The sequence below is a fragment of the Alnus glutinosa genome, chromosome 3, assembly GCF_958979055.1.
Source record: "Alnus glutinosa chromosome 3, dhAlnGlut1.1, whole genome shotgun sequence".
In the NCBI taxonomy this organism is placed as follows: domain Eukaryota; kingdom Viridiplantae; phylum Streptophyta; class Magnoliopsida; order Fagales; family Betulaceae; genus Alnus; species Alnus glutinosa.
Genome location: NC_084888.1, coordinates 26,682,422 through 26,754,510, shown reverse-complemented (window position 1 = coordinate 26,754,510; position 72,089 = coordinate 26,682,422). Strand labels below are relative to the sequence as shown.

Sequence of the window (72,089 nt, the reverse complement as noted above, 5' to 3'; positions counted from 1 at the left end):
GAATCCCGCTGGTCCCATAACACATTCCTCACTCATTTTTTCTTTTTCAGTTGAAAAAGGTAGACCATCTGTGATACCCACCTCTTGGAAACTCTCTGTTTCCATGCTGCTACCATCAAAAATTTCACAAAACCCTCTGCCTTCAACAATACAATCAGAAATCATCTTATTTTCCTCCCTTCCACCATCAATATGTTCATAAATCACTCTACCCTCATCAAGACTCTTGGGAATCATCAGATCTTCCTTCCTTCCAACTGTGACCATTTCAGATCTTGATGTTATGCCAAGATCTTGATTTGGTGCTTTCACATGTCAGAAATAATTTTTGCCTGTCCCACGAATCAAGCCATGATTGCCGTTCTCGAAATGGTTCCCAAAATTGTAACGGTTGTTGGCTCCCAGTTGACTAGAAACCTCCTCGCGTGGTTTCTCATGTTGCTTGTGCCCCCGTGACTTCATCCCTCCGTCCTTGGTCACTTCCTTGCCGCTGACTGGGAGAGACAGCTCTCAGCCCCGGGCCAAATTGGTTCTTAGCACTTGCATCATGTCTTAGTCTTCCTCCACTTTGTGAACAGCTTGCTCCACCATGGCAAATGATACTACAACTGAAGCAAAATTTCAGTATCTTCTTATATTGAAAAGCAATCCATATCGATTTGTGCTTGATTTTAAACATTCTTCCTCTACCCAAAGTTTGGACAGATTCAGTTTGATTCTAACCCTCAAATATTCCCCCAACCTACTTCACCGTCCAAGACATCTACATCTTCCACTTTTCCCACTAACGCTCCTATTTTGAGCCCTGTTTCAGTACCCATACAAGCCAGAGGGAGATTGAACATTCTAACCCAGAAGGCAGCCTTCTCAAACTCCATCAGGGTTGGCTGTATAAGCCCATCAAATTCTTCAACCGAAAACAAATGCCTTTCAAATATCCATGGCCTTCCTTCCAATACCCGAGCTTTATACCACTCATATTCAAATTCTATAACAAAAAGGTTTTCACCCAAAACCCTAAAATTCAAAGGACCTATGAGTTTCCAGCCCCATCTCAGAGTGGATTTGATGACATCTTTACCCACTACCCGATCAATGAGTAATTTCCCCACCAAACACAATTTCCTTTTATTCATGATCTCTGTTTCTGCTCCTTTGTCAACCTCCACCCCTAGGCATTCTTTTGCTGAGAGGGAAAAGTTCTCCCAAAGTTTTTTTAGATCCGCTGCTGTACTCCCCATGCTTTTGTTCATTCAAAGAAACACCCGAGTTTGTTCAATAAATCTTGAGTGTAAGAAATCCTTACACAAGAACCTTCACAGCCTTTTGCAAAGCTAGAAAATACTCATTCTCCTCGCAGTTGTAGCCACCAACCCTAGAGAGAAAAAAATCATTTGTAATTTTCATAAAGAGTGATTTGTAATGGAATATAATACGAAAAAAATATTGGACGTTGAAGACTCTTTGATGGTGTAATTCTATCAATTATGCACAACGCAAACAAAAAAAATTTAAGCACTTTTAAGACTTTTTATATTCTTTTAAGCATTCAACTCAAATAAACGTTGGAGAAAAAATTATGCTCTTTAGATTTTCATGAATATAAAAATAAGGTTTTTAAAAAAAGTATATAAGTGGGACTTTCCAAGAATTTATGGACATTGAGATAATCACGTGTGAATAATGAGACTTTTAATTTGTAATTACTTTTATCATAATTGAGGGATTTAGTTAGAAACTATTTGTTGTGAGTTTTAAAAGTATTCGCAAGCGCACGAATCATTTGCAATAAATGGTTTTACAAGTATAAGGTCGATCCCATAGAGAAATGGTCAAAAACCAAGGTTTTGTTTAACTAATCTCATTTTAACCTAGTTCTGAATGTTGAGGCTCAAACATGTAAAATAACAACTAAGTTAACAATGATGATAAACTAAATAAATAAATAAAAGAACTAAGGCTCAAGAATCCACCAAACCAAATCCAACAACACACACACTCATGTTTTCTATTTAAAACACCCAAAGAACACTTAAGCTTTGTATTGTCATTTAAGTACTTAAGCACATGTGTTAGAACCATTTAATGAGTCTAACTTAAATCACAAAGAGTACCCATTTGAAATCAAATCATCCATTGTACCCATTCAAGGAACAAATCACAATGGAAACCCTCTTTCAAACCGACAACTCGATGTACCCATTGGTTGAAACTCATCGAATGCCCTATAACTTCAATAAATTCACATTCACTCTAAGGCATAAGCAATAAAGAGAATGAAACTCGAATAACATTTCACTAAAAATTGGAATGTTCAAATAGTATAACAAGAGTATGAGTATTATCAATGGTGAGGCTTCATCCTCAACCTTAGTTGAGGGTTCTAGCTTACCATGACTAAAAATACCAGAAAAGCTTGAAGAAACAACATAAAATTAAATGAAACTTAAAAGTAAAGAGTTACAAAATAGAAAGAGCTTTTGAAACTAAGCTAAATTTGAAGGGAAAATGGCCTAAACTACTGCCCAACTCGTTGGTTTTCAAAGGAGAGAATACTATGACTTTATAGAGGAACATTAGGGTTTGAAGGCCATGTATAAAGACTCTTGTACCCCTCTTTAGGATTCCTCTCTTGCAAGAGACAACCAGAATCACAAAACCAGCGTGCTCTGCTGCATAAATCAGAGGAAGAAGTGCTTTTGTCATAACAAATGGTCTTATTGGAGTTCTGGTACAAGTCTGTGCTTTTGCCAGTTTTGCAGACTATGCTCGATCCCACATGGGCTTGAATGACTTCCCTGCGCGCATTGTGGTGCACTGATGGCTGCTGGTGGTGAGTGCGCTCGAGCACATCAGGGGTGGGTTCGAGCTCACTCGGCTTGAGGAAAATGCTGGTTGCTGTGAGCTCAATGTGCTCGAGCCCATTTGCATGAAAGGCTCCTTTGCGGCACATCGATGCGGGCCGAGGGCTATTGTAAGCACGTGCACTCGAGCTCAACAGGGCTGTGCTCAAGCCCATTGCCTTAAAATTCGAATTTTGACATTTTTTCCTCAAAACCTCCATTTTTCATTTAATGACCTGCAAAATGCTAAAACAATAAAACTAGCAAAATACATCAGAAAATAACAAAGTTAAATGCCTAACTCTTGCAAATTAAGGGGTCCAAATATACAATTTTTGGCATTCATCACTATTTATTAAATTTTTACCATATTAGAGTCTTAATTTTTTTTTTTTTTTGAAAATAATCTTTATTGTAGAATTATTAATTAGGGGCCTTAATTATAGAGTATTTATTAACTTTTTACCATATTAGAGCCTTACAATGTTTTTTTGGAGAGAACATTTATTTTACAATTATTAATTAGGGGCCCTAATTAGAGAGTATTTATTAAATTTTTACCATATCAGAGCCTTAATTTTTTATTATTTTTTTAAATATTTATTGTATAATTATTAGTCAAAGCCTTATTTAATTGGGAGCCTTAGGCAATCGCCTAAATTGCGTAAGACTTAAACCGTCCATGTGTGACAATATATACATTATTACATCCGTAAAATCCAATCTAGATCATAAAATAGACCATATCCATTTTACTTGAAATTGAGAGAATTTTGATCCGTAAAAATAACCTTACCTAATGCTAACATCATGCTGTCATTGAACAATTTAAGGCTCATTAATTTCGAGCAGAACACGTACATGGTAATGATCAAATCAATTTAATTGGTTATGGTACTAGAGTTTCAATCAGTTTTGGGTTGGTAAATAACTCATACAGATCAACTCAGTCCCTATGAAGATTTATTCTAAGGCTCTAATTAAGTCAAGTCAAGCGGAATATTAAATATTCGATCTTAGATTATTTAATTTTGTTTTGAATACGAGTCAAACTTAAACTCACCACGAAGCTAAATAATATGTTCAAATTTGATATATTTATTTTTCAGATAAACTCGAACTTGTTCACAACCTACTTAATTAACTTATTAATTCATTATATAAAGTAAAGAAAGTTGTTACACATCTATCTTTTGTCCATATCTTTTGCAAATTCACAATCGAATTGAATTTGTGGGACACATATATTGTGGATCCCATAGATTCAATGGTGGATTTGCCAATCTCTTGTACGAAGATGGACAAGAGATGAGCAAAATAAGAAACCCAAACATTTCTCTAAAGTAAATATTGTCATCGTCTATGTTTCTTCGTAAATACATGCTAATCATTAATTATTTAATTATTGTTTAGATTTTATAATTCAAGTTAATTAAGAAAATTAGTTTTTATTTATAAACTTAGAAAATTACTTCACCAACCTTGTATTTATAATAATTATATCATCAAATGGGTAATTTCTTATAACTTTATCTAGAATCTTAAACAATCCAATCTCAGGTCCATAAATAATGTTTTATAGTATATGTATACATTCACTATACACACACATCTATATTAAGACTTACAATCATGGTGACACAAATCAAACATTAAGAAGATAATTCTCTTTTATCTTTGTTAAGGGTTGATTTTTTCTTTCAATCCACATGGCACAGTTTTAGAAATTAGCCATATGTGGTGATCAAAACTTGGGTTGTAAAACTTTCCAACACCTAAGTCTTTTGATGTATAAAAGTAAAGTCTTTTTGCTTAAATTGTAAAATCGTCACCTAGACTGTTACCAATCGTGCTAACGGAATTCGTGGATATATAGTTCAAGGATCAACCCAAGAGTATCGTCACCAAGGCTGATAAGTGCTAAATGTTACACATTTAAGGCCCTCAATTCATATATGTTAATCTCTTAGTTTTGTTATAGTTTGATATTTTGTGTTGTTTTGAGTTTTCTTGCATTTTGCAAGTTTTATAAGAAAAACACTCAAAATATATCAAGTTCCAAGCTTAGAACAAAGATTGTAGAAGCTAAAGTCGGTAGACTCATTCTTGGAAAGATGCGAATCCAATTCAATTTTGAATTTGTTTGCTGCAGAAAAGAGAAGTCGACAAAATTTGTTGTTTTTATAAAGACTCCTAAATGAGCACGTCTCCGTATTTTAACCATAACTTTCAGTTCAAGTATCGAATTGTGATGAAATTAGCGGTGTTAGACAGATAATACAAAATGCAACAAATATGTCTACAATAGGTTTTCCTTAATTTTGATGTTTACTATGCCAAAATCGCCCGAAATATAGGATCGAGAATTTGGACAAATTTGGAAAGATTCTAATCATTTTCCTTATTGGATTGGGTTTTCAATCTCCTACTTGGACTAAGAGACTGATTTTTGAATTTCATAGGATTTATAAGGCTTCTAGAGCTCTCCTAATCCCTATAAATAGATTTCCAATTCATCCTTTAAGGGTATGCCACATCAGATAATAGAAATCAATAGGATTAGTGGCTAGTTTTAGGGAAAAAAGTGCTTTAAAGTTTCAGAAGCTTCTTGGGATGGAATTCTCTTCAACAAAGGTGATTTCCATCAATTCCATGAGCCGCTAATTCATCCGTAGGGTATTGATGTAGCCCTTTCCAAGTAATTATGGAGTAATTGTGTTTTTCTTTGAGAATTCTATGAACATGAATGATGGTTGTTTAATCTTCAGATTATACTTTAATATTTATATTCAATTTTGATAAACATTTTATCTTGTCTTAGAAAATTGTTTATCTCGATTGAACGCAACATTCATATTTCCTGTGATTATGTGAATGATGGTTTTACAATGGTATTAATGGACACAAAATTAAGAGTGTTTGATAGGCCATATCTAGGAAGGATGATTTGCTATAAACCCCAATCAGTTTAATTTAGGTAGAACAATTCATGCCTTGCCAAAAAATGAGTTAAGCTTATTCTTTGATTACGTGTATGCTAATTAAGAAATTTAATAGTTCATGCCTAAGGAAGACAGATCGTACCACATCTCCTTGGTTAGGTGGACGATCCGTGCCAAACGAAGATGAGCTATTCTTATTTTTTAATAAAAGAAATTTCTTGGCGACATCGTTGGATGCTTGACAAACACACACGAGTCATATCATTCATGTAAGTGAAATTCTCAAGTTAAATACAATTTACCATTATTATGATGTTAGTGGTGAAATCAATTCTCTATATCTTCTCCATACTATCTTATCTTTACTTTTATGTTTTTATTTAATTTCAATTATAAAATAAAAAATCAAATATTTTTTCTAAATTATATTAGAGTTAATTTCAATAACTTAACAACAACCCACAGTCCTTGAGGTTTGATATCCTCACGTAGACTCTATCCTAGAAGGATTTGTACTATTACGAATAGTAATTTATTATTGATATATTTTTGCTTTAAAAAGACTACATCAAAGGCTGTCATCCTGACACTGGCTGCTCTAGTGGACTCTTGAGAGCACTGTCACCTGGATTGTCACCATGATGTGCTAACGCTGAATGTTCCAAGGACTTCTAGAGAGCTCTATCAACTGGACCGTCATCTGGCCCATACAAACGTTACTTGCTCCAGGCACTTCCACAGAGCTTTGTCGCCTGGTCCGTGCTTACGCTACCTCCTCCAAAGGACTTTCTAGATAGCCGTATCACCTAGTCCGTGCTGATGCTCTTAGTTATCACTAAAAGTTAGCAATGAAACCCTAGTGACCGTGTTGACTAAAATTGGGCCATCTTTACATCGCAAGAATATATGCATTGTGCTAAAGCTAATTTTATGTGTTTTCTCTTAACTATATAAATAGTTAAGGATGCCCATTTTGTAATACCCCAAAAATTCTAATTTTTAAGTAGCTAAAATTCTGAATTTTCGTAGTGATGTTAACTCCGTAATCTTTTAAGGAAAACATACATCTCTATTGAATTACAAATAATAATATTTTTTCTTTCCTCTAAAATAATTCTTGATCTAACGTTCGATAAGCCCTTAGAAAGTTTGACATGGAGCCCCCCTCGAAAGATCGAAGCATCTTCAAAACGTTCAATGCGAACGACTTTTGAGCATGTTTAGAATAGTATATCAAAAGTTCGAAGCATATTTGGAAAGTTAGATGTGAACCCCTTATTCTTTTTCAGAATAGTTCACCGAACGTTCAAGATCGTACACTGAGCATTCGATGATACCTAATTAACCTACTATATATCCACCTCATTCAGCCTGTTCTCCTCTAAACTCGTCTATATAAACTACCACCACGACCCTTGGATGTCTTCACACTTCCATGCATCCTTGCTATCTGCTGAGCATCAAGGAGGATTACGCAACAATGATCAAAGAGGAGGAAGATCCATTCGAGGATACAACTAAGGACAGTACTAGCTGTGACGAGAAATATTAGGATCCGACGTTAGTAGTTAGATTGACTAGGTCACACACGTGCACCAAATAGATGGGTTGGGTTGCACTTTTTGGTAACGTCACTCTTTTGTTTTGAAGGAATTTCCAAAGTAAGAAACAGAACATAAATGCTTTTAATCTCAATTTCAAAAGTTGTTTCCAATATATATATATTGGAAACAACTTTTGAAATTGGTCGAACGTTTGATGTAACCCAAAATGTGTTAAGTTCAAATTTTAAATGCCCAAAATCATTTCAAACCCTAGTTTCTTCCAAGTTTTCGTACCCCAAACTTACCTGAAGTTATTTTTGGCAAGGTCTCTCCACCATCCTTCAAGTTTTCAAGAATTTAGGCTTATATATTAAAGGCATGAGATTTTCACCCATTAAAACTACTTTCTAAAATTACTTTTTACACATTTGTGTTAAATAAAAACAAAAAATACCCCCTTAATATACATTAACATAGAGAGCTATATCACTCTTTAGACTATTCTTTAACAGATAAGTATGGTTAAGCACTCGATTAAGTCAATAATTAAGGAAAAGCACTTGATACACTCACTTAACTTGACCCGAGAAGGCGGGTTAGAAGAAACCATGATGCCACCTTGTTTGAAGCCCCCATTAAGGTGGCACATCTGGTGACATGGGAGAGCATCTTCTTAGAGAGAGTTGAGTTAATAGCCCCGAGGATCAGTTGATCTTGCATGGTCCAGTGAAGGTAAGTTGGGTTAGGAGTGACGATCTCAATCCCATCTTTGGTTGAGACAAGAGTTGGAGGTGGGCAACGATGAGACCCATCAACATACTAGAACAAGTTCCCACCTTTAAGGTAAGGAATGATTTGAGGTAGCCATAGAATGTAATTATCCCAAGTGAGCTTGATGGGATTGAAATTAGTGAATTTAACAATTGGTGGAGGTTTGGTGATGGGTGTAGAGGCGGCTGGTGTTGGAGGGGATTGACTTGATAGGAGAGGGTGGAAAAAAAATGACGTAAGCCACTGAGGCTCTGATACCGTGTAGAAGTTCTGAATATGTGTTGTTGGTACCGTGCTTAATTGAGCAGAGGCTGTTTGTATTAATAGGAAAATTAATTACACTTTGAATGAAATACAATTCTTCTAATGGTAACAGAATCTACTACGATAATTTTATCTACAACTATTTACTAGGCAGATGTGAGCTATATCTCAAGTGTTTGAATTCAAACTACTGCTTATCACTTTAATCCTGTTGATAAGTCTTGATTTGAATTATCCTTTACAGAAATTATTAAAAAACCAGAACTTTTTGCTACATTAGTTGCCCAAAAATAGACAATCATTGTAGCAAATTGTGTGTTTTAAATAGGACATGTAACATGTACATTTCTTGTACATCTTTTGTACATCACTTTTATAAATCAACTATTGGATCTGCAAAACTTACATGTGAATCGTTTTAGGTCCTATAAATCTAATGGTTGATTTAAAAAGTGATGTACAAAAGATGTACAAAAAATGTGCAAAAATCATTTCTCGTTTTAGATAACCCAAACATAAGCGGTGCAAGTGGAATTTAGTTCATATTAGCTAAATTTAGACAATCGACCAAAGGGTTTTAGCTAAGACTATATTTTTTTTCCTTGATTGCCAAACGATGAATATTAGGTTGTTAATTACCACACAAGTTAATCCTAAGCAACAATGAATTGAACTTGAAGCAAAGGCCATTTTCTTGGCTTGGTATATTTTCATTACCTTATTGATAAATCGTATAGAAGGTAGCTATCAACAATATTATTGTTGCTTTTTAGATGGGGCTATATATATATATATTGATATTCTGTGAATTCATTCAAAGCTTTGTTCAATACGAAACTCTGCATGAGAAAAGTGCATGGGCACAACTTTTAGGTTGGGTGTGGTTAGGTAATTGTCTCCCAAATGGAAAGACAATTGAGCAAGTTACAACTAGTATATCATAGATTAAATCAACGCCATATGGTATATTAAACACTGAGAATAAATCAATAGCAAATGATATTTCAAACACAAAACATTTTAAATTATTTTTATTTGTATATCACATCAAAATATTTTTTCATAGCATAAAAAAACAAAAAATTTGTCAAACAAACGCACAGTGAATCTTAATTTGTGTGCTTGATTAGGGCTATCAAACACATACCTGTCGGTTTGTTTGATAACGTTCTTTGGATTTGCATTTTATCTTTTAGCAAAAAAAAAAAATAAAAGTATTAACAAATAACTTCAAACATAAAATATTCACGAAACACTAAAAAACTACTTTCATCTTTATATCACATTAAAATGCTTTTTAATCCAAAAATACTATTAAAAAGTTTTATCAAACAAACTCATTATGGTTTTTTTTGCAAATTTCTGAGATTTCGGGAACAGTCTTATATATATAATGCATGCACTTGATTAGGGCTCTTCACCTAATACTTTGAGTGCCGATCACTTTCAGTTCCCAACATCCTCCACTACCTGCAAATACTAGCTACCTTTGGGGAATAATCAAACATCTTTTTTGAGGGGCTACTCATATTCATGAATCTGATTAATGCTACTACTGCATGCTCTCTAGATCTCCACTTTATCAATTCAAATTGCCATAGAATTTGGAAACGAATCAATAAAAAAAGAAATCTGTAGACTTTTTCCCTGCGCGTGTTCATCTTTTCCCGATTCAAGGTGCAATGGAAGCAGTTGGGAAAGTTTAGGAGGGAAGACTTTGGTCAACAAAAATGGACAAAAACCAGCAGATACGCCTTCTTAGATATGGGTATGACTAGATATAGGGAAATAAAAAGTTTGTTATTGATTTTTGAAAATTGGTTTCTAGTTTCTAAAAAAAAAAAAAAAATCATTCCTTAAGTTTTCATTACTTTAAAAATCACTCTATTTCTTTAACTTTTTCCTTCAAATTATTTCGTTGATGGAGTTTTTCTCAAGTCGGTCACTCGTATGACTTCATAGTTGTAATGGTGGTTTTCACGGGTGGAAAAACGGAAGAAAGACATGAGGAGAATGTATAGCCTCCCACTTTTGAAAATAACCATTAGATTTGTGGAGTCCATGTGCATTCATTATATGGGCATCAGATCTAATGGTAATTTTTAAAAGTGGAAGGATAAGAGAAAGACAAGAAGAAGATGTTATAGCACATCTCTAAAGTGAATACATCATACCATCATTTTTCAAGAAATTACAATTATGTCTTCAAAATTAATGACGGAAATCTTTAGAATATGAAATAGAACATAAATTTCTACGAAATTGGGTTGGAAGAAAATTCATATAATTTCGTCTATAAATAAAACTGTCATGTATCTCTTGAGCATGTGAGAAACGTATTTTTTTTTTATAAAAAAAAAAAAAAAAAAAAAAAAAAAAAAAGATAAAAGAAAAAAAGAAGAAGTTATATTCAAAAACCAATGTTATTCTCTCAAGCAAATTAAAAAATCATTTTTTTTTCACATACTAAGGAACACATGACAGTTTTATAAACTGGATTTAAAGAAATTCGTCTTGCTCAATTTAGAAGAAGAGCCTCCTCACACAAGAATGTCCCAATTTTTTTTTTTCCCTTAGATATGTCCTAATAGAAAATTAATAAGCCTTATTAACTTAAATGAAAAGATTTTAGTGGAATCACTTTATGTGTGTTTCGTTTGATAAAGATACATAGGTCAAGGTGGTCCAACCATACTCCCACCTAATCCTCATTTAATAACTTGGAACTTTCCTTGAGAACGACATGTCGGTTCAACCTTCTATCCCTAAATACAAGTTTGAAACTTTAGAGCGTTTGCATTCCAATTGCATGCTTGTAATTTTACTTTTGTTTTTACGTACATAAGTTTTTTTCTTTTTTTTTTTTTTCTTTTTAACAAAAACAAATAGATCGAGTAATATTGTATACTACACCTTTATTTCACTAGACTAATGTGATAGTGTCTATCAGTCATTAATTTTTAATTTTTAATTTTTTTAATAATGATTGATTTAATAATTTATGGGTATTGTTACATCAAATTAGTGGGATGTAGGTGTAATATATAGCATCTTTCAGTCCCACATCTCACTCGGTTGATATGACAATACCTATTAGTCTTTGGATTCAAAAGCTAATGGACACCTCCAGATCAGACTAATGACATAGGGGTGCGATCAGACTAATGACATAGGGGTGCGATGGGGATGTAGTATATAACTTTCCTCAAATAATTTTTTTCAAAGAAAGTTTCAAATCATGAAAACCTCATTTGCTTTACCCCCACGAATATGATAATCAAATATGTGTCAATTTCACAATTGGCAAAAGAACCTAACCCACATAATCCAACAACAAAATATAACCTCCATTTCAAATAATTAATATCTCTCAGTATTAGCCCAAACCCCCAGATCAAATACAGATGATAATCAAGAAATTGAATTATGAAGACACATCAGACAAAAAAAAAAAAAAAAAAAAAAAAGAAAGGAAAGGAAAGGAGTATTTTTTTTCTTGCTTAGCTTAGACTATTGATGGCATTTGCAACCATTTTCTTCTACTAATTCAGTTTGTGGCCATACATTCAACGGAAAAGAATATTTTAAATTTCATTTAAAATGGAAAGGAGCCGTTCCTTATATAACAACATCGCCATCAATGTTAATTAGTTTTTTATTCTGAATTTCTGAGCATTAATTAAATTAATAACATCAACAAGAGTGGCATGCAGATGCCACTCCAAGAGTACCCGCCAAATGCAAAAAGTATCACATTTTGTCATTTTTATTAATTTTATTAACTAAATAAAATGGGTTATTTTGCCAAATTACTAACATATCCACCAAATCCACTTACAACCCAAGGTCAAAATGGGAAATTAACCCGCATGGAGGAGGAAAATTAGTATCTAATTAGAGTATAATTTGAAAGATTATAGTCAAAATGGGAAAATTATACTAATTGAAACTACAACAATTTGTCTTTGATTAGTTATACGAATTTGACTCTTAAAAAATAAAAATAAAAAAGTTCTACGAATTTGGATCCTTGACAACACGTGTTTTGAACAAAAAATGTATCCTCACCAAACAATCAAACATTATTCCATAAATCCAGGTACAAAGAGACAAAGATGTTGTTGTTGAGGTTTCAATTTCTACACCTATAAATAAACAGGTTTGGCATAGCTGTTTATGTATGTACATAATTACACTCCAACCCTAACATTGGGCAAACCAATTCTAGATTCTCGTACACCATTATTTGTCTTATGCTGACAATTTTTTGACACGACCAGCGAATCTAATACGAACTCAACACGAAATTAAAAAGGTTAGGGTCGAGAAGTCTGACCCGCTTAATTAAAAAGGCCGGATTATGATTAACCTATATAGTCTTATACTGATACTTCTCGACACAACCTGAACTCGACACATGACATAATGACAGACAATTTTTTACATAATCCGTGAACCCAACACAAACCTAATATAAAATTAGAGGGTTAAGGTTGAGGGGTTTCACCCATGTTATGATTGACCTATATAGTTTTATACCCATATCTCGACATGACCCGAACCAGACATAGAAACACTAATTGTCACCTCTAATATTTGACGACCGTTTAGATCAACTTATAATATTAGAACTCCAAGGAATTAGAGTTTATGAAAATGAACAATTCTATATTGGTTATAAACTGATATAAGTTGTTAAAATCTCATATTTCTTGAATTATATGTCCTCATGTTGATGCATTTAGATCGAGTAATTTTACATATTATATAAATGTCTATCAAGTGTCCATTAAATAATGAGGTGACTTTTAAAATCACCATTTGATCAATTACACGCCCAATGGTGATTTTAAAAGCCACATAATTATTTGATGGACACTTGATGAACATTTCTATAACATGTAGAATTACTCATTTAGATCACACCCAAACCTCATACCAAAATGCCTACAAGAGGAATTCATGAGAATAAGTTTGAAGACTTGCTGAAATGTAGTGAGAAATAGTTTTGACGCTTAAATTAGAAAGAATTTCATGAGAAAAAATTAATATAATTAGTAGCAGGTTATATTGAAAGTGAACTTAAAATGATTATCTTCATTTTTTTCTTTTTTTATTACAGAGAATTGCCACTTTTTTATCATTTGTATTTTCTTGTATAAGTCGATTTAGGTTTACTTGTATCGATCGACTTATTCAATTATAAATATGGACCTATATATTGTAACAAATTAAAAACACACTCTTTTCTTGAAAATTAGTTTCAACTGAATTATAATATTCTTGTGGAAAGTTATTTTTTTTGTTAATTAAGTTGATGACTTAGAACTTGGTAGAGCATATATAAACTAGACATTCAACTTAAAGAGCTCATAAAAATGAATTGCCCTTTAGGTTATGCACGAGGAAGAAATACTAGTAATTAGGGATAAATTATTGTAGAAATGCACTCTATCAAGATTGATCAGCACCTATTTTCACATACAACAAGCACAAAGTTTATAATAAATTAAGCTAATAAAAAATTCGTGTGTACGGTGCTATGTAAAAAATAATAATGCTAATAATCGTTTCAAATTTTAATTTTTTTCACAATATATATCTGTGTGTAGATATATACAACCATCCAAGTAAATCTATAAACAATATAGGTAGACATCTTCTAAATTTTAATTGCAATTAGTTGAGATTAATGACCTATTTTTTCACTTAATTTTAATGATCCATAGCAGTGCATTATGGACAAAAGTAGAACACTTATTTTTTTTATACTCATAAAACATATAAATAATTGATTTTCACTTTGCTATCACTTATATAAAAACACTTAACCTATTTAACCTCAAACATTATTATAAAATTTTACCAGATAAATAAACATATATGAGGCCCTGTTAAGGTTGATAGATGCTGCCCTATCATAGTTTCACCCTTTGTATGTAATGCACGAGATTCTTAGGTTTATTAGTATCTTTTAGATGTTGCTGTGAACGTTGGATTCGAATGCGTAGTGATATGTTACGATCTTGGCGTAATTACAATCTTAACCATGTATATAAGTCTTTGGATACTTCATTTTGAAATTGATTTTCAATAGTGAATTTTACTTCAAATTTATATCATTTCATGTCAGCGTTGTAAATTAATTATGGCATAAAAATGTAATAAAAAGCATTATTCATGAAAAAATAAAAATAAATAAATAACATGCATGGGCCATGGCAGTGATGTTACATGGGATTTGGGACAAGGATGCCAACGTGTGAACCCCATAAAAAATCGAAAAGGACAGCTGAAAAGCATTAAGCAATTTTAGAGTGAATAAAGAGCGATTTCTTTACCTGCCAAGGCTGCTAACTCCTCTCTCTCTCTCTCTCTCTCTCTGTCTCAAGCTTGCAGGTTGAAAGAAACAGTGAAGATTCATCTTATACATCTACAGTCAAAAACCAAGAAAATGGCAAGGAACCAATCTCCTTGAATCCATTCTTTTCTGTAACAACATCAAGGAATGAGGTTAGTGGTGTCTCTATACTTCTTCTCCAAGTCATCTTCTTTTTCTTTTCTTTGATAGCTATGCAAGACTTATGTGTTTAACCTGGTTATAATTTTTCTAGTGTTAAGCAAACAAACCCACCAATAATCAGTTCTCCATGGATTTACTTGATTTCTACTTTATATATTGCTCAGTTTGCTTCGCTTAACTGACATATGACAGAGGTGCTCTGGTCGTAATATCTCAATTTTCATTTTTAACTGCTGCCTCGCTTTAAATAAAGCACAAAGAACTTGTGATTGGACTATCTTTTTATGTATAACATTAAATATCACCAAGTATTATTTTCATTTCTAGCTTTTCTTGTGTTCTTCCTTCTTATTTCAGTGGTTTTCCTTTCTTTTTGCCATGTTTCTTTTGCTTCACGTACATAACATAGATTTTGCAATATCTACATCTTTCTTATTTGTTAACCCACCTCGAATACCATAAATTAAACTTGTAATTGGACCATTTTTGTTTATATAATTTGTAAACATTTTTTTCCTGAAGTTTATCCTTATCTTTTAGTTCTCTTGAATGTGTAATTCTATTCCTGTAACGGGTTATAAATCATTCTCCTTTTGCAATCGAATTTGATACATATAGGCAAGCTGGAAGAGATATCTTGTGTATATCAATTTATTTTTCTTTTTCCTTGTTTCCAAACCCCACTTTTTTGACACTAATTTTCCCAAAGCCCTGAAGTTTCTGATGGGTATCAAATTTTTGACAGACATTTGGGGCTTATTTAGCGAAACTCAGGGGATTGTTGCAGTTTCAGAGATTTATGGGTTTGTTCCAATTCACAACTTTGTGTCTCTGTCTCCTCCTTGTGTTTGGGAGCTGCTTTGCCAGCGATCAACGTGTTGGTCAGATAGATCCGGGATTCGAAGCGTCTCACAGTGAATGGGCGGATAATCAAGGGCTATTCCTGTTATCCAAAAACTCGGCATTTGCTTTCGGCTTTTACACTGCCGTGGATGTCAAGCTGTTTGTGCTTGTAGTCATTCATCTGGACAGTTCCATCGTGGTTTGGACTGCCAATAGAGGCTTACTGGTAAACAATTCTGATAAGTTTGTGTTTGACAAAAATGGGAACGTATTTTTGGAAAATGGGAACCGTCCAGTTTGGTCTACAAACACAGCAGGGCAAAAGGTTTCAGCCATGGAACTGCAGGACTCAGGAAACTTGGTATTGCTCTCTGAGAATAGAAGTGTTCTTTGGCAGAGTTTTAGTCATCCCACCGACACCCTTTTACCTGGCCAAGTGTTCCAGGAAGGAATGAGTCTCAAGAGCTTTCGAAACAGCAATAAAGTGTCTCTTTATCTTGAATTCAGGGCAGGTGACCTGGTCTTGTATGCTGGTTATCAAACTCCACAGCTCTATTGGTCTATAACAAATGATAGCCGGAAAAGCAATAAGAGCGTCACCGGTAGCGTTCATTCTGTCTCTCTGGTGTCCAATTCATGGAATTTCTATGATAAAAATGGACTTTTACTCTGGCAATTTGTCTTCTCTGACAATACTGGCAACAATACCTTGTGGGCTGCTATTTTAGGCCCTGATGGATCAATATCGTTTAATAATCTCCAAAAGGGAAATGCTTCCACTCCTGAGGCTACTAAGATACCACAAGATTCCTGCAGTGTTCCTGAGCCTTGTGATCCCTACGAAGTGTGTTATTTTGGGAACTGGTGCCAATGCCCTTCGCCTCTCAGCTCTGAATTTGCTGATTGCAAGCCTCAGACTGTCTCAACCTGTAATAGCTCCCAAAGGTCAGCAAAGCTTTTATTTGTTGGTGAGAAGCTTAATTATTTTGCACTTGGATTTGTTCAACCTCTTTTGAAATCTAATCTAAATGCATGCCAAGAAGCCTGCCTTACAAGCTGCTCTTGCCTTGTGCTGTTCTTCCAAAGTACTTCTGGGAGATGCTTTCTATTTGACCAGATTGGGAGTCTGCAACGCTCTGGTGAGAGTTCTCCTGGTTATATTTCATACATGAAGGTCCCTGTTGGTGGAGGTGTTGGGGAAAATAAGACCATAACAATCGTAATCATTGTTATTTCAACCATACTGGTTATTCTTGGTCTACTTTATGTGGGATTCTGGTACTACCGCAGAAAGAAGAGATTGCTGGCATATTCTCAAGAAAACCTTGAAGAAGATAATTTCTTGAGTAGTCTTTCTGGGACACCTGCTCGTTTCAGTTATAGTGATCTTAGTCAAGCAACCAAAAACTTCACTACAAAGATAGGCGCAGGCGGGTTCGGCTCAGTCTACCTTGGTGTGCTCCCAGATGGTAACCGCTTGGCTGTGAAAAAATTGGAGGGAATTGGGCAAGGGAAGAACGAGTTTAGAGCTGAAGTTACAATTATTGGGAGTATCCATCATGTCCATCTGGTCAAGCTCAAAGGATTCTGCGCAGAAGGGTCTCACCGGCTTCTTGTCTATGAGTACATGGCTAAAGGTTCTCTGGATAAATGGATCTTTAAGAACAATGAAGGGAGTCACCTGTTGGATTGGGATACAAGATTCAATATTGCATTGGGTACTGCAAAGGGATTAGCTTATCTCCATGAAGAGTGCGAAGTGAAGATTGTTCACTGTGACATAAAACCTGAAAATGTTCTTCTTGATGATAACTACGTCGCCAAAGTATCCGATTTTGGTTTGGCTAAGCTAATGAACCGGGAGCAGAGCCTTGTCTACACAACACTAAGGGGTACAAGGGGGTACCTTGCACCTGAATGGATAACCAACTATGCCATATCTGAGAAGAGTGATGTATACAGCTATGGCATGGTGTTGCTTGAGATTATTGGAGGAAGGAAGAATTATGATCCAGAAAATCATTCAGAAAAAGCCTATTTTCCCGCTTATGCCTCCAAGATGTTAGAAGAAGGGAAAGTGAAAGAAGTGTTTGATTCTCAGCTAGAGATTGATGAGACGGATGAGAGGGTTTCCACTACAATCAAAGTAGCATTGTGGTGTATACAGGAAGAAATGCATTTAAGGCCAACGATGACAAAAGTAGTCCAAATGCTTGAAGGCATTTGTGCTGTACCTTCGCCACCAAACTTCTCTCAGATCAGTTCTCACTCAAGCTTCTTCAAATGGAGCAGTACTGAAGAGGGTACTTCAACAGGAACAGGACCGATTGATTACTCTAGTGGGGGAACCGTATCAGATGTACGGCTATCTGGCCCAAGATGATTAAAGCAATTTTTACATATAGAGATGTATATATTCAGTTGTTTCGATTATATGCTACTAAGTTCTCTGCTGATTTGATACCAAAATGAAAGGAATGGTCAATGCCATTGGTAGCATTTGTTGCCTTATCACTTATGAAGTGGGTATCCACTCACACCAGTGAACATGCATTCCCATTCCTAAACAAGTGATTGATGTATTTAGAAACAACTGTCTTTTGTTGCATATGTTTATCAGTTCTCACATATTCAATATTATGTTTATCAGTTCTCACATATGTAATATGAATAAATAAATTTATTTTTCTTTGGGTCTCTTTACGAATATTAGAGTCTTTTCTTAAGAGTTAAGAGAAAGCAAGTACTCTTGTCTCTATTTCAAAGATCAAAACATAAAGTGGGCAAACATGATATGGGGGTTTCGAATTAAAACGTCCGACGATACCCATTTGAGGTCAAAATCAGTTTCATTCTCCGACACTTGAGATGTTTTCCTTTGTCCTTGTGTTGTACGGAAAGTTGTAGACAATTCTTTCATCTTTTATAGACACGTTGAATGGTTGCAAAAGAAGGTACAAGAATCAATGGCTGCAGCCTCAGGAATTTCACTACAAGGGCTCATAATATAATATGGGAAAAAGGGAGTTACTTCTTTTGAGCTTTGAGCACTTGAAAAGATGTGGGAGTTTGCATTTGAGGCCCTAGTATTCTCTAAATATTGCTTTTAGTCCTCGTCTTTCTCTCTCTCTCTCTCTCTCTCTCTCTCTTGGTGGCCCAACTTTACACTAAACAAATTTTAAAAGTTGTCTCTAACATGGTTCCGACTTAAATTTAGGAATACACAAATTACAACTAACCTCTTCACAATGATGAGTGTCGTGCAACTTAGTTGGAGAAAGTTCGAATACGGCAGTACCTTGAATAGTATAAGAGCACTATCAACGGAATCTTTAATTTTATTTTATTTTATTTTTTTATTTTTTTTTTTTTGAGTTCCCCCTCCCCTCCCCCTTTTTTATTTTTTATTTTTTTTTATTTTATAAATGAATGGGTGACAATTCATGTTCGGATGTCGGATTGAGATCGTGTCGAGGCATAAATATAAGATTATATAGGTCAACTCTAATCCGACCCATTTAATTAAACGGATCAAACCCGTCAATCCCTAACCTTCTAATTTTGTATTGGGTTCGTAGGCCATGTCAAAAATTACCTGCTATAAGGTCACATGTCGGGTTTGGGTCGTATCAAAGCATGAATATAAGATTATATAGGTCAATTCCAATCCAACCCATTTAATTAAATTAGTTAGATTTCTCAACCATAACCCTTTAATTTGGTGTTAGGTTTGTGTCACGTTTGCAGGTCATGTCAAAAATTGTTAACCTTACTTAGATGTAGGAAAAATCTCCAAATACCTATCTGCAATAAATTTCTCTTTCCTTCCCAAAACCAAAGGAAAGATACAGTGCTACTCAAGATTTAGGAAAGTACTTTAGCTTCCCTTTAAAGTACTAGCAGCAGCTTCCATTGAATTTTCTTTAAATTTAAGAAATCAAATTAGTTTTTACTTCTCTATTCAAATAAACTTCAAAATAGTTTCTCTTATTATTTTTCTATATCATTTAAATATTATTTCAAATAAATGCTAGATAAAAGATAGAGGAAAGAAAACACCTTTTTTTATTAAAAAAATGTTGAGGGAAGTACAAGTGTACCCTAAATTTATGGTAGCACTTTTGGTTTCCTCGATTTAGGGAACACTTCTGAGCAGCTTCCCTTTGATTTTCTATAAATTTAGGAAAGTTAACTATTTTTCTTTTCTTATCAAAATAAACTTTACAATAGCATCCCTACAAACCCTCACATTTTTAAAAAATTCCAACATGGTCCCCAATGAAATGCATAGAGAGGAGAGAGGAAAGAGAAAATTTTTTAATTAAAATAATAGATAGAAAAGCTAAAGTACTACCCAATACATTAAATAACACATGTAGCATACACAAATTTTGGCGAAGGTATAGTGACGTAGCGCAGGCGGATAAAAGTGAAGAGAAGCTGTGTTCTCAAGCACAAAGTTCAACTCGTAAGTTGAAGAGGAAAAACAAACTTTCATTCAATGATAATCAATAATAATCCCAGTTCCTACATTGTCTCCTCCTTTTATAGCAAACCCTAAAAGCTTATAAAAGAATTAAATAATATGAAAATATATCTTCAAATCTTTCTTAATGAAGGAGATTTGATGGACAAGGTAATCCCTCGATTTAAGGAAAAGAAAGACGTGGCCATTAATAACCAAGAGACGGAAAGTCAACAAAATCTCCATGAAGTCAGCAATGGAATCTTCCAGGAAATCCCAGGAAATCCGTATGGTTGTTTCTCTCTAGAAATCCCGGTCTTCTACTGATTTGCCAGCAAAAAGCATTTAGTTGGGATTCACCGAGCTGGGTCTCGGCTCTTTACCGAGTCGACATTATCGATCTACCGAGGCGCTCCAGAATCCCTATCTCGAACATTGTTCGAGATGATACAATGAATGCTCCGAAGTGCTCCAGAATCTCCATCTCGGACAATGTCCGAGATGATACAAGGAATGCTCCAAGGCGACTCCTCGGGTTGTTCTACATCATATAGGGTATATGTTACATGTGGCTTTTTGTTACTTCTATGAAATTTTTTCTATATTTAAGAAAGGAAATATGCTTTATGAAAGCTGCTGAGAATGCTATGTTGCAAAAGTTTTTATGAATTTTTCTTACAATTAGGAAAGTGAATGAGATTTAAGAAATCTACTGCTAGTGTTTTTTATCTTTATTTTATTCAAAATAAATGCTTTCTTGTTCTTCTCTTTCTTCTTTTTTTTTTTTTTAGCATTGATTTCAAGAATATTTAAATGATATAAAAAAATAATAAAAGAAGCTATTGTATAATGTATTTGAATAAGAAAACAAAAAATAACTTTAATTCTTTAAAAAAAAAAATTTTTAAAAAAAAGTCTATAAAAACTGCTATGTATGCTAGACAAACATTGGATGGCACAGTTTTCTATGTTTGGGTCAAATTTGGATGGCACATTATTAGTGCCTCACATCTCGAGCTACCCTGTTACACAAGGTGCATTGGTCCTTAGATCATACCTCAAAGTCTTCAAAAGGGTATGCATACATGATTATTTTGAAAATGGTGTATAATTTGTTAATCTCAAAAAGTTAGGTATGCTTTCACCATCACATATGTGAGTATCACCAGATCTGGATCTAAACTTTCACCCAAAATAATTGATGATTTACTGTTTACCCACCTACCAATTCATTGTTTGGCCGACAAAAAAAAAAAATTGATGATCAAACACCATAAAAACTTTATTAAATTCAGAGATTTTACCCATTAGTGTTAAATCAATAGAGGCAAAGTCATATGTATTTGGAGTACGTAGGAAGAAAGAAAAGTTTTCTTTTCTTTTAAAATAAAATTGAGCAAACAATAAATAAGGGGAACTTTATGTATAACTCTTGAATTTTCACCCATTTTAAAAGAAGGTACTTAAATTTTAAAACGTCTCAATTTTGGGTATTCATTTTTCAGAAAGTTTCAATTTCAGTTCTCCGTTAAAATTTTTTGTTAAATCTTGTCAAAATTCTCAAAATACCCATATTTTTTTAAGAAAAAAATTGATATGATTCAGGTATTGGTTAAAATTTAACGAAATTTGCAAAAATATCCATGCATGAATTTTTGAAAATTTTGGTAATTTTTTTTTAAAAAAAATAAACACATGGGTATTTTGAAAATTTTAACTAGATTTAACGGAAAATTCTAACGGATGACTGAAATTGAAACTTTACTGAAAAATTGATAGCTTAAATTGAAACATTTTAGAGTTTAAATACATTTTTTTTTTTAAAAAAAAAAAAAAAAAAAAAAAAAAAAAAAAAGGTAAAAATGAGACCATTAAAAAAGTGGGGAAAACTACTTGAGTTTGGTGACACTTTTGTGAGTCCTAAAAAGACACAAAAATACCAACCTAGTCTAGTCAAACCAAAAATCAAAAATGGAAAGGAGATGGTTATGAGAAATAACACAAACACTGGGGACCCGTATGCAAATTCATTCCCTACAAAGGCTGCCGTACAAGCTGAGCCAGAGAGCATCTTCATTTGTTTTTCTTTTCTTTTTTATGTTTAAAGAATGGCTCAAAGAATGTTCGGCTTTAATACAGAAATACTTGCTTGGAATTGGATCAATAATTTTCATTACGTGTGGATCTGTGTGTCACTGTCCCTACCTAGGATATAAATATAGGGAAACAGAGAGGTACTGATGATTCACTTAATTCCATTTACATCCCAAAAGATGAATCCAAGAGCCCATCTTTGTAAATCCATTTGCTTCTGTAACTGAATCAAGGAATGAGGTTTGTCATGTCTCTTTACTCTCTTTTTTCTGGGTCATTTAAAATTTTCTTTTTCTTTTCATTGATGGCAATATGAAGCTATTTTTGTTCCTTTACGTCAGATTCTAATTTTTGATACTTTGAAGCAAATACCCATCAACAATCGCCGAGGAATATTTTCATTTCCTGTGTTTTTTTTTTTTTTTTTTTTTTTTTTTTTTGTTTTTTTTTTTTTTTTGTTTTTTTTTTTTTATGGCTCTGTTTTGGTTTGCTTCAAGCAAATAAGTTAGAGTTGGTAGTATCTGAATTTTCTTTCTTAAACTGCTCCCTCGCTTTGAATACCACACTTAGAACTTGTAACAGAACTGTTTCTGCATACATACAATTTACAGGCAATTCTGTCTGTGAATTCCTCATTACATTTGAGCTTTTTGAATATATAAAAAATTCATCTTGTGGCTGGCTATCAATCTCTTTTACCATTTACATATTTTGAATTTTGTAGACTATACAACCAAATTCGAATTCTTTTCATATTGGGCTTGTCAGGCTAAATTTGCCCAAGCCCCTGAAAGTTTTAGATTTTGTTCACTTATTTAGCCAAGCTCAATCAATTGGTTCAGTTACAGAGAATTATGGGTTTGTTCCAATTTAGAACCTTTTTTGTTTGTTTCCTCTTGTTTGAGACCTGCGTTGCTAGTACTCAACGTTTTGGCCGCATATATCCTGGTTTCCAAGCGTCTCAGATGGTATATATTGACAACAAAGGCATATTTCTGCTGTCCGACAACTCGAATTTCGCTTTCGGCTTCTATACTAGCGTGGATGTCACATTGTTTCTGCTACTTATCATTCACATGCCTAGTTCCAAAGTTGTTTGGACTGCTAATAGAGGCTTTTTGATTCAAAGTAGTGATAATTTTGTGTTTGGAGAAAATGGGAACGTTTACTTGGAACGTGGGAATAGTGTGGTTTGGTCTACAAACACTGCGGGAGAAACAGCTACAGCCATGGAGTTGCGCAATACAGGAAACTTGGTGTTGCTTGGGGATGGTGGAAGAATTCTATGGCAGAGTTTTAGCCATCCTACAGATACCCTTTTGCCTGGTCAGAAATTATTGGAAGGAATGCAGCTCAGAAGTTTTCCCAACCACAATAACTTGTCTCACTCTCTTCAATTCAGCTCAGGTGATTTAGTCCTGTCAGCAGGTTTTGAAATCCCACAATTTTATTGGTCCATAACAAATGACATCCGAAAAACCAACAACAAAGTCAGCGGGAAGGTTCATTCTGTGAGTCTGGTGTCGAATTCCTTGAATTTCTATGATCAAAATCAAACCTTACGTTGGCAGTTTGTCTTCTCTGACAATCCTGGAAGGAATGCCTTCTTTGCTGCTGTTTTAGGCTCTGATGGGTCTCTCTCATTCTATAATCTTCAAAAGGGGAAGTCAGTCTTTCCTGAGGCAATTAGAATACCACAAAGTTCCTGCAGCACTCCTGAGCCTTGTGATCCATATTACGTTTGCTATTTTGAAAACAGATGCCAATGCCCTTCACTTCTCAGATCTCAGTCTAATTGCAAGCCTCACGTTCGTTCAACCTGTAACAGCTCCATGAATTCTGTAGAGCTTCTATACATTGGCGAAGCGCTTAACTATTTTGCACTTGGCTTTGTTTCACCCTCGTTGAAATCCTCCAATCTAGTTGCTTGCAAAGAAGCATGCCTTGGAAATTGCTCTTGCCTTGTGCTGTTTTTTGAAAGAAGTTCTGGGAGTTGCTTTCTATTTGATCAGATAGGAAGTCTGCAAAGGTCTGAAATGGGCTCTACTGGTTATATTTCATATATGAAAGTTTCAGGTGATGGATACCATGGGCAAAGTCCTGCAAGCAAAGAAAGAAAGCACATTCTTTTAACCATGCTCATTGTTTTTGCAGCTGTGATGGTTATCTTTACTCTGCTTTATGCAGGATACTGGTACCATAAAAAGAAGAAGATATTACTACAATATACTGTAGACGATTCGGAACAGGATAATTTCTTGCACAATCTTCCTGGGATGCCTCTCCGTTTCAGTTATGGTGATCTTTGCAGGGCAACCAAGAACTTCTCTACAAAGGTTGGTGGAGGAGGATTTGGCTCAGTCTACACTGGTGTGCTCCCAGATGGTACACAAGTTGCTGTAAAAAAGTTGGAGAGCTTGGGGCAGGGAACCAAAGAATTTAAAGCTGAAGTTACTACCATTGGAAGTATTCATCATGTGCATCTGGTGAAGCTCAAAGGCTTCTGTGCTGAAGGGCCACACTGGCTTCTTGTGTATGAGTACATGGGCAAAGGGTCATTAGATAAGTGGATCTTCAACAAGAATGAAGAGGGTCACTTGTTGGATTGGGATAGAAGATTTAATATTGCTTTGGGTACAGCAAAGGCGTTGGCTTATCTCCATGAGGAGTGTGAAGTGAAGATTGTCCACTGTGATATAAAACCAGAAAATGTTCTTCTTGATGATAATTTTGTTGCAAAAGTTTCAGACTTTGGTTTGGCAAAGCTAATGAACCGGGAGCAGAGCATTGTATATACAACGCTGAGGGGTACAAGAGGGTACCTTGCACCCGAATGGATTACCAACTTTGCCATATCAGAGAAAAGTGATGTATACAGCTATGGCATGGTGTTGCTTGAGATTATAGGAGGAAGGAAGAACTACGATTCAAAAGATAGTTCCGAGAAAGCCCATTTTCCTTCTTACGCCTCCAAGATGTTGGAAGAAGGAAAACTGGAAGAAATTCTTGATACAGAGCTAGAGATGGATGAAAAAGATGAAAGGGTAGCCACTGCGATCAAAGTTGCATTGTGGTGTATACAAGAAAACATGCATTTGAGGCCTGCAATGACTAAAGTTGTCCAAATGCTTGAAGGTTCTTGTGCGGTGCCGCCGCCTCCAACGTCATCTCAGTCGGGTTCTCCGACAAGTTTCTTTAAATGGGGCAGTCAAGGGGCTACTTCATCAACACTTAATGATTACATCAGTGATGTAGCCATGTCAGATGTTCGTTTATCGGGGCCAAGATGATAGAAGCAAATGTTGCAATAGAAGATTTTCATTTTCATCCTCTGTATCTACTGGCAGAGTCATGATACTTCAAAGTTTTGTAATGATTCATTTGTATCAGATCTCAAGATTTGCTTATCTTGGTTTTCTGACCACTTGTTGAGCTTTTTTTTTTGGTTTTAAGAAGAGAATGACAGCTATCTATTTGCTCAAAAATGTTTGGTTTTGATTCCTGGAAGCTTCTCTACTGATATTAAAGATGTTTCTGCTCAGTAATATCATTTAAATAAAAGGAAGCCAAGAGAAGAAGAAAATTGGTTGCAATCAATTACAAAAATAAAAATAGGGTCAAGAGTCAACTGGGGACGTAAAACTCGGCACGATCAGAGCACTAACGTTTCTGAACTAATTAAACTTATTAGCAAGAAATAAAGTTAAATTCTTAATTAAATATATATTATGAAGTCGTAAAATTTGCTTTTAGTATCCGTGATTATCCCTAGTATCATGTCCTACTTCAGCAAACCATTAAAATGTTAAAATATTATTCATTCTTATAAGCTTAACTCAGCTTTTATGACAAGCGATAATTTAACATGATATCAAGTCTCAACTCCACATTCTGCATTACCCACTTTGTAGAGAGAGAGAGAGAGAGAGGTGTTGGGGTAGCATAATCAGAGATGATTCACACGTTATCGAAAATAAAAATTAATGTAAACTATACTAAAGAACATTATTGTCAGAAAAGAAAATTTCCTCTCATCTGCATGGAACAAACAATATCTTTTCTAGTGGGGAACCACGCCGGCCTGAGAGTTGTAATATGATATAGATACACTTCCGCATGTCATGTCAGAAACAAATAATTAATCCAATAATATAAGACAGTGAAGTGCTCTCAGAAACAAAGGTTTTAGCTTCCTAACGTTTTGACCACCATTACAGGAATCAGCGCAGCTGAAAGCATTAGCAAAGTCAATTAAGAAGTATTTGGATTCATCCAATCTCGTCCCTTCTCGGAAATCAAGGGAAAGGCCAAGATCCACCCATCTGCTTTTCTGGTTAACAAAGAAAGAGGTCACTCCTATCATCTTCTGCTCCCCATTAATGGCCATGCAATATGCCAATATGCTTTTATTCTACTTGTATTTTGTGGTACTTCTAAGCCAAGAAAAACCTATCAACTGTCACCAAGGATTCTCTTCATTTCTAGTTTATCTCTAGTTCTTTTATATATATACATTTGTTTTCCTTCACATACACGCATCGATATTCGTCTTTTTTCTTTTAGCTGTCCACTGCAATTCCAGACAAGATTTATGGACTTGTTCCAATTTAGAACCCTGTGTTTCTGTCTCATTCTTTTGTTACAAACCTGTTTTGCTATCACTCAAAACATCCGCCAGATATATCCAGGATTCCAAACATCTCAGATGGTTTGGGTTGAGGTCAACGGGCTGTTCCTCTTATCCAACAACTCAGTATTCGGTTTTGGCTTTCACACTGACCTGGATGACGATGTCACCATGTTTGCACTAGTTGTCATTCACATAAACAGTTCCATAGTGGTTTGGACTGCTAACATAGGCTCATTGGTTACCGGTTCTGATGCATTTGTGTTTGACGAAAATGGGAATGTTTACTTGGAAAGCTACAATGGTGTGGTTTGGTCTACAAACACAGCCGGAGAAACAGCTACAGCAATTGTATTGCAGGATTCCGGAAACTTGGTTTTGCTTGGTGTCAATGGAAAAATTCTGTGGCAGAGCTTTAGCCATCCTACAGATACCCTTTTACTCGGCCAGCAATTCTTGGAAGGAATGCAACTAAAAAGTGCCCCCAACCGCAATAACTTGTTACAGTATCTTGAAATCATGTCAGGCAATTTGGTCTTGTATGCCAGATATGGGAGTACTCCACAAATCTATTGGTCTATAACAGATGATAGCCGGAAAACCAAAACCAATGTAAGTGGCAAGGTTCACTCTGCCTCTTTGATGTCCAATTCATGGGATTTCTATGATCAATGGGGGGGCTTGCTGTGGCAGTTCATCTTCACCAACCTTTCTGATAAATTGAATGCCACGTGGGCTGCTGTTTTAGGCTCCGATGGCTCAATCTCATTCTATAATCTTCAACTGGGGAAATCTGTTACTCCTGAGGCCATTAGAATACCACAAAGTTCTTGCAGCATTCCTGAGCCTTGTGATCCATATTATTTGTGCTACGTGGACAGCAAAAACCAAAGCCAATGCCAATGCCCTTCTTTTCTCAACTCTCAATTTAATTGCAAGCCTCAGATTATCTCAACCTGTAATGGCTCCAAAAGCTCAGTAGAGCTTTTATATGTTGGTGAGAAGCTTGATTATTTTGCACTTGGGTTTTTTAAACCCTTTTTGATATCTGATGTATATGCTTGCAAACAAGCTTGCCTTGCAAACTGCTCCTGCCTTGCTCTGTTCTTTGAAAGCAGTTCTGGAAGTTGCTTTCTGTTTGACCAGATAGGAAGTTTGCAGCAGGCCGAAGCAGGTTCTGCTGGTTATATTTCTTATCTCAAGGTCTTAAGTAATGATGATGGAGGGCAAAGTCCTGCAATAGGAAAAAGCAGAAATCGAGGGCACATCGACATTCTGGTCATTGTGATCATTGTCATTGCAACAGTCCTGGTTATTGTTGGTCTTATTTTTGTTGCATTCTGGTGCCACCGCAAAAGCAAGATAATACTGGAAACTTCCCAAGACACTTTAGAAGACAATAATCTTTTGGACAGTCTTCATGCAACGCCTGTAATTCGTTTCAGCTATAGTGATCTTCACAGAGCGACGAATAACTTCTCTATCAAGCTTGGCGAAGGAGGGTTTGGTTCAGTCTACCTTGGTGTGCTCTCTGATGGTACTGTTAAACCACAACTTATCTCAAAAATTTAAGTTTATAGGAAATGACTAATTTAGTTATTTAATTTTTATTCTAACACTCCTCCTCACATGTGGGTTCAAACTCCCGATTAATTAGTGAAGTCCACACTTAGAATATTTAATTGAAATGGGAATTGAATGACAGAGATATGGTTTGAATTCAGGACATTTGCTCTAATATCATGTTAAACCCACCACTTGTTCCAAAAGCTTAAACTTATATGAAAGGGTTAATTTAATTGTTTAATTTATATTCTACCAGGTACCTTATCCGCTGTGAAACAATTGGAGCGCATTGGGCAGGGAATGAAAGAGTTCAGAGCTGAAGTTAGTCTTATTGGGAGTATCCACCATGTTCATCTGGTGCAGCTCAAAGGCTTCTGTGCTGAGGGAACTCATCAGCTTCTTGTCTATGAGTACATGGGCAAAGGATCTTTAGATAGTTGGATTTTCAATAATAATGAAGGGAAAATGTTGGATTGGGATACAAGATTCAACATTGCAGTAGGAACAGCAAAGGGATTGGCTTATCTCCATGAGGATTGTGAAGTGAAGATTGTTCACTGTGATATTAAACCTGAAAATGTTCTCCTCGATGATAATTATGTTCCAAAAATTTCAGATTTTGGTCTGGCTAAGCTTATGGACCGGGAGCAAAGCCTTGTATTTACACAGCTAAGGGGTACAAGAGGGTACCTTGCACCAGAATGGATCTTTAACTATGCTATATCAGAGAAGAGTGATGTATATAGCTATGGAATGCTCTTGCTTGAGATCATTGGAGGAAGGAAGAATTCTGATCCAAAGCAAAGCTCTGAGAGAGCCTATCTTCCTTCTTATGCCTTCAAGATGATGGAAGAAGAAAAAATCAAAGAAATTCTCGATTCAAAACTAGAAACTTATGAGAGCGATCAAAGGGTTGCCACTGCTGTCAAAGTTGCACTGTGGTGCATACAAGAAGACATTCAGTTGAGGCCGTCAATGACTAAGGTTGTTCAAATGCTTGAAGGTCGTTGTGTAGTTCCTCAGCCTCCAACCTCCTCTATGTTGGGTTCTCATTCAAGTTCCGGCAAATGGGGCAGTGAATTGACTGCTTCCACATCAAGAATGATTGATTACAATAGTGATGCGCACTTGTCAGCTGTTCGGCTATCAGGACCGAGATGAGATTGTAATAGACTTATGAGTAATGCTATTTAGTAGATTGTTATACGACTGTCATACAACTGGAATGATGTGACAGTGAAAATCAGCATTTGCTAGACTCATTGTTGAAATAAACCAAAGGCATACGAATATCAAAGTTTTGCAGCCTTTGCTTCTATTCTCTGATCCTTAGTGCTTTAGATCTTCATGGTGTCTTCATTACAAGCTTCCCTAGTTAGTTGTTAAGGTTTCATATTCAAATATCATAACCATTTGTTCTTGTTTGTGTTTTAAGAGACTAATTGCTCTCTAATTTTAACATGAAAGATGAGAGTCAAGAACAATGAGGTTTGAGTACTTTATTCCTTGAATGCTGGAAGTAATGAACCAGTAACTCAATCAACGGTAAATCACGAAGAATCAGCAACTCAATCTGCAGCGGAAAATTACAAAGAATCGACGGCAAATGTCACCAAACCTTTCCCACAAAGGTTTGCAATACCTCTTCCGAATTAAATATTGTATCAATGTCCCTCCAAACTACTAAAAATTTGCAATGTACCTATTTGGTCTAGCAAAAATATTACACAAATGCCCTTAATTGTTTTTCAAAAAGACAAAAATACTCCTAAAATTCAAGGAAAAAAAAAAGTGGGACGAATGACCAATGGTGATTGCGGACTATTGACCTACAACAGCTGTCGTGACTATAGTGACCCATGATAGGTGTCGAGAGTCTGCCACCACTTTCTCTTTATTTATTTTTTTCTAGAATAAATCTCTCAATCGAAACGTCTTTTTAAATACTATCGAAAGGTTTTTTTTTTTTTTTTTCTAATTTTAATTGCATAAATTTATCGCAAATTTGAAATGGTCCTTCTCTTGGTCTTTCAGCCAAATTTCTGCCATTCGTTTTAGTGGTAACCTGAAGCCAGGCCTTCCTTTCACATGTGCAAGTGCAAGGCCTTCCAAGACTCCCTCTCCCCCTCCTCCCTTTCACAATTAATGGGCCGTCCCCTGAACTTAACCTCTCTCCCCTAGCTAGGGAAGCCTAAAGCCCTCACCGAGTCACCATTTCTTACTCAGCCAAAATCGACACCCCTCCAGAAAAATATCCCAACCTCTCCCCCAACTTAACACGATTCCACCCCTATCATCCAAAAAACATTCGGCCTACTTCCCCACCTCTCCCCACTGTTTCATCCCCTCTCCCACTAATATCCCAAAAGTCATAATTTTTAATTAGTTAAAATTTTGAATTTTTATAGTGATGTTAACTCCGTAATCTTTTAGGGACAACTTTATCAAATTACAAATAATAATAATAATTCTTTTTTTCTTTAAAAATAAAATAAATCGTGATCGATTGTTCGATGAGCCCTTAGAAAGTTCGACATGGACCCCATCGAGAGTTCAAAACATCTTCGGAACGTTCGATGTGGGCCACTTTTGTGCGTGTTCAGAACAGTACATTGAAAGTTCAAAACATCTTTGGAACTTTCAATGTGGACCACTTATGCACGTTCGATTATACCTGAAAAGCAATTTTAATATATTATTCACCCCATTCAGCCTTGTCTTCTCTAAATTGGTTTATATAAATCACCGCCGCGACCCTCGGATGCCTCCACACCTCCACACCTCCATACATCATTGCTATCTTATTTCTTGAGTGAGAGAGAGATTTAGAAAGAGAATAGGTGATTTTGGTATTGCTCAGCTTCATTTAAGGTAAACCCAGAACTCTAAACTCTTTTTCATGATGCTAGCATCCTAACTATATGTTGTAATGAGTCTTAAGCGTATCATGGTATGAGTCTTAAACGTTTCACGATAGGAGTTTACACTTATTTTTCATAAATATTTACGATAACATGATTTAACATGATGTATTAAAACTATTTTAAGTCTTGGTTCTACAAGAAAATGGATTGGATTTGAGTTTAGAGTTTTACATGCATTCTGGTACTTCTCGAACGTTCTCTGCAGAGGACTGAATGTTCGATCTTTGTGATGATCGAATGATCGACCCGATTCAGAATGTTCAATAGTTGCCAAAAAAGGGTAAGTAGGGTTTTAATGATAGGTTAGAATGCTTAATTAAGTCATATTTAGGGTTTTCTGTGCATGGATTAAAACTATCGTAGTGTTTTGTTTAATATTAGGTCGTGATTTCACAGTAATGGGAGTTCGAGGTGTCTGAGCCTTTGGATGAACATTTAAAGTAAGAAAATACTTACAAAACTGATATCATTTTGACGTTCAATAGGTCAACTGACTGAGCATTTTTTTGTTCTTCATAAAATATGCCGAGAGCCTACTGTTTTTATATTGCTTCGTGATAAATAATACTTATTATATAGTATTAACAAATGAACAATATTTGCATCATATGACATGGTACATAGGTACGTGCGGTAGAACGACTATGAGCTTACTATATGGGTTTGACCCTATAGTCACAAAAGTTACTTGGAATAATGTTCGGCCTTGGATCCCATGTTTCTTGTGACTAGCGCAACCATGCTTGAATGGTGGTCACTATAAACGGACGTCTTTAGCAGCGTGGGCCACCCGATGTTAGACTTGGTTAGGCCGCTAGTGATGGACAGTAACGTACAATATCCGAGGTGTCGATGTTGTATTACAGGTCCCTCAGGACAACTACAACCCTATCGAGAAGGAGTAATATTCTGGATAGACTATATGAAAATTGGTTATGACTTATATAATATGTAGCATGTTTTCTCTACATTAAAATATTAGTATTGTTACCAGAATTACGCTCATCTGTTCTTCAAAATAAATTACTTTTCTACCTTGGCGTAACAACGAATTGCAATACGCATTATTTTTGTTCTAAGATTTCAAAGGCATAAGATTGTTACCCAAGGCTCATTGAATAGTCGTTTTGTAGTTATTTATTTACCGAGTAATGGATTAATTTACGGAGTTATTTTTCTTTCACTGTGAAACACCCAAGTGTTCTATATATTAGTGGGTCTTTTGAAGATAGGAATTCGCTGAATAAAGATGTCAAGCAGATGATTCATATTGTCTCGACTCGGTAATAGAATTTAATTAAAGTATTATCTGTTTGGAAGCTCTAAGTTCAAGTTGATAATACATGATGTTATAATGATAAATGTAGAAATAAACCTCAAATCATGATTTTAATTTATTTATGTAAAGTTTAGCTGATCATATCGTGAGTCAGGTCCAGACACAAGAGGCTACTGTCCGCACATCGGCATCAATCACGTGGAGAGGGTTGTGTCGTGTGGGTTCAGGTGGAAGAATGAATTATTGTGCGCGTGCTGATTAGATATTCTTTCAGACGGGGAGATTAACATCGTTCAGAAGGATACTTGTAAGAAATTTACAGGACTAACGTGTTAAGTCACATCCAGACGATCGGGCTGGTATTTCCGTCCGGGCGGGGTTGAACGTGCATTAGCCAACCCAATTAACAAGCTATAAATAGGACCGAACTTGAGTGTTGTTTTTACTCAAAACTCATGTTTCTCTCTTGGGAATTTCTAAGAATGAGTGTTGGAATGTGTTAGGGATCGGAGAATTTTGGTTTAGTGAAGCCTTGCGAAATGGAAATCTTGGTCTAGAAAAACAGAACTGCTGGGTATAATTAATGTCTAAACTCTAGCTACCTTTGAGTATTTAGTAGTTTAGACTATTAATACATTGTTATAATGCCTGCATAGATTATAGAAAGTGTGCTACCCCAAAATGGCCAGGGGTGGTTCCGCCACCCCCTTGGGCCATATTTGGGGGTGGCCAAACCGCCCCCATTGCCATTGGAGGTGGTTCGGCCACCACTTTCGACCATATCTTGAGGGGGATATAAATTAGTTACTACAAACTAGTCTAATAAAGTTACATGTGGTCCAAGCATTTGAAAAGCATATGCTTTCTAATTATTGCTATTAAAAAAGTATGAAAAATACATGCTATTAAAAAAACATGTTCTTCGCACATGTTAAAGAACATTTGGCAATTTATTAGACTGTTTTGTAGGAATGAAATACAAACCATTTTGTAACTAATTTATGTCTTGTATGTGTGTGTGTGTGTGTGGGAGAGAGAGAGAGAGAGAGAGATTGCCCCAATTGAAAGTTTTGGGAAGACATTGTCAATTGATTGGTAGTTTGGCGGGGGTATGCAGACTTTTAAAGGTGTTTAGTAGCACTGACGTGGACTACTGTTAATTTTTGCACAGAAATATAGACCGAAATACCATCTCCGTCTTTCGCAAGAACCGAGATACCATCTGCGATATATAATGAATCACAAATGGGCAAAAAATAAAAGAGTTAAACCACTTAGGACAAAAACGTATTTAATCCTATTTTAAAAATTAAAGTCAACCTAAAAGAGACCCAAAACAGCCTAAAAGAGGCACAAAGAATGCCTAAAAAGTTAATATATGCCCTTTTGAGCCTTATTACTTGACAAGCAGTTAGCGGTTATTGATTAAATTTCAATAACCGCATAATCGCCGGTTTACGGTTACTTAAAAAAAAAAATAACCACATAAAGTGATTACAATTACGATTAAGAGAGAATAACATCAACAGCCTGAAAACCCTAGTTTCTAGGTGAAAAGCAAATATCATAATTGAAAAATGCAAGATAACATAAAATAAGTTTCAAAGATTTGAGTCTCGAATAAAAAAGAAAAAAAAAAAATCATATTAATTTATGGGTGCAAACATAGGAACCATTCCAACCATGCAAGAACCACTCTTAAAGTAATTGATGGAAGGGCAGAACAATGACATTATGTCTCAGCAGCTCCACACCTTATCATCACTACAGACAACACAAAAAGATTAAACAAAATGAATAGTGATTTCAGCTTATCGGTGGCAGGAGAAAGAAAATACATTGATTGGGCAATGGGATTAATTGAGGCCACAAACAAACGAATATCTACTGCGTGTAGGCCTGCTGAGAGAGAAACAAGAGTTGTTTACAGATTCAACTGTACGCCCACTTGCACCGCCGCCGGCTCCTATTCTTCCCACTGGATATTTTTGTGTTGAAGTTGATCGGATAATGACTCATCGATTTTTTTTTTTTTCTTTTTTTGGAAGTTTGCCATTCATGAAAGTTTTGGCTGCCATTTTATTACACCATTTTTTTTCTTCTTCTTCTTTCTTTAGAGAGAATGTGAACGAAAAAAAAAATCTCTAGGACCACTCTTAGAATGATCTGAACCCAATTGGAAATCTCATGCAATGAACGGGAACAAATTCTGAAAAGAGAACAAAAACGTTGAAAATCAGTCATAGTTTGATTAAACTGGTTTTGGTTTTGGAGCTTATAGCTTTCGACTTATCATCTTTACCCAGTCTCTTATAATTATAATTACAGGTGATAATTCGTGTTCGTTTGTACGATTTTGGTTGTGTTGAGGCGCAAATGTATATAAAACTATATATGTCAATTCTAATTTGATCTATTTAATTAAACGAGCAAGTCCTTTTAAGTCTAACCTATAAATTTCGTTTAGGATTTGTGGTTTGCGAGTCGTGTCAACAATCATCCGATCTAATTACAACATAGAGAGCTTACTCACAAATATGAAAAAACCTAAAGATCTTTATTTGGAGCAGCCTAAGTAATGGGTTTGCTAGTAAAAGCATTATCAAACTGATCGATGTCTCTTTATGAAGTTTGAGGTTGGGTTATTCATTGGCTAGCTAGATATATGTATGGGGTATCTTTGTTAATATGTTTTAAGGGTTATTATTATTATTATTATTATTATTATTATTATTATTATTATTATTATTATTATTATTATTTATTTTAAAAATATATATATTTCGATGTAACGTAAATGTGAAAACAACTTTAAATGTTTTGACGTGATGACAAACCGAGAATTTGAGTCTATGTAAAGCAACACCTTTCGCAATCCGATGCCTCCAATAAGATGCCCATGCCATGGATGAAGGGCCCCCTTCTTCTCCAATCTCATGAAGTCATTGACCTTTCCAAACCCAACAACAAGAACAAGAGCTTATAGTCTTATACAGTGCCAAGGTAGGCGTGAGAAGGACGAGCAAAAAACAATAAACAAGATCATTAGAAACATTGAAAAGCTCCCAAAGAGTGAGAACTCAGATATAAACCAGAAGGACTCGTGGGGAATTCGGATTTGAGGACTGTTTGGAGATCGATAAGGGTTCGAGAAATAGCCGAAAAATGCAGTGGAAAAGGGACGAGGGGTTCATTTTTTCAGAAGAATAACGCTCGATCGTAGGGCAAAACAAGATCAGGCCGTCAAAGCTAAAACAAAAGACAACAACACACCTAAAGAATTCAACAAGAATAGTACAACCGGAAAATATGCAACAAAATCAAACTTTAAAATCCCCATTTAAACCCTTTAGAGAGAATCATAGTCCTAACCTCTCATATAATCTGTTGGAGCAATTGTTTTCTTCCATTTTGAGATATTAACATAACGGATAGCATTATGATTTCTCCAGGCAAGGGTGGATTTAAGTCCAATCAACCGGCCTAACCCTTTAAAAAATTAAGTTACCTTCAAATTTGAGCTGACCTCTCACAAAAATTTATATCTATTTAAAGTTCATGGCCACTCTCGCTCCAACAAATTTAAGCCCAATCAACCAGCCTAGCCTTACAAATGTATAAATTCTAATCTCTTTAGTTTTTATGCGGCGGTAACACAATCTGATTCATCTGAAGCTACGAAGCAAACAATGAAAGTTATGATTTTTATGAAACAAACATTTTCATAATCTTCTTTTTGTAAGCCTTTGCTGCTACCGTTGGGCTGAAAGTTGAAGAAAATCAATCAAGAAGTAATGGAGATGAGTAAAAAGTGAGCCTTTTGTTCTATAGTTATGTAAGTCTTTTGCAAATAGAGCCTTGGTTTATGGAGAAGGAGATGGAGATTGAGTAAAAGAGAGTTCAGAGCTGTGCTTGTGTCAGTGTCGACTTTCATGCGGTGTGAAACGACATGTATTGCAGCTCTAATCCTACGGTTCTTTCTTTTTTTTCTTTTTTTTTGGAAGAAACTAATCCTACGATTTCTGATCTGCCCGAAAGCTCAAATTTTCAGTCGCTATACAACATTAGTATTCAAAAATCAGAACTTCAGCTTTTGATATCTGTTGTGTCAATAACTGAGCCCAACTCCCTTATTAAAAAAAAAAAAAAAAAATAGCTCATAACCCGCGCAATGCGCGTGATTATTAATTATAATTTAATTTTGAAACTTCAAAAAAAATCATTGCACATAGAACATTGCATTAATATATAAATCACATAAAATTTTACTATCAAAATAACCATAATTTTAGTTTTAATTCATATAAATAACATTTCAAATATTCCTAGATGTGTAGTTTAAAATGGAAAAAAGTGTAAAGAGAAAAAAAGTAGCAAGAGTAAAACCCGGATTCTGATTATAAAAGTATTAATAGTAAGATTAATAGTAAAAATCCCTGATATTATTAATGTGATACGTATTACGTTTTTTAATTTTTATTTTTTTTAGTGTGTACCACGTAGGACTTTGTTTACAAATTGTGTACAAGAAACATTTCTCTAAATTAAAACATGTTAAAATCTTTGTTCCCATAGGTGTAGTTTAGAATGAAAAAGAGTGAAGAAAATGACAAGAAGAAAACCATGATTTTGATTATCAAAGCATAAAATAGAAAATTAGCATGAATTTTTTATATCGTCAGTATGATAATTCTCACCACTTAATGCTATAATACGAAAAAGTCTTTATTTTGGTCTCATGAAGATTCACACCCATGATCTTTTCATTAAAGCACAATAAATTTATTAAAATCATGACAAAATCGATTCAACCTTTAAAATTCACCGGTTTTTTACTTAAAAGACCGGTTCAATGTTTAAAAATGATGGATTCACACCACGTGTCACAATTCTAGGCCAACTCTAAGTTAAAACTCGGTTTATATATATATATATATATATATATATATATATGATAAGGAAAAGTTTTTAATTTTAGATTTTTTTAAAAAATTCTCACCACTTAATGCTATAATAACTCTTAATGCTATAATGCAAAAATGTCTTTATTTCGCTCACATGAAGATTCATACTATAATCTTTTCATTAAAGTACAATAAATTTATTAAAATCATGACAAAACCGGTTCAACCTTTAAAATTCACTGATTTTTTACTTAAAAGACCGGTTCAGTGTTAAAAAATGATGGATTCACGACACGTGTCACATTTTTAGGACAACTCTAAATTAGAACTCGGGTTATATATATATAGTGGCATCATAAAGCTTAGAGTCTAGATACATAGACTCATCTTTTTATTTGTCCTTTTCACTAATTTTTTTTTTTTTAACACTAGCTACACAATCACCACTCATGTGTCATCAATCATCAAACATAATTTTTTTTTTTCATTCATACAATTTACAAATATATGTGATTTTGTTTAATAAAAAATTATTTTATGTTTGATTATATATGTGCAATTTTTTTTTTTTAATGCTTAGTTATGTTTGTATTTTGTCGATCAGAAGATGTAAAGATGTATTGACTATTTGAATAATCTTAGTGTTGTCCACTTGTGGTGTATCATGAATTTATAATTTTTTTTATGCTAACAATTTTTTTGATTATTTATTTTATATTTATGTGATTAGAAATAAATTTACTAACCATTATTTTTTAGGGGTAATTACCTTTTCCCCCCATGAACTACCGGCCAATGTCATTTTGCCCCCACGAACTACCACTTCGACCAAAAGAGAGCATCAAACTACCATTTTTACACACTTTGCCCCCTTCTGTCAGTCTAATTCATGCAAAGACGTAAATGCCCTAACTCAATTTTGAAAATGACTGAAATACCCTCATTTAAAAAAAAAAAAAAAAAAAAAAGAAAGACTGAATGAAAGGGGTGGCTGCCGCCACCCCTGAGGTGGCCGGGTGGCCTGCGAGCCACCCCCAGAGGTGGCTCCGGCCACCTCTGGGGTGGCTTGCGGCCACCCCGGAAGCTGGGTGGCCGCGCGGCCACCCTAGAAATGACCTAGGGTGGCCGCGCGGCCCCCCCAGGTTCTGGGGAGGCCGTGCGGCCACCCCTTAGGTCGGGGTGGGCCGCGAGCCACCCCAGAGGTGGCCGGAGCCACCTCTGGGGTGGCTCGCGGCCCACCCCGAAAGCTGGGTGGCCGCGCGGCCACCCTAGAAATGACCTAGGGTGGCCGCGCGGCCCCCCCAGGTTCTGGGGAGGCCGTGCGGCCACCCCTTAGGCCGGGGTGGGCCGCGAGCCACCCAGAGGTGGCCGGAGCCACCTCTGGGGGTGGCTCGCAAGCCACCCGGCCACCTAAAGGGGTGGCTGCCGCCACCCCTTTTCCTTCAGATTTTTGGTTTTTTTTTTTTTTTTTAATATATTAATTTTAATATTTTTTATTAATTACTGTAGAGGGTATTTTGGTCTTTAAGTAAAAATTAACGGTAAAAAATGGCATATTCCATCCAAAATTAACAGAATTCCTGACGGAAGGGGGCAACGTGTATAAAAATGGTAGTTTGATGCTCTCTTTTGGTTGAAGTGGTAGTTCGTGGGGGCAAAATGACATTGGCCGGTAGTTCATGGGGGGAAAAGGTAATTACCCCTATTTTTTATTATAATTGTTTTCTTATTCAGATAAGAACAACATTGGCATCTTTTGAGAAGGTTTTCTTTATACTTCAAGATTTTGCTAATGTCAACAAGTTTCAGTAAATTTTTTCCTTTTTCAAGTACGTTATTTGTTATTATTTAGTCATTTTTTAAAGATTGGTTAGATTAATAGCAATCATAATATTGTAATAATTTAATTATACATTGGAATATGTGTTATAAGTCGTGAATTTTTTTTTTTTTAATGTAAAAACACTTAAAACTAATAGATAAATAAATTTTCTTGTTTCTGAAAAATCTTAGATTACAACACAGGCAAGCCAAAAAGAATTGATGTATTTTTTAAGAAAAAAGATGCAGATTCCAACTACTTAATTTCTGAAAACTTCAATTTAGATTTGTACTATTGCCTACAAGACAACTTATTAATATATTAATTATGACATTTTTTATATGTCTAATATATATACCTTTTGTAATTCATATCTACATATTGTGTTATTATTCTTATTTTAAATTATGTTTACCATAATTTAATATATAATATAAATAAATATATAATGAGAACAAAAATTTATTTTATTACTATATTTTATTATTCTAATTTCGCCCATACTATGAGAAATTTCTGGCTCCGCCTCTGTCTCCATAGGTTGTAAACAACAGAACCAAACACCAACAGGCAAAGATAAGCTTTCAACTTAGCACCCTTCCAACTCTACATCCCCAAATCAACAATATCATCGCAAATTGTGGGGGGATTCAAGACATTCATAGGATGCTTCCAAGTTCTGCATCCCTAAATCAACAATATCATCCCAAATTGTGAGGGAATTCAAGACATTCATAACATGTTTCCAAACTTGACTATGGAACCCACACAAAAAATAAATAAAAATAAAAAATGATCCTTGTACCTCCAAGTTAAAAGCTTCTACAGGTGGCCAAAGCATAAAAAAAAAAAAACTTGTTTTGGAATGAAGAGAGAAAACCAAACTAATGACGAGCTGTAATATTGACCTAGATATAGATTTTTTTTGACAAATTTTATTACCAGGCTAGCGCGATATGAATGTTATGATAGATCCAAGTATTTGCAGCTTCATACTTTTGTGTACAGATTTTGGAGGCCTAATTGGCGGGGGGGAGTTTTACCGTCCCTTGCACGCCTCTTTTTGATAAAAAAATATTATTTTTAATTAAAACAGCCAGTTGGCGACGGTAAAACGTCTCCCAACAAGCATTTCCCCATATTTTGTTTTGCATGTGTTTTTGCCTCTATGCCAATTTAGGCAAAGAAAGCTAACAATAAAAGGAAAAGTAAAGACAAATGAATGATTCTATACCTTTTCCTCATATTGGGCATGCTATTAAGTCAAAAGGCTCATAAACATATGAATAATGATTCAATGCCACCTAAATATACAACTTTTCACTACCTTACCTATGTGGCAAGGTGGTCCCCTACTACTTTTTGAGTTTTTTTATTTTTTAAAAATAAATTAAAGTGGGGGACCACCTTACCACATAGACAAGGTGGTGGAAAATTGTATATTTAGGTGGTAGTGAATCATTACTCTAAACATATTGCCTTCATTTAGAAAAAGGTACAAAGAGCTTTGAGAAAGTTATTATTGCTTTACTAATATAGTTAATTAAATTTACAATCAGCTCCCCACTTCTTAGAGCATTCACAACAAATGCCCAGGTTTTATTTCCTAAATTTAGGAAAAATATCAAAACCGACACAAAAAGTCACCCACAGTAGACACTCTATGTTACAAAAAAGGAGAAATGTTATTTCTTAGCTACTATGTTACTCGAGCTATCTCACAGCAGAGGCAGAGACGGTTTGTTGAAGAGTTGAGACTTAAGAAGCTGCAGTCAAAGGAGAATGGTGAGAAGCTCCTTGGAACAACTTTGATGTAGAAGCATGGCTGTATTCAGTTTCATGCCTTTCCTCTTCATCCTCTTCTTCTTCTTCTTCTTCTTCTTCTTCAGCATCCCAAAGAAATCGGGCATATGAAGCTAAGACATAACTGCAAACAGTCAAAGAAAAGTACCCATCAAGAACAGAAAACTCCTCAGGAGCCAGCCATATTATTGGAGAGCTCAAATAATATGTTCATCAACTTATATTGAACAAAACACTTGGAAGAATCCATCTAAAGCAATAATTTCTTTGAGAAATTCGATCAAACTGAAGCACTTGATCAAAAAGCTTCGTATTCAACAACTTGTAAAACAAATTAATCTATTTACACCCATCAAGAGCTTTAATTTTCCAAAGTTCAAGCAAGATACAACAATTTGATCAAGCTGATGAAGCTTTAGTGACACCCCACATAGGGAATTACTTGTAAACCCACTCACAGTTTTAAGTATTAAAACCTAAAATTTGTCAAAATCAAAGCTAGACAAGTTGAAATCTGATCAAGGAGCTGCCTTTCTTACCAATCGTCTGGGGCAGTTTTAACAGCTTGATCATAATAACTCTCGGCACGATCTGCATCCTTATGTGTTTGCCATATCAAATCAGCATAGAGAGCTAAAACATTTCCATCACTTGGATTAGCCAAAATTGCCCTCCCACAATACTCTTCTGCTTTAGCAAAATCTCCACGAACCTATTCTCAGATTAAAAGATATCATCATATCAGCAAGATTCCAAACAAAAATTTTCTTCACAAAAAGATTTAGGCAGCAACCTATCTGAACAAGTATTCTAAACAATTAAATGATCATTTCCTTTATTTTCCCTAGCAACCAAACACAGAAAGGAATCAATAATCTAAGAACTTAGAAAATTTGCAAATTTCTTGTTGATTACCTCTTTTAAAAACTTTGCATAGTTTCCAAGAAAAAGCGCATTGCCAGGATTTGCTTCAATCATTTTCTGGTAATAAGTATCGGTGTTATCCCTCCCATGATTATTACCTTCAAAAGACTCAGACCCACCATTATCACTTCCATCTCCACCATATGATCCTCTGCCACCACAACCACCACCAATACTCCCAGTTCCACCACCCCCCACCAGAGTCTGTAACACACAATCATTCTTCCCCACAGCATATCCTTCGTCATCCACAACTCTCTCACCCAACCCAGAGCTTGACAAAAGTCTCCGAATTGAAGATGATGATAACTCCGAATTGGGTTTTAGCTCTTCTTCTTCTTCTTCTTCTTCTTCTTCTTTGACCGTGATTTTTGGTTGTTTTTTATGGGAGAGAGATATGGGGTTCGTTTTGTTGGGCTTTGGTGGGGTTAGAAAGTCTGCTTCTGACAAGGCTTGGGTTGCCTTCTTTGTCGATTCATCAGGAGGATGAGGATGGAAAGATGTCGTCAAAGAAACTGATCTGGTTCTTGAAAGCTGGAGAACTGGTTCAGCCTCTGGCGACGAATCCTGACAGTACTGGGGTAGCCATGAGTTCAAGATTGGTGCAGAGCAGCTTCTCAGAAGCATGGTCCTATGGTTTCAGAGAGAGAGAGAGATTGAGAAAGAGAAGGAGGAAGCAAAACCTCCTCAGTTTTTTAGCAGGTAGAGAGAAGATGAGAGTGGCATTTTATAGAAGCGCGAAGAAAAAGCAGATCGATGATCGATCGATCAATCTGGTCCGTACGCTCATTAAAAATATCAATCTGGTCCGTACAATTAGTGTATTAATAGAAGTGAACGACAAATTACATGGCCCAGCGCCCATGGGTTACAACCTGCTGTCCCCACCACATAAGCCCGCAGTTCATAGTACATGCTTAGAACCTCTGATGCACTGACACGTGGCTTTTTCACGTGTTAATGCGGACCCACCTCCTCCATTTTATTTATGTGTAGGAGAGTGGACGGTCCAGAATTGGTTTTGGAAGTGACAAAGTGGCATCACTGTCTTGTTAGCCTTTCTCCATCTTGCCCAACAATGAGTTTGATGCGCACTTGCTTGAAACCAGCGGATAAATTCAGCACTAGTTGTGAACCAACTGGTAATCTATTTGAACGGTTACCGATTTTAGCAATTATATATAATTATATATATAATAAAATAATAAAATATGGACAAAAATTTCTTATAAATTTGTTTATAGAACATTTTTTACAACTCACATATAAGAGTGATATGTGTCCTATAAATATGTGAGAATCACATTTTCTTTTTTATTAAACTATTAAAAAAACATATGAAAAACACATGCTATTAAAATACTATGTGTATGTGTTTCTCACATGTCAAAAGACACATGTCAATCTTATATATAGTTTGTTTGAAATTTCCTGTAAACCGGTATGTAAAAAATTTATGTCCATAAAATATATATTAAAAATTAATATACTAAAAAATTAAAAATGGATCCTTGTAACAAAAATTCCAATAATTAAATAAAATGGATAATTGCACCATTGGTCCATGGGGTTGGCCTAAATTACATATCACTGCCTGTAGTACAAAAAGTTCATGGAGGGTTTCTGTGGTAAACTACAATTACGAATCACTCCCTAAACCCGTCTTCCGTCCATCAAATTAACATATTTTGTTAGTTTGTCACGTCATACTCAATAAGAAATCGATACGTGTCCATTACAATAAAAAAATATGAATAAATAAAACTTAAAAAATATATATATGTTTTTTTAAAAAAGAAAATAGAAAATAGCAAAAGGGTGGCCCGGCAACGTCTAGGGGTGGCCATATGTCGATTTCCTATTAGGTATGACATGGCAAACTAATGAAATCTGTTAATTTAGTAGACGAAAAACGGGTTCAGGGAGTAATTTGTAATTACAGTTTACCACATAGACCATCCATAAACTTTTTGTACCAGAGATAATGATTTGTAATTTAAGTCAATCTCAAAGATCAATGATGCAATTATCCCTAAATAAAATAATCGCACTGTAAAGTGGAAGCCAATACAAGCACCAAGTTTAGTCGACTCCCTAGCTATATATTTATAGTCGTCATCATCTAGTCGTCATCATCATTGAGATGAGGGATAAAAATCAAACAACACCAAAAGAAAAACAAAAGCCGTGGGCTCTACAATGGAGATGAGCAAAATACAGGTGATATATGATGCCTGTAACTCTGTATTTTCTCATAAATAGCTTCCAACTTGCCAACAAATTCAACGGCTGAGAAATCTCCTAGGTATTCGCCTTTATCGCTTATAGTCCTCATGCTAATTGTTTTTATCTATTAATTTAACTCTTCCTATAATAGTAGAAATAAAAATTTCAATCATGAGAGTACTGCATGCAGACAAAACGAAAGCCATAGATCTTTTTTTTTCTTTTTTTCTTTTTTTCTTTTTTTTTAGATAAAAGCCATAGATCTTGAAATCGATGAATTTAGCTTCTGTGGGTCTCCGTCATCAAGCCCAACAAGTACTGTCGAAGGATTGATTTGTGGGCAAGACGTCTGCGACATCACTTACATTCATATTATGCGACAATTTTTCTGTAAGCAGAAACTGTTAGAAATAATCAACATATTATTTAAATCTAACATGCGCAGCGGAAAACGAATAAACAGGATTCAGGCTTACCTCTAACCATGTTTGCTCAAGCGTTTCCACGATCCATCTGAAGAACAAGAAAGATTATTTGAGGGATCTTCTAACCTATGCCTATTGCTTGATGGCTGTACTGATGGTGTACACAGGCACTCTATTTATAGGCTAGGTTAGGGACCCTCAAAATGGTAAACACCGTATTTGTTTCCTTCCATCAAGGAAACAATATCATTAATTGATTTTAAAATCAATTAACCGATTCCATATTTACGGTAATCTAAATTAATAGAAATAACCATAATACCGATTCCATATTTACGGTAATCTAAATTAATGAAAATATCCATAATGCCGTATATGTTTATTGAAAAAATAATAAACATAGTAAATACCGTAAATGTGATATAAAGGACACAACCAAAAAGGAATAATATATTACATTCTCCCACTTGGACTTTATAACACATGACCATATGGTTTTAGGTTCTTTAGTTTTGGCCAATCTTTTATGGAATCCTCCAACTCAGTTAAGAAATGTTTCACACGAATCATGGCGGTAAAACCATTATAAAATTAGGTCGTCTCTTCCATGTATCACGATGTAAAACACTCCTTACATGAGTACCTTATGGATAATCAAGCTTTATGAATGAACTTCCTATAAGTCATTCGGGTCCAACTTTATTTATCCTCATGGATAAAATAACAAATGTGCACAAAAAATCTTTATTACAATAACTTTATGTTTATAGACCAAAAAGAGACAAACCAAGCGAAAATGAATTAATGAGTCTCATATATTCCGCATGACTTTATTCTTTCTTTACCGGTAAACTTTAAGTCATGGGATCCGCAATCATTAATTCAGTACTTATATGCTCAATAGACCCTTTATGTCTCTTAATGTTATCTCTCGTACTGAGATACTTAATGTCGATTTACTTCTGCTTCTACTCTTTATTCTTATAAAAGAAGATTATAGTAGAATTACCGCAGAGTATCTTTATGGTCTAACTGTAAAATAGACAAGATTGAGACTTTCAACAAATGTCTCAACCATCATGCCTGTGTACCAAATTCATAGCACGCTAGACTTTTAGCTTTCTTGGTAGACGTAGCAACTATAGTCTGCAAACTGCATCTCTAGGATCTATCCTTCAATAAAAAGATATATACCTTAGAGTAGACTTTCTACTATCTACACAATCAGCAAACTCAAATCTAAACAACTAACCACCTTCAAATGGAAAGTGTATCCTTAGGTTAAGTTGTTCTTCTTTGTTCCTTGCATATACCGCAAGGCTTTATTTGCAGCACTTTATTGACTCAATATACTTATTGTCAGTCATATGGTTATGTATAATGCAGACCCTTAAAACTTTTCATCTGCCCTTATTCCAATACCTTTTGGGACATTAATCTGTATTTAATTAGTCCCTCTTAATTGCTACTGAAGGTGCAAATCCTTCATTCTAAATTTTTTTCAAAACTTTTTTTCAATGTAGGCCTTCCGAGACAATGTTAATATTCTTTATGTCTCTGTGAATCTCTATGTCAAAAGACATAAGAGGTTTCACCCAAATCCTTCATTTCAAAGTTTTGTGAACTTTATGTAGCAAACCTAAATCACCACTTGCAAATATAGGACTAGAAAGATTACTGTACTCCCACTGACCTTAAGGTATATATACTAATCAACAAGGTTTTCTATAAACAATAACCTTGTAAAAAGTATCTTACCATTGAGAGATCTATCACAGCCCATAAATAGAATTCTTTAATTTGCAAGCTTTCTGACTTTTATTTATAAAACCTTTTGATTGTTTCATGTAAACCTCGTCCTTAAGATCCCTATTCAGAAAAGTTGTTTTCGCATCCACTTGATGTAGCTCTGGATCAAAAATAAGCTACTAATGCTATGATCATCTTGATGAACCATCCTTAGACACTGGAGAGAATGTTTCACGATAATCAATGCCTTCCTTATGAGTAAAACCATTGGCTACGAGTCTAGCTCGACCCTTCAGCCATGGACTTAACTCTCACTTCATGGCACTGAATCTCAATGAGGAGTTTTCTCCATTCATAGCATGTGAAAACAAATTTGGATCATCTTTATGTCCAACGTCAACATCAGACTCTGGGAGATATACAACATAATCACTAAGAATTGTTAATCTACTTATTCTATAGGATTTTCTTAATTCTACTTCCTCTGCATTTTGCAATGGGAGAATAGATTTTGAACCTGTTCTGTATGAGTTGGTTGTTCTAGAAGTGATTGTGGCTCAAGATAATCAATCTGATTTTCCTGAATACAATCAATCATCCTCTATGAGGAGGAGATTTGGCCAACTCTAGTGCTTCCTCAAATTCCAATTTATGTGAATGAGCACTCCCACTAGGTTCCGTATCCTCTAGAACATTAAAACCCTTTAAAGTTTACTAGATAGCTTATAAAAGATCCGCTGATTGTCCTTGAATCTAATTTCCTTAGGCGAGGATTATAAATCCTCTCTTTAGCAAGGCAACCCCATATGTGTAAATAATTTAAACTAAGCTTCCATCTATTTCATACTTTAAAAGGTGTCTTATGGACAACCTTAGATGGAATACTGTTTAACATATACACAATGGTCTTCAAAGCTTTACTCTATAAGGGTAATAGCAGATTAGTATTACTAATCATTTCCCTTTGTGTGTACCTACCTTAATACTCTATGCCCTATATTAGATCTTATGATCTTCATATTGTTTCTCTTCTTCTTCCTTATAGATATTAAAAGCATTCAATACCCCAGCTTTAATATTTAGAAGATAGACATACATAAACTTTATATGGTCATCACTGAAAGAGATAAAAATATCTCTGACCATTTAGGCAATGAGTATGGAAAGGTTAACATATTTCAATGTACATGATCTCAAGAATTTTAAAAGGCTCTCTTTGGCACCTCTAATGGTCTTGTTGGTATGCTTTCCCTTATGCAATCCACACAAGTACCAAAGTCAGTAAATCACCGACTTTTATTTTCTGTATGGAGATATATTTCAATCTCCAAAGCCATAACAAGAGCATTTTTAAATTCTTAAAGACTCTACTTTACGTCAACATCACTATGCAGAAATAAACAAATAATTTTGTTTCAAAAATTGGGACGTAGGTCAATTTTAAATAGACTTTAAATAAACCCCAACCAATATTCCACCAAAAAATAAGAAAAATTTCAAGTTTAAAATAAAATTGAAATTTTTAATAAGCCAAACTAGAAAATAGATTTCAAAAAGATTATGGAATATAAATCATTTTTTGAGGTCAAAATTATAACTGAATTTTAAAATTAACCTATAGATCCCAACAAGCTCAAATTATAAACACGTGTTATCCATTTTAAAAAGGACTCTGCATTTGTGTTGACAATGTGGATTGTTAAACCATAATCAATCCACAATATATTTGATTGAGTCACTAAAAGAGATTCACGACATACTAAACATGGAGATTATCTTTATTTTAAGTCATTTCTTATACTTCATGCAATCTTTCTTTATATGCCCTTAATTTTCCTTATTTCATGAGAAATATGTATCTTGATTGCCATAATACTTTATTGGCACCTTATTCTCATGCTTTAAGTGTTGGACATGATTGCATTTATTGGTCCTTCCTTTGACATGAATAATCATGTGAACACTTTATAAATTCTCTCATATCCTTGAACACACATGGTTAGAAGTTTATTTACTAACCATTTATCCTTACGTGTGTTACAAGATAAAATTCTACACTTAGAAGAGAGAATTCAAAAAATTGAAATAGACCAACAATGACTCAAAAATCTCAATCTTTAGGGACTTAAGCTAATCTATAATATCCTTCATTCCCATAATGAGATTATAAACACTTCAGAAACTGTAAAAGGTTTGTCTTTAAAGCTTTTTCTATTAGGGTGCTGGCCAAGTTTTGTTTGAACTTACTAAATGTTCATAAACAACCTTTATAAAACTTTGGCTCTAAAACATTCAGGAATAAATCCCTGATGACTTTAGTGACATGAGATTTCATGAACATCTAACTTAAGTGATTAAATCACTCCCACCGTTCATGCTTAATAATCTCACGTGGCGTACTTAATTCCGCGGGAGTAGGTGGTTTGTCCACACGGAGTACCAAAATTTTTAACACCCCAAATGAAAAAGCATATCAATCATTTTTCCAGTCAGAAAAATATTATCATAATGTATTGGAATATAAAACCACCAAAAGGTAGAGTAACAGGAATAGCTGCAATAACCCAAAATTAAAATAAATACTTTAATGCTATGAAGTAACTTTATTTTAAATTAGCCAATGCCAATTTAAATAGTAAATTTCAACCTACCTTTGGGCAAAGGTTGCATCACGCATGAAATTTACTCTTTATTGATAAGACTAATAAATTTAAATATTAATAAATAAAATTCTTCGTACCTTTGGGCAACCGAAAGAAATTTTTACTTTTAATACTAAATTTGTTATCTCATTCTAATTAAGTCATAAAAATAAAAACTTCCCTTTGGGGATAGGTAATTAAATTTATGAGTTAATTACAATACGATGTTAATTTTTCTATATGAAGTTCATGTGTACAATCCTTCTGCAATTATTACAAAATTAGGATGCTTTGGCTCTCCCAAAATCATAATAATCACGCTGTAATTCATGAACATTTAATAAATCTTTATGAGGTTCATGCGTGTGATCCTGATGTAATTATCATACAAAAATGGGATGCTTTGGCTCTCCCATAATTATTATGATAATTACGTGTGTGTAATCTTGATGCAATTGTCATTCAAAATTGGGATGCTGTGGCTCTCCCAAAATTATCATGATAATTGCTACTTCATTAACATCTAACAACTTTATAGATGCCCCCTTAATGGCCTTAGGAATATAACAAACCAATACTTAAATGGGGTAAACAGCATTTTCCAAGGTGCAAGCAGATGAGCTCCCAGGAAAGTGAGGGGGGTCACACCGGACACACTTAAATCCCAAGACTTTCCTTGCCAGAACTTTCCCCGACATTGCATTCTTAGATATTACTGTAAACACACCAGTATATATGGTATTGTTAATTATTCTTAGGTCTAGGCATCAAACAATTTATATTTAAACAATATAAATTTAAAATATATATTCCTCAATTCATGTATTAAATAAACAATAATTTTAATACACAGTACTGTAAATAATAAAGGGAATAAAACTTTAATATGAGGACATAATAAAACACATGGCCTAATGGTTTAGTAAGTGGCCAAGGCTCTTTACACCTGGTGAACCCAGGTTCTAAACACTATAAGACCTAAATTCCCCTTTTAAAAAGAACTTGATGGGTTGCTGTATTGGGCTGACCCAATTGGGTTAACCCACTTAATTTGGGTTGGGTATCTGTATTGGGCTACTATATTGGGTTGGGCTTTTGGGTCACAAGACTCCAAATGGGCTACTGTATTTGGCAATTAGGTCAACCCACTTAATCGGGTCAGGCCTCTGGGTCTATGTATAGTGCTGGCCCAAACTAGGTCAGCCCACTTAAATGGCCCAAAACTGCATGGGTTTTAAAAAACCCTACCCGAAAATATATCTAACCCAAAAACTTTAATGGGTCGAAACTCTACCCAGTCACCAACCAACCCGACCCGTAATGTTCCAGATGGGTTGAAAACCCTAAAAATGGAACCCTAGCCGCCACCCCTTTATGAAAATACCCATATCAAGATTACAACAACTCAAAATTAGGCAGTATATCACAATACACAGAATAGTGATAAAACAAAAATAGTTATATCAAATTTATGGGTTTTCACAAACAGTACGTGAACAACAAATATTCACAAAATAATCGCTAATGCGTTTCTATCATGTCACAAAAGACGAAATATTGCTCAAACAATATTGACAAACAGAAGTGAACAATACCAAATAGAATATACTTGATTCAATATTGATAACCAATAAAAAATACTTATTCAATATTGATAACGCATAGTAAAATTATATGCTGAGCAAAATAGCACAGAGGCTGGCTCTGATACCACATGTTAGAAATAATCAACATATTATTTAAATCTAACATGCGCAGCGGAAAACGAATAAACAGGATTCAGGCTTACCTCTAGCCATGTTTGCTCAAGCGTCTCCACGATCCATCTGAAGAACAAGAAAGATTATTTGAGGGATCTTCTAACCTATGCCTATTGCTTGATGGTTGTACTGATGGTGTACACAGGCACTCTATTTATAGGCTAGGTTAGGGACCCTCAAAATGGTAAACACCGTATTTGTTTCCTTCCATCAAGGAAACAATATCGTTAATTGATTTTAAAATCAATTAACCGATTCCATATTTACGGTAATCTAAATTAATAGAAATAACCATAATACCGATTCCATATTTACAGTAATCTAAATTAATGAAAATATCCATAATGCCGTATATGTTTATTGAAAAAATAATAAACATAGTAAATACCGTAAATGTGATATAAAGGCCACAACCAAAAAGGAATAATATATTACAGAAACATGTAAAATAGGCTCAATACTTAAAATAGGTAAAAAAAAAAAATTATAAAAGAAACTCAATGTTTAAAAATTTTAGTACTCAGTTCAGATAATCGGGTACCAACCGGTTATTACATACCCGGTTAATTAGCTATCAGGTTATCGGAGCCGGTTGGCGATTTTGGCTGACCAAGTACCCCGGTTATAGTTACCGATTTTAGCCAATAATCGATAACCGTAACCAAGTTTTTACCCCTACTTGAAACAAATAAGGACGTCATTAAGGAACTATATTGCACAAGGCTGTCAAAAGATGTTATGATGAACAATCTGTGCTTAGATATGATTACATAATGATGGGAAAAAAATCAAATTTAGTCTCTATAATTTCGGACCATTTGAATTTGTGTAATGGTACTTTTCACCATCATTTATAACACTTATTTTATATCAGTTAACATGACGTGTTTTAAATTACTTCTTATATCAATCTCTCCATCAAAATATATTGTCCAACTAATTAGCATATGTCAAGTTAGAGTAATCAATTAATGTCATGTAACTCTTATGAGAAGCGATCGCTCACAGAGAGAGGCGATCACCCCTCAATAAGGGGAGGTCATCCCTCATGGTGAGCAGCCGCCCCACAAAGGGGTTGTGAACAGAGGCGATCATTTATGTGAGCAGTATCCTTTTACACAAAAGGATTGTGAGAGATCGTCCATCTTTATGAGCAGCTAACACCCCATCATCTGGTGAGGGCCAACCTCCTCACTAATTAGTAGTGACCAGCCACCTGTCACCTCTTTTTTAAAATGATAATAATAATTTAGAATATATTTGTAATTTAAAATAACTATGTCATGTGACATGTACACGTGTCAAAAGAGGCCACTAGGAATTAATTGATTGGACTATTGTGGCATACCATTAACCAAAGGGGAACAAAGAAAATTTTATAGACTTAATTATCAAAATTCAAAATTCAAAAAATAAATTTATTTTTGTCAATATGAAGGATAAGCTAAGAGAATGAAAAGCAAATCAAGTTATTATTTATTTATTATAAGAGAATGAAAACTATATATAAGAGAACGAAAAGTTGCTTAGGAAAAAAAAAAGTGGGGTAGGGGGTTAAATGAAAGAGAAATAATAGAAGGAGACCTTTAACCGGCCCTCCTCCCCCTCTTTTCAATAAAAAATACAATTTTATTCACTAAAGTGTACTTTTTAATTGTTTTATGGGCATTCTATCATTTCTCTAAATGAAACCTTACATATATGAGTCTGTTTATCACATAGAGGGACCATACCCTACCATATCACTATCTATAATTAGCACAATTTGTCTTATGGACATTAATATAACCACCGGTATCATGTGCAAAGAGGAGCTTAGATTATGGCTTGATTAAGAATTAGTTCCAGAAAGTAGATTTGGTGATTTTTGACACGACCCGCGAACCTGGTACGAACACGACACGAAAAAAATCGGGTTTGGGTTTGTTATTATCGGGTTCGCAGGTTGACCTGCTAACATGATTATAACCCGTTTAAAAAAAAAATAAAAATAAAAATAAAATAAAATAAAAAATTGACGGAAACTTCAAGAAACAAAGTTAAAGCCTGAAACAATCAAACAAAGTTAAAGCCTGAAACGATCAAACGATCAGCGACTCAGCCCTTCAGAGTATTATTTCCGTTCCAAAACTTTTTCGTCTCTTAGAGCAAATTTTGGCTCCATCTCAAGGGCTTCACTCTTCTTCCGTCCGTCCGTCCAGCTCCATCAGGTAAGCCTTTCTTTTTGGGAAATGCTTGATGGGGGACACTCATCCTTCCCCCATCATCCATTTATAATAAAATAATAATTTTTTATTAAAAAGTAAGCTTTGATGTGATATCACAGCTTACTTTTTAATAAAAAATTATTATTATATTATAAAAGGCTCACAGGGGACGGATGACCGTCCCCTGTGTAGCAAGACTCTTTCTTTTTTCTATCTGTTTTTGTTGATTACGATTATAATGTTGGATGTCAGAAAAACCCAGTCATTGATGGCCATGCTCACTGGTTGTTAATAGGTTAAGCCCCTTGTGTTTGTGTATACTTTTGATCTTTTTCTTCTTTTCTCTCTTTTTTGTTTTCAAAAAGAATAGGGCAAGAAAGACATGAATTGGCAATAGATTTTCAGAAACAAAAAAATCGGGTCGTGTCGGGTTGATACGACCCATTAAGTAATCGTGTCTATCGGGTCGGGTTCGTGTTGAACCCGTAATCAAGTCATCCGGGTTGACACGAACCCAACCCGTGAACCCGAATTGCCAAGCCTACCAGAAAGTTGTGAGAGTTCGAAATATGAAAACTATATAGCCGGTTTTGCAAAACAAAAATAGGGGAAAGTTGAAAGACTACATATCTGTTTAAGTTTGCGATTTCAAAAAGTGCGATTTGAAAAAATTATTTTTAAAAACGAGTTCAAGTGTTTGGTAAAATCGCAATTTGACCTTTAAAATCACAGGTTAGCCTTTAAAATTCAGTGTTTTCAAAAAAGTACTACCTTGCATGCGATTTGAAAAGACATATTTTTTTCTGCATTTTCAAATTACAAATTTTTAAAAACGTAATTTTCAAACGACTAATTTTTTGATATTTGATTTAAAACCGCACTTTCTACCGTAGAAATCTCAATCTCAAACAATAAGTTGTGAAAAGTCCTCCCAATTTGATTTTGAGTATCTAAACCATCCTCGGATGCAATTCTGAAAATCATAAACATGGCATATCAGCCGTCCAAATTTAAATTTCGACACAACCAAGGATCTTGAGAAAAAAAAAAGAAAAAGATTTAGCCCCTTCTTTCAACACAGTTACACAGCCCATGCCCTTTTTGGTTTTTCGAAGATGATACCTCCATAGACCATAGTCAATCACCACCATACCCTCGTCAGCAATTTCATCAATCGTCTTATTTAGCTTCCTCATTGCCTCGTCATCAAGAAACAAGTGTGAGGAAATAAGTGTGAGGTGCATGGCAACAACGACAGTAAAGCGATGAGAAAGAAGCCCCACACGTTTACAAGAAGGGACGAAGCCAGACATTTGGCTAGAGGGAGTCAAACAAAAAATAAAAATAAATGTTTAATAAATTTTTGAGTCAGAACGACACTTGAAATCAATCTCACCTTTTCTTTTCTTTTTCAACATTCACTGCTTAAGTTTTTTGCAAATTTGAAATCAGTCCTTCTGTATGATTTTTCCGTCCATTTTCGCAACTTTTGTTAATGCCACGTCAGCGTTTTCGCCACATCATCTTAAAATATTATATTTTTACTATAATAGAAATTTAAAAACTTCAAATTTTTTATTTTTTTTTAAAGAAAAATAGAGAGTTTAGGGGGTAGCTGCTGGCCTGCGAGCAACCCCTAAGGCCTAGGAGTGGCCCAAGGCCACCCTGAAATGGATATAGGGGTGGCCCAAAAGCCACCCCGACCACTAGGGGATCCCTAGGCCCAGGCCAGGGGTGGCTTTCGGGCCGCCCCTAGATTTTTCGTTCCTTTAAATCTGAAGATCTTCAAACTATTCTGCAACAAATCATTCAAATAAATCAATAGACGAGTCGTTGGTTTGGCATCTACAATTGCTTTTTATAATATTCATTTATTACTTCACAATCCACAAGAAAAAACACTTACAATCACTGTGGGTGGTTTACAATATACTGGTAATATTGAACTTCTGAAGCGCCACTATTTACTAGAAGAAAATCACTGGAAAAATCATCTTCCATCTCCATTGAACAAACCGGAGACATTTCTTTCTATTGAATGTAAGGAAAAATCATTACTTGAAGAAGACAAAAAACCACTGTTTGGAGAAGGAGAAGGCTCAACGCTTGCAGAGGAAGAAGAAGAAACACTGCTTTAAGAATCCATAATTTCAGGTTTTTCTTCAATTTCTTCCTCTGAAAATTCCTATGCAAATTCATACTCAAAATCAGAAGTTCAATCCAAAATTTTGATCAAAACGTCACAATTTTGATCAGAAAATGGGCTGATTTTGGCCCCATAGGACCCAGCAGGAATGACATCATTTCACATAAGTGGAACGGCACCGTCCCATGCCAGTTCCAGAAGGCGCCTTTTGGCCGTTCTGGAAATGACGTCGTTCCACCAAAACAAAACGACAATGTTTCACTGGCGCAGTCCTCTTCTATTCTACATCTGCAACACGACGCCGTCTTGAGCCTAGTTTGAAGTGGAAACACATAGCCCGCAAGTCAGTTCTCAAAACCCGGGCTCAGAAACTCAAGGCCCAAGCCTTCTCTCAGCCCTAACCAATCGCAGAATCCGATCCACAATCCAACCCGGATCCAAATCACCAGCACTTATCTGCCCCAGATCCAGATCCAAGCCGTCAATCTGACCCTAATCGTGACCCGTGCCAACCAGCCCAGCTGCCAGGCCGAGCCACGTGGCGCGCCAACTCACTGGTTCAACCCGATTTCTTCGCACTGGTCCAATCCGGCCGAACCGCCCAAATCCACTTAGCCGGCCTATTCGAGGTGTTTGTACTGATTTTGGTCGTTCTGGCTCATTTCAACCCCGATTCAGACAATTCCAAAACCCTTGGAAAGCTAACTGGACTGGCAAGATGACTACAGGTTTTTCTCAATACAATTTTCAAAATAGTAATCAGCAAAAACATTGAAAAAATGGAGAATCTTCGCATCAAGGCCATGGGAACGTGAATCGTAGATTTGAACCATGGGTTGAATTTACAATTCCAGATTTGGCATGATCAGAGACCACGACTGATAGAAAATTAAAGGGTCCACATCCTTTAAAAATTGTTAGATCTGTTGTACAGTACTCGAGGAATCCGTGGCCTAAGGGAATGCAACGTTACACTCTTCCAAGAAAAGGTGAACGGATCAATCCGCCATATTCAAATCTAGCATATTATCGGGTTTACCTGAACAAATATCAACCTAGTATAACTTATTTCAGTGACAATTGATTTTCCATATTATTATTATTATTATTATATTGTTGGTTTGCATTTATTCAGACTCACATTTTTATTTTCGTTTTATGTAAGTGTGATAAAAAACACATTTATTGGTTTATAATTAGTAAACCTTAGAACTTAAATATTATTCTATCCACGTTTTAAAATAGCTATAAAAAGCGGTATAGATGCCTTGAAGGTTGAAAACCTTAATGGCATCAGTTTTAGAATGTGGAAACGAAAAAAAATTTATGTACTAACACATGAGAAACTATTGTACACTCTTAATTCTGTAAAACCTGAATTGGATGGTCAACGAGATGAAGAGGTTGTAAAGAAACAAGAAAAATGGTTATAACATGACCTTGTAGCAAGAGCTACTCTTGTTCATAATATGAAAGATAATAGCATTCCTCTTTTTGAAAAGCACCAACCAACAAAAGGTATGATGGAAGCTTTAGATCAAAAGTATAGACCTCGGTTTGATACACACATACAATTGTTATTAAATAAATATAACAGAGCACGTATGGAAGAAAATGATTATGTAGGTGATTATGTTAATCAAATGAAACTTGTTGCAAAAGAATTAGCTAATGCAGGTTATCCTGTAACACCCCAGTCTCATATTGGGAAGAGATGAATAGCTCACATAGAGTGAGTGGCTTATAAAGATGCTTATGGGTGCTAAGTTTCACATTTCCTAGTTACTAAGTGAAACTGTATGTTAATCAAATGGAACTTGTTGCAAAAGAATTAACTAATTCAGGTCATCCTGTAACACCCCGGTCCGGTATTGGAAAGAGATGAATAGCTCATATAGAGTGAGTGGCTTATAAAGATACTCATGGGTGCTGAGTCCAATATTGTCAAATTACTAAGTGAAACTGAGCTTTATAAGGGATTCTAGGAAAGCTCCAAATTGACTAATCTTTTTGGGGTAATCGTGTAAATGTAGCTAGCACTTTTCCTTGGGTCGTTACAAATGAGCTATTCATCTCTTTCCAATATGGGACCGAGGTGTTACAAAAGAGCAAAATGAACTTTGGCAAGGTGAAATATTCAAAGAAAGTCCTTACCTACAATGGGTGACTTTTTCTTCTTATATAGGACGCAACCCCTTCTTCGACATAACCATCTAGCAAGGTGTCACCCCTTGATTGGACATAGTTTGGTTGTACAAGGCATCCAAACTGTGTTGTGTAGTGAGGCCTTTGGCCACTCCTCGTCTACCGACCAATTATACATATGGAATGGCAACAGAAAGGCCCTTTGCTCCTTGACACACTGGAGCTGTAACCCTTGTCCTTTAGCGTACGATTATAGAGACGTGGTGAAATGATTATCCTCTACAACGCATTCCCTATTGAGACGTGGTTTGGCTGTACGACACATCCAAACTGTGTTGTGTAGCAAGCCTTTTTCCACTCCTCGTCTACCAGCCAACTATGCTTGTGAAAGGGGAACAGAAAGGCCCTTTGCTCCTTGACGCACTGGAGCTGTAACCCTTGTCCTTTAGCGTACGGTTATAGAGACGTGGTAAAATGATTATCCTCTACAACCCATTCCCTATTGAGACGTGGTTTGGCTGTATGAGGCATCCAAATTGTGTTGCGCAGTGAGGCCTTTTGCCACTCCTCGTCTACCAGCCAACTATACTCGTGGAAGGGCAATGGAAAAGGCCCTTTGCTCCTTGACGCACTAAAGTTGTAACCCTTATCCTTTAGCGTACGGTTATAGAGACGTGGTGAAATGATTATCCTCTGCAACGTATTACCTATCGAGAAGTGGTTTGGCTGTACTACGCATCCAAACTGTGTTGTGTAGCAAGCCTTTTGCCACTCCTCGTCTACCAGCCAACTATACTCGTGGAAGGGCAATGGAAAAGGCCCTTTGCTCCTTGACGCACTAAAGTTGTAACCCTTATCCTTTAGCGTACGGTTATAGAGACGTGGTGAAATGATTATCCTCTGCAACGTATTACCTATTGAGACGTGGTTTGGCTGTACTACGCATCCAAACTGTGTTGTGTAGCAAGCCTTTTGCCACTCCTCGTCTACCAGCCAACTATACTCGTGAAAGGGCAACAAAAAGGCCCTTTGCTCCTTGATGTACTGGAGCTGTAACCCTTATACTTTAGCGTACGGTTATGGAGACGTGGTGAGGTGATGATCCTCTACAACGCATTCCCTATCAAGACGTGTTATTTGCACATCATCTTGGTGTACATCAAGTGTACGTATGTGAGACCACCTACATGCATAGATTCCACACTTAATGTGTCTTAATGTACACTTAATGTACACTAAAGTAATGTACAAAAATCATAATCGGGCACACCAGATGATATGGCATGCTTACAGTGGTTTATTACCATCAAGTGTACGTATGTGAGACCACCTACATGCATAAATTCCACACTTAATGTGTCTTAATGGACACTTAATGTACACTAAAGTAATGTACAAAAATCATAATCGGGCACACCAGATGATATGGCATGCTTACAGTGGTTTATTACCATGAACATAAAGGCTCCAACTTTTAAGAATTACATCTACAATTCTTTTATGAATTGATGGACGGGAAATTGGAGTCTTAAGGATTCGATTCTCTTATTTTTTGCCATATTGTACTTCCGCCCTCTTAGGCTTTTCCTGTGACTACATCACTCTCATCAAAGCCATGAACGAGATAGAACAGAGCTCGTCGCCAGTAGGTCTTTCAAGTACATGATTCTTCCGTACTGAAATAAGGTACCATCTATGCCTGCACCTTTTCTTTTCTGTCTACAGGTTAGTGGAGATGATGATGTCTACATGCTCAGGTAAATAAATATGTATAGGTTTGATATCCTGTTTACTCTCTTCACATCAACCACCTCCAAGCAAAAATGGAGACTTTCCAGCAGGTCAAAATTATTCAAAAGAAAATTATAGTATACAGCTCGAGTATGTTCTGTATAGTTCAATTAAAAAACCCAACCTCAATACCTAAAAAAGCATTAGGTCACATGGAAGCCTATACAACCTTCCCTCTAAATTTAATAAGGGTTGCCATTTGGATTTAAACATGCTCAAATGCTTCTTTTATTATTTTCAAGAGAGAGAAACCATGCCCAAAAGTATTGAAGGTATCTTTCAGAAAGGTTCTCAGTTTAGGTTAAATTTGGAATTAGAATTCATTGAGAAGAAAGGATCAAAAGATCAATTCAATTTATGGCCCTCATAAACATAACTTCCCAATAATTTACAATTAATATACATAACCATGAGCTGGCCTTACCAAATTTTAATAAATAAATAAATAAATCTATGATCTAGGGACCTCCAAGAATTTCACAAATTGTTTTAATGTGTTTTAAGGGGCTGGTTTGACAAGAACGTAAAATTTAATACGACCGTGTAAATCTTTTTACTTCATGTTACCCCATGCAGCATAAAAAGAACCAAGAGTCATCCACCCAATTATCAATTTTTTTTTTTTTACTAAGCAATAAATGGGAATGGGAAAGGGGTTACAGGAGGGGGGGTCTTTCCCACTCACCCAATTATCATAATAGACTTTGATAAATACAGCATTTCAAATTTATTAATATTAATCTAAACCATGTTTAATCATTTCCCTAATTCAAATGCTTCCTGCTTGATGTATATACTAATGATTTTCCCCTATCCTGATATTATTTACAAGATAAAAAGCTTACTAGTTTATCTTCTAAACCGCGATCCCTTGTTTGGTCTACTTCTCCCATCCCATGCAGAAGCCCAGAAGAATAAAGACATCCAGAAAAGAACAGCAAAGAAGATCTGTACTCTATCTTGAAATTTGGATAAAGATGCTGCAAGTCCTGTTCCAAAACGAATGAAGGGAGGTCAGTGAGTACCAAAATTCAGGCACTTCAAGACCGTATATATAGTATAATGCACATAAGAAAGAAATAAGTCACAATATCTGACAAGCTCAAATCATTAAATCACTGATCTGTGGGGCAATAACACCAGCTCAACAATTTAATGCTTCACTTAATCACTTCTTGAAAAGGACCACTACACCAACTTCATACAGTAAAGTTTACAAGACAAGTAAACACCAATCTTAGCTAACAAAGATGTGAGACTATAAGCAATCTTGAAAAGAATAATGTGGCAACTCATGCTTTGTGGTAATAATATATGCAATAATCAAAATGATCTTCAACCACATTAATGTTTTATGGGAATTGAAAAACATAACAAATAAAAAAATAAAAAATAAATAAAAAAGGCATCAAGCAATTTAAATAAAGATTTGACTATCAAAGCCAATTTATAAGAGATTAAGATTTTTTTTTTTCAAGAATAAACTGTCACACAAAGGATAAGGTAAAGAAACAAATAGCAGGCATAAAACCTCTTACTTTTTCTATTTCTAACTCCACCGTGGATAATGAACTATGCTTATCTTCTTCTTCTTTTTTCTTTTGGCTAAGTAAGAAGGCAATGAGTGGATGAAAATCGTGCACATAAGGCCCCAGATTACCCTAAAAGGAGTACTCAGATAATGAACTATGTATGAGCAAATCACAGACACAAACATAGATAGACAAAATAATCTAACTATGTTGTCAAAGGAGTGTAGTATAACATCACAAAACTTTTTTTGAATAACATCATGCAACTTTTGCTTTATTTAGAACCTATGACAGCCAACAAATGCGTTAATAGTGTATGGAATCGGAAATTATTGAATGCTAGATATTAAATCCCAAAATTTTATTTTCTGCAAGCAAATGATAAAGTTGTTATCAGTTCAAGGCCGTTGAAATATGCAAAGCTGGAACCAAAACAGACAGGTGATAAAGGGATAGAAAACAGTAAAAAGATTCTTTAACCTTCAAGCCAAATACAATTCAGATCATGTAAAAATCTCAATGATCAACCCCACTTCCAGAAATCGATTCCAAAGCTTTTCAAAATAAACTCTCTCCTATAAATGTTCCCAGCCAAAGCAGTTTAAACATCTGCAGCAGGCGACTTTTTCACCAGAAGTTATCTTTAAAAACCATGGATCATGAAGCCAAAGGAAAATGATTTCTTTACAAAAGAATCTCACTAAATTTCCATAAGCTGGAACTCTATTGTCAACAGTGGCAAAGGGAGAGGGGCCATGGGATCCACGACACCCTTGTCTTAAAGTACTGATCCATGTCCCAAAAGTCTTCAATCCTTAACACGCCAATGGCGAACAGGTGAGTAACATGTAAGAACCTGCCTTGGGCTGCCTCCTTGAGAGATGTCCTTAACAGGCATTACCTGCCCGACCGCCATTATGCTATGTTCATAGTATGAACAGTTTTTCGGGCTCTAATTTATTATTCATATTTGGAGGTTCCTACGACATAAATTGGTGACTCTTGGAAAAAAGGGGAAAGAAGACTTTTCAATACTCTTTAAATTTCACATTATCAATTATATAAAAAGATAGCTGTACAATTGAATAGATTGGGTCAAATTGGAAAATGGAAAGATTATTACAAGTTATACATTTCATTACCACTTAGTGGAAAACAGCGTGGGCGTCTTCAACAGAAGAATTTCTTTTGTCTTGGTCCCAATTCAATAATAAACAGGTCCGACCTAACTGCCCCTTCCTCTATTTTATTTATTTAAAAAAAAAAAAAAAAGGGTCCGAACTAACTAAATACTTGTGCCATAAATTCCCCGGATTGGTTTGCAATTTCCATGAAGTAGGTTTCCCCAACAAGGAGAGAAGCAATTCCTAGTAATAACAAAACCCCATTTTGCTTTCATTTGGTTTAATAGAAGCAAGAAGGATTTTCTTTCAAGAGAATACCCACTGTCGAAATTGCCTTGCGGTTGGGACAATTGCTGATTTGCCTACCAAGAACACTGAAAAAAAAAAGATTTTGATTTTCCATCTTAATTATATATTGTTTGGCTATTAATTTCAGTTCTTATCTCTGTAATTTTCTTTATGCTATATTTTCTCTTTCCAACACAACCACAAACAAACCCTAGGCAAATGTAAATAATTAAAAGAATTCAACATTGAATCCGAACCTGTGACAGTAACGGGATCATTCGGGGGACGCGGGTCGGAGTCCGGTGGAGGTCCGGGGCTGGCGGCGTGACAAGGACTGCGGGGCTGCCGAGCGTGGGGATTGGAAGGGAAAGAGAGGGATGGACGGTGGGGATGGAGCGCAGAGGAAAGAGAGATGAAGGGGTGGGAACGGGTGCAGGGAATTGGGAAGGAGAGGAGGAAGAGAGGGAAGGGGTTTGAGAGCGGTTTATGGAATGCGGCGGTTGAGGGAGAGAGAGGTGCCATTTCGGGGATTTCGGAGTTTCCGTCCGGTTGGGGGTTTTTATAGGGCTGGGCTAAGTTGGAGATTTCTCCAACTAATCATGTGACACTGAAAACACTTGTTTGAGCTGGCTTTACTTTTTTAATTAGAGAAATGCTATAAATTATAAGTTTTTATTCTATAAATATCCAACAATACTAACGTGATAATTTAAATCAATCGTTATATCAATCTTTGTTAAAATATATATACATAAAGGAATTGGTTGGGCCTAAAATGACGTTGTTGGATTCGGTGTAGGTTATGTTTATATTGACTTGGTTGATTGTGTTGATTTATTGTATAACACTTTGGCAAAAAAAAAAAAAGTAATGTGAAATTAATATATTTTTTTAAAGATTAGGGCTTAAAAAATTAAAACAATCTCAAAATATTAAAAATGGGCATAAATTATGTTTAAAATTATTTAAAATAAGCCATAATAGAGGCCTAAAGAATACTCATTACATAATATGCAATTAGTAACTGCATTTTGTGGTATCTAAATAACATTTAATAACTGCGCGAATGCTGTTAGTAAAAATATGCAATTGTCAAATCATTTTTTTCTTTCTTTAAAATTTTTTAAAAAAAAAAAAAAAAAAAAAAAAAAAACAAAACAAAAAAAAAAAAAAAAAAAGAGGTGATAATTTATGTCTCATTACTTTACTTTCATATAATTTGAGGAGCTACGAGCTAGGACGAGAGAGAAATGGCAAAGAGGAGATGTGGAAGAAAAGTGTGAGCTTTGAGGGGTTGGATTGAGATTTAGTGTAATTGTCTGCCCATGTTACTTATAATTTAAACATACAATTGTGAAAAGACCCTTGTGGAGGCCCATTATCCGAACAGGTATTCAAGCAGCCCAAGACATACTTTGGTCGATAGATCGACTCCATAGGGGGCTCTCTCACACTAGCCCGTCTTGAGGTGTGGAAGAACAGAGTAAAATAATTTACGCTTCTCATTCACATAAAGGTTATTTTTCTTGATGAACTAAAAACATTTTATGTTACTAATATTTTACACCAAGCTAAACACTAAAAATAATAATAATAATAATAATAAATTTGAAAGATCAGATATTTAGCCGAAAAAAAACTTGATAGATTCTAGGCCGAGTATTAAAATTAGTCTCTCAATTTTTTCAAATTTCTTGACGTGGTGGAATTCTACACTCACACTCAACTCCAACTTGGGCAAATACGACACTATTTAAGTGGCACGGTTAGAAATAAAATGTGAAACTACAAAAATTAATGAAAGAACAATAAAATTGTATGGAAAAATCACTCTAAACTCTTGGACAATAAGGCAAATATTAACCTATATCTTAGACAAATATTGTCTCCTGGCCCACTTATACAATAAATTTTGCAAAAGAGAATACAACAATTCTGCCATTAGGATACAATACTACCCAAATGTAGTGTGCAGATTGCAAATTCTGAACACTACTCTGAATAATAAATTCTGTAACAGCAAAGAAGAAAAAAAGAAAGAAAAAATATGCAGGAAAAAATATATTTTATAAATTACAGAAGCAGTTTATTACAGTTTCTTTTATATAGATATTTATTACAGTTTCTAACTGTTGAAAAAACAATTAGAAAATGTAGTTTCTGGCGGATGAAAAAACAATTAAATATTCAAAAATATGACTGTTAGAATAGCAGTTGTACACATTAAAAAAATACAAGTAAATAATAAGCCCGTGAGCGACGATACGCAAGTGCATTTAAAGCGATACGCGTGCGTGCGTGTGATGACTAGCACTTCGCACTTGGTGACATAACCAATCTAATATAAGAGTAGCACACAAAAAACTTATAGCTTTTTAATGTGAAATAATTAATAATAATTAAAAAAATAGAAAGAAGGTTAAAATAATTTAAATTGGATGAAAACTTAAATTTTTATGAAATAATTTATTAACAATTAATTAAACCCTAAATTTTAGGCAGTGGTACCTCAACACAAAGTTCAAAGCTGTATGATGTAACAGTAGTACTACTGTACGTACTTTCTGATGAAAAGTTAGAAAGTTTATTTTATTTTCAAAGTAGTAAAAGTTAAAATTATTAATTCTTCAAAAATTCCATAAAACAAGACAAACAAGCTAGCTCTGTCAACTTCAAGAAAGAAAGTGTATGATATTTTTCCAGGAGATACGAAGGCTACCACAAGACAAAGCAGCGTCCTAATTTTTGATGTATCTCTATAGTCTATCCTGGCCTACCTGGTATATTTTCTCGTGGCGTTCATGAATATTCATCATCAATTTGTGGAAACATGTCGTCTCCGTCCATATATGCTGCTGTTTTTGAACAAATTGAGCTGCTGTCTCATGTCTCTCTTCTCAGTTCTCAGTGATGATCATGAGAGAGAGAGAGAGAGAGAGAGAGAGAGAGAGAGAGAGATTCTTGCTGCCCTAAAAGTTTGAGAGTACGTACGTATATCAGTACATGAAGCATCTCCATGCTTTTTTCATAATTAATGGGAATTCTAAAAGCAACAAATTAATTAAAAAAATCTCCCTGTAATTAAACTTACGGGTCTAATGAGAAGAATTTTAAGATTAAAATAACTTAAAAGGAAATAAATTATCATTATTTATATCATTAGGATTTAAATTATATAGGCGTAATATGTTATCATTATTAATAACAATATTAGAAGTGGTTTAATTATTTTAGTTAGTCTCTTATTTTTACTAAAAGCTAATAAAATAATCAATAAGTTAAATATTATCAACCGTTTACATTTAATATTAGGAGATTTAGAGTTTTTTAAACTACCCCAAAATAATAATAATAATAATAATAAATAAATAAATAAAAAAGATTGAATTTTTCCAACTATCCTACCAAAATCATTTTCATCCCATGTTAGCTTAACATAACATATCCTAGGAAAAGGGAAACCGTCTGTAAATAAGAATTTTTTTATTTAGATTAACATCTTTTGTACAATAAAACGATACTAAATTATTTATGACGTTTAGTTCCAAATGAAAAACGACGTTTAATCACTTTTGCAATCAACTCCATAATTAACGATTTTTAAGCATTAAACGTCACTAAAAAAAAACGTCATTTATGTGGTGGAAGGAGGGAGGTAATTACACAACGTACACAAATCATAATCATTAAAACTAATTAATGACATTACATAATTTTTCAAAGCAAACCACGAGAGAGACAGAGAGAATCGAACCACCTTGAAACTCGGGATCGAGCTTTCTCTCGTCTCTTAAATATATATAAAAGTTTCGATCTACAGAAACGGATCGAGAATGGCTGATCGAGATCGATCATGGTTGATAGAGCTTATTTCCACATCTACATTTCCAGGAGAGGAGATAGTAGCGATCATCTTCTCCACGAGATGATGAAGTACTCATGAAAGCCTTTGTTTTTTGGTGAGAAGGAATGACTAGGGTAGCAATGCAAGGCCTGCAATTTAAGCACTTGTTCTCGCAGCCAGGAGGCTTTGATCCCAACACCATTTCCCTTTGCTTTAAATTCTCACTGTAGCCTGAAGATGGTTGTCCAATTAATTGCCAAAGCAACAAATAGTTAAACAAGCTAGAAACTAACACAAACAGTACTTAATTAATAGTAAAGGGATCAGAGAGAAATGAAAAGAAAATGGAAAGAACACTTGTGTTTGAGAATGGGAACACATGAAAAAACATGCAGTACTACCCTGATGGCATGGGTTGGTTTTGTTACCTGGAATGGAAGGTAGAAATGAAAGAGAAAAGATGAAACCAACAGTTACTGCAACTTTCAGGGGGAGTAGATAGGTGATTGGGGCCATATCAGTAATGAGCAGCAGTCTATGAAAAATATTTGCTTCTGATGTAGGTTACAGTGAAGGAGTGGGATTTTGAGGGAGAAGAACAGGAAGAACACTTTAAAAAGGACTGGTGCTTGATGGAAAGAAAGAGATTTAATGGGTAGAGTAGAACTGTAGACAAGGTTGGGTTGAGGGCTGTTTCCTGTGGAAGAGACACTTCTCTGAAGACATGGCTTGGCCACCAATTACAAAAAAATTTCTACTTTTTTTTTTGGTCATTTTGGGAAACTGGTGCACTGACTTTTCGGTTGTTAGTAAATGACAGCTAACCCTTTGATAATCTTTAGGTGGTTTGAGATTATTGCGACAGTTTTCTTAAATCTTTTTTTCTTTTTTTAATATACAGGTACATCAACGAATAAATTACATTAAAAAAAAAAACTCCTAAAAAATCGTGTAATAGTTAGTGTTAGGAAAAGGACGGGAATCTTCTATAATTTTAAAAAAAAATTATAAATTCTTAGATTATAGAATTTAGGTTGTTTTTAGACATTAAAATACTTAGAAAATGACGCATTTAAAAAATGAGGCAATTAGAAAGAATTTTTTTCTTAAAATGCTTCTTTTTCGCTTTTATAGAGACGATTTTTCTTAAAAAATTAAAAGACAATTTTTTACTCAAAGTAAGAACCTGATTAAAATATCATTAATTATCAACTGTAATATGCTACATTTTTAATATATACATTTTTTAAGTGTTTTGATACCTAAAAATAACTTAAATTTAGTAATTTGAAAATCTATAATTTCGGATCCTCATCTGTTAGGAAATACCAAAAGAACCAACTTTTGGTTTTCTTAAAATTATTTTAATATAAAAATATTTTTTCTTTCTTCTAACATTTTTTGAAATAATATCTAAATGATTTTTTATTTTCTTTGACATTTATTTGAAATAATATTTAAATGATATAAAGAAATGATAGGAGAAGCTATTGTGGAGTTTATTTGAATAGGAAAACAAAAAGTAGTTTGGTACTCTAAATTGAAAAAGAAAACTGCTACTAGTGTTCTGATTGTCGTCATATTAGACAGCTAATAACTTCTATTACCATTGCATTAATCACAAAAAAAAAAATGCTTGATGCCATCATTCATTTATAAAATGAAATAAATTTCTTACAGATTAGGTTGAAAGAATTTTCTTCTAATTCAGTATTTAAAAGTGATGTGTTTTTTAGTATATGAAAAGTATGTATTTTTTTTAATAACTTGTACTTCTCACATGCCATTATAATATAATTAGAATATTAAAGACACATGTCACTTTTAAGAGAAATGCTAAGAGTACTAAAATGATATGGAGTTCATTCAGTGGTACCCATGGTTTTTATTCATTTTTAAGGATAATACTATAAATTACATTTTTATTTCACAGCTATTATGTACTGCTAATATAACTGTCCCAACCAACCCTCAAAATAATCATTATTAAAAAATAATAATAATAATAATGCTACATACCATATTATTATCTCACAATGCTGACGTGGTAATTCTAATTAATTATTGATATTTTTTTTTAAAATAAATTATTATATCAACATTGTGGGATAAAAATATATTATATATAACTTTTTTTTTTAATCCATAAAGATAATTAAATATTTTATTATCAAACTAAAAGAAAAAAAAAAAATTGTTAAAATGAAGATTTAAAAAATCAGAAAATGGCACAAATTTTGATTATTTTCTTCTGGTAACAATAACACGCGTGTTGGATACAATTAAGTTCGATGAAGGGTACGGACGAAAGTAGAGAAAAGAGCGAAGGTAAAAGTTGATTTTCCTCTCTAAAACTCACTGTTAGAACACTGTTTGGGACTGAAAAAAGAAGTGCAGGTGGCGTCTTCTGAACACCATGATAAGACTCATAAACAGAGTCCTTCTGTGGCTCTCTGTAGTATGGAGTAATGACGATATTGCCACTACACTTTTTTGAAGGAGGAGAGAAACTGTTAAAAAAGCTGTGGCTTTTGCTTCAAGAAAGAGGAAAATTAACGGAACTGCCTCCTGTTTGCTTCTTCTTCTTCTTCTTCTTTGACACCCCACCCCACTTGTTTGCGCAGGCCAGGTCATCGAGCTTTTATGGGTCGGTCAAGAGGTTTGGATAAATCTTATTTCGTGCTTGATGGAAAATTTGGGGATTGGGCACATCTTACATATGGTCTGCCACCTGGCCAACTTTTCAGCTTTTTTTATTTTTATTTTTATTTTTTTTTTATTTTATATATATATATAGTGGAATTATGCTTCCTAATAAAAGTTTTACCAAAAATAAAAAAATAAATTGGAATATGCTAACCTTGTTCTTTTGTTGAAAATTCAAATATTTATTAATATGGACAACAGAATAGTAAAAACATTACCTTCGACTAGAGTTATTTTTGAGTTAAGCCGAGTTGAATTTACGAGCAGTTTGGCTTATCTTACACTCATGCCTTCAACTATAATTACTTAAATGACTTGAATGTGTAAAAACACGCAGATAATTTACTTTTTGACTTTATTATTAGTGTTTGTCGGTGAAGTTACACCAATCTTTTATAACTTAAGTGCAAGCTTTGTACGCGAAAAATCTGTTCTATTGAAAAAAAAAAAAAAACAGTTAGTATTGAGAATGAAAGAAGTTGAAATGGAATAATTATTCTTATTCCTTAATTTATTTGTAACAGCATCACCCACATGCTCTAAAACTTCCTTATTATTATTATTTTTTTTTTTTCGAATAATCAACTATTTTACTGAATAAGAATTCAATCACCTAGGAGCACAATGTTCCATAGAAATAATACCACAGATACAATTTGGAGTTTCTTTAACCCAAACCCAATTATGACACACAAAATAGTCTGTTTGGCTATGGTATGAGCGGTTGTATTCGCATTCCGTTTGACATGGTCAATGCTCCAAGATCTCAACTGGCTCAAGCCAACTTTGATTCCTTCCATGATATGTCCAAACTTACTCCAATTGTTGCTTGTTGCTTTAACTACATTGACAATCTGTAGAACATCTCCCTCCAATATAATATCAACAAAACTCAATATTTCCCTACACAACCCCACAGCATAAAAAGCTGTCAAAGCTTCAACAACAACAGGTTCAACCATAACGTTCTTTGTGGTATTGCGTGCAGCTAAAACGACACCCTCAAGATCATGAACAACAATTCCAAGTCCAATCCGCCCATTCTTTTTATCTATAGTTGTATCCCAATTAACTTTATACATACCTTGGGGGGTCTGCCATAAAAGGGAATACTCTGTATGGATGGACCTACTAGCAGCTAAATCATTTATAGTCGTCCTCCGAAATTCATCAAGAGACAAACTTGCTTCTCGGAATACTTGTTGAGGATGAATGAACACATCTCCATGCACTACCCATTTCTACAAAACCATATTTTTCGAACCACAACCACCATAAGCTCTAACTCCATCAAATCACAACGGTCCATAAGGTACTCAAAAATGTGGATAAAGTTATGACCTCTATCCGTACCTTTTTGAAGCTTTTTGGGTCCGTATCCCCAAACATCTTGGGCCGAAGGGCAGCTTCAGAGAACATGTTGTACAGTTTCTTATTCTCTTGTGCAGAGTGGGCATAGGGCATTAAGAACCACACCACAACTTAGTAGATTCGTTTTTGTGGGAAGAAGATCATTGCAAGCCCACCACATGAACATTTTACTTGCATTGGGAATTTTAAGATTCCAAAGGGACTTCCAAATTATATTCCCATCACCTTGTCAAGAGCTTCCACTACTTCGAATGGTTTGTAGATCATTCTTCATATAATAAGCACTACGAACTGAAAATTTCTCATTCAATGTACCGTGCCAAATGAGGGTGTCCTTTGTCGGCATAAGACTTAAGGGATTTGGCATATAGTGCGAGCCTCCTCCACTTGAAATATTTCTTTGATAAAGGGTGTATTCCACCACTTAGTATCTTGATCTATGAGCTCCACAACCTTTGCATCCACGGGTAAAATTTGTTGTGGGGATTGAATTGAGAAAGATATTGGGGTCGAAATCCATTTGTCACCCCATATGCAGATATCCCTTCCGTCTCCCACCCTCTATACATGCCCATTTTTCAGTACATCGCATGCAGCCATCAAACTTCTCCATGCAAAGGATGGTCCTATACCCAATGTGGCCTCCAAAATCATGGATTGTGGGTAGTATTTTGTCTTAATAATATGTGCGGCTAGTGAATAAGGGTTTTGGAGAACTTCCTTATTATGTATATTTAACAAATAAGAGGCAAAAATCACACCCAACAACCTATTTTTTCTTATCTAAACACATAGTTTACTTTTTGATTGGCTACTTTTAGGTAAACTATAGCTTATGTGTTTTTTTTTTTTTAATCATTTCTCACTCTCTTTTTTTGCTACAATTATTTCTCTCTCTTCTTTTTTAGTGGTTTAGAAAAACAATAAAAAGATATTGAAAATTAATTTAAATGAAATAGATAATGTAATAGAAAATATATTGAAGTTTGTATTAAAAAAAAAAATAGTGGGTAAAGTAGAAAATGATTTTTTTTTATTAGCTAAAATGTGTAACATTGCTGGCGATGCTCAATAATACTGAAATAAACCTATTCCTATTGATATTCCTTTGTTTGGTATAATGTAATACGCTAGTAGATAGAATCATATTGTAACCATTTTTTTTTTTTAAAAAAAAAAATACCCTTATAATACAATTCAAATTTACACTTTGAATGTCATTTATTATTATTATTTTTGAAAGAAAAACAGTTATGTAATGCGCATAAGTATTTCACACCTATAAAAATTAAAAAAATACTAATAATAATAAAAAAAAAAACACTTCTTAATCTCACTTGTAATATATGACTAAGGGGGTTTGTTAGGGTTTCCCAACCCCTAAATTAGGGTTTTTTTTTTCCTCATTTCTAAACTTTTGGATGTATTATTCTCGCATACAACACAATGATCGTTCAGATGATTATCCTAAACAATTAGGACGGCTTTTCCAAAGTTCTGTTACCTCTAGGGCATCGTTTGTGCATTCTTTAGTGGCTGACATGGAATTGTTCGGATGGTTCATTGACTATACAGATGTTTTTACTTATTCTAAATTCTAATTGTTTTCTAAGTCCAATCTTCTATGTCCTAATTTTGAGAGTTTTTGTGCAAATTATTAAAACAATTTTTAGTGTTTTAGAAAATCAAACAATACTATCTTGGTTTTATTGATTTGTTTATTAAGTAATTATTCAAAATATTTTGCCACGTGTCTTTACGGGGTATTACTATATATGCAACAAGTTTTGATACTGAATTTGCAAACAAAGTAAACCTATCACAAGATAATGGGCTTAGATGTGCAAGCCAATGATGTTGAGACTAGATTGCTTAGTAAGAATAGATCATCTTTATAAATAAAACCAAAAAAATTTTAAAAATTCATTTCCATCTCGAATGTCCACACGAATGATTCATTGGTGTAGTACATGACATAGCTTAGTAAAATATGCT

At 34.8% G+C, this 72,089-nt stretch overlaps 4 protein-coding genes and 1 pseudogene across 4 annotated transcripts; 3 read left to right on the top strand and 2 right to left on the bottom strand.

Annotated features, from left to right (window-relative positions):
• The first annotated feature begins 14,720 nt into the window (after window positions 1-14,720).
• Window positions 14,721-18,388, top strand: LOC133864480 (G-type lectin S-receptor-like serine/threonine-protein kinase SD2-5; annotated as a pseudogene).
• A 3,898-nt stretch (window positions 18,389-22,286) lies between these two features.
• Window positions 22,287-25,774, top strand: LOC133864735 (G-type lectin S-receptor-like serine/threonine-protein kinase SD2-5). The gene has a single exon (XM_062301146.1). The coding sequence runs from the start codon at window positions 23,144-23,146 to the stop codon at window positions 25,577-25,579; it is 2,436 nt and encodes an 811-aa protein (XP_062157130.1). The 5' UTR covers window positions 22,287-23,143; the 3' UTR covers window positions 25,580-25,774.
• Window positions 25,775-26,490: 716 nt separating this feature from the next.
• Window positions 26,491-29,787, top strand: LOC133864235 (G-type lectin S-receptor-like serine/threonine-protein kinase SD2-5). Its single transcript, XM_062300520.1, has 2 exons — window positions 26,491-28,453; window positions 28,739-29,787. The coding sequence occupies exons 1-2, from the start codon at window positions 26,881-26,883 to the stop codon at window positions 29,641-29,643; spliced, it is 2,478 nt and encodes an 825-aa protein (XP_062156504.1). The 5' UTR covers window positions 26,491-26,880; the 3' UTR covers window positions 29,644-29,787.
• Window positions 29,788-40,917: 11,130 nt separating this feature from the next.
• LOC133864400 (uncharacterized) lies at window positions 40,918-42,848 on the bottom strand. The gene is made up of 3 exons (XM_062300724.1): window positions 42,130-42,848; window positions 41,754-41,926; window positions 40,918-41,338 (listed from the first exon to the last, which is right to left on the bottom strand). The coding sequence occupies exons 1-3, from the start codon at window positions 42,763-42,765 to the stop codon at window positions 41,170-41,172; spliced, it is 978 nt and encodes a 325-aa protein (XP_062156708.1). The 5' UTR covers window positions 42,766-42,848; the 3' UTR covers window positions 40,918-41,169.
• Window positions 42,849-65,816: 22,968 nt separating this feature from the next.
• Window positions 65,817-66,744, bottom strand: LOC133862411 (EPIDERMAL PATTERNING FACTOR-like protein 8). The gene is made up of 2 exons (XM_062298213.1): window positions 66,446-66,744; window positions 65,817-66,248 (listed from the first exon to the last, which is right to left on the bottom strand). Exons 1-2 carry the CDS (start codon window positions 66,531-66,533, stop codon window positions 66,025-66,027), a joined length of 312 nt encoding a protein of 103 aa, XP_062154197.1. The 5' UTR covers window positions 66,534-66,744; the 3' UTR covers window positions 65,817-66,024.
• Between the last annotated feature and the right edge of the window lie 5,345 nt (window positions 66,745-72,089).

Coding starts and splice junctions, on each gene's coding strand:
- LOC133862411 (XM_062298213.1), bottom strand. CDS start 66,533: ATGGCCCCAATCACCTATCTACTCCCCCTGAAAGTTGCAGTAACTGTT. Junction 66,249..66,445: donor ATTTCTACCTTCCATTCCAG/GTAACAAAACCA, acceptor AACCATCTTCAG/GCTACAGTGAGAATTTAAAG.
- LOC133864735 (XM_062301146.1), top strand. CDS start 23,144: ATGGGTTTGTTCCAATTTAGAACCTTTTTTGTTTGTTTCCTCTTGTTT.
- LOC133864235 (XM_062300520.1), top strand. CDS start 26,881: ATGGACTTGTTCCAATTTAGAACCCTGTGTTTCTGTCTCATTCTTTTG. Junction 28,454..28,738: donor CCTTGGTGTGCTCTCTGATG/GTACTGTTAAAC, acceptor ATATTCTACCAG/GTACCTTATCCGCTGTGAAA.
- LOC133864400 (XM_062300724.1), bottom strand. CDS start 42,765: ATGCTTCTGAGAAGCTGCTCTGCACCAATCTTGAACTCATGGCTACCC. Junction 41,927..42,129: donor ATGCAAAGTTTTTAAAAGAG/GTAATCAACAAG, acceptor ATCTGAGAATAG/GTTCGTGGAGATTTTGCTAA. Junction 41,339..41,753: donor AAAACTGCCCCAGACGATTG/GTAAGAAAGGCA, acceptor GACTGTTTGCAG/TTATGTCTTAGCTTCATATG.